A 70,148-nucleotide genomic window follows, 5' to 3' on the forward strand; every position below is an offset into this window, starting at 1 on the left:
TTTAAAGTCTAATCTGGTGCAGTTATAAATAGGGTTAGGGTTAGCTGCCAATGCCTTTATTTTAAAACAGAACATCAATTATACAACCTGGTTACATAACATAAACATTAAATAACAACTGGCTCAATTACTGCATTACACATAACAGGGAAAACACCATTTAAACAAGGACTGCTGTTACGTTTCCCTCCTACGTATATGAGTCCATGACTAGATGGACGTGGGCAGTTAATTTAACACATAATCCATCACATGTTTAGAGAGGAAACAGGGGTGTCCCAAAACCCACATGTCAGAAATCAAATGATAAAGCAGATGTCTATATATAGGAACCGCTATTTCTAATTTTTAAATGTATTATTCAGAGTAAAAATTGTTATTACAGGTGTCAAAATGTTGCAAATGGTCAGCAAATATCTTTATTCCATATTTTTGCCAAAGTATTCGGTCTCATCAATGTGATAGGTCAGAAACATGTCCTGTGTGCACCATTTCCGAATAAAATACAGTAGCTGTAGATTAATATCTTAATTAAGGGCTTCCAATAAAGGACTTTTTATGTTCACACAACATGACCATTTTCTGTGTTCCATCCCTCTTTGTCACATTCAGAATTGATTCCCTAAAGGGCAGAAAACATATCTCTGTTTGTAATGTCAAAAATACTTATACACCTGAACTATTTCAGATGGAGAGTGGTCTCTCTTATTCTGCTATAAAAGGAGCGGATTTTTTGAACTGGAGATAAATTATTAGTGACGCAACAACAAGGCTGGCTGTCCGCCTGCCTATATAAGAACGCTCATCTGGGACCACACACGCTACACGATACCAGTGTCAAGAAGGGACATGGAGGTGAACACAACTGAGAAGGTTTATCTTTCCGTTGATGGCACCGCCAAAACGTTCAGCTCTTGTGTCGGGCATCCCAAATTCAGCAGGAACGACGGGAAAACGATGTTACTGATGTTACAGGCGTGAACAGTAAATCATCTACTATCCTCCTTCAATACAGAAACGCCACTCAGCACATAGCCGGCTCGGGGAAAAAGGTGTCCAACATATCCAAGGCGAGCATGGGGATTATCAAAACGGTCAGAGCGCACTGGAGACATCAAGAGAAGAAAACAAGAGTTGTCAGGTCCTCAAGCGCTGGCAATCGGCATCCATCATCTGATCGATTCCCAAAGAGGTCTCTTGATCCACAAGTGGCGTTGGCACACCATGACCTGATTTGCCCAATCTCCCTGGAGGAGATGCGCCGTACCAAGCCTAGGAACTGCCGGCGGATCGTGGTGCTGGGCGCACCGAAAGTGGGAAAAACAAACATTCTCCGGCGGTTCTTGCGCGATGGGTTTGAAGAGCAATACGAGCCGACTGCTGAGGACTTCCACAGGAAGCTTTACCAAATACGCGGGGAAACCTACCAGATTGACATCCTAGACGCAGCGATGGAAAGGAACTTTCCTGCTAAACGGCGGTTATCAATTTTGACAGGTGTGTATGATTGTAGCCTATTGCCCTCGACTTGATGCATTTAAATGGAAAATAAAACGGTTCTGTATTGATAAAAACAATCTAATTGATTGTGCTTTCTCTTCAACAGGTGATATCTTTCTCCTTGTGTTCAGCGTGGATGACAGACAATCCTTCAAAGAAGTCTGTGCGCTGCGCCAAGAGACAGTAGCTGCTAAGACCAAGCTTATGAAACTAAAAGAGACTGCAAGTGTGCCCATCGTGATATGCGGTAACAAAGTGGACTTGGATAAGGAGAGGGTCGTCAGTCGGTCCGAAATGTTCCAAGTTCTCGGGGAGGACACTGCACTCTTTGAAACGTCGGCCAAAGACGGAAGCAGACTGCAGGAGATGTTCGAGGCACTTGCCAAAGTAGGTGGATTCCCCACCGAGACCGGTCCGTTACAACACCAACAGATATGCATCCATACATATCAGACGTTGCGCACCAACCGGCGAAACAGAAGAGGGAGCCGCGCGCTCTCCGACGCGCCTTGTGGTGCAGAGTACCCTTTGGCTCGCCGGCCAAGCTTTAACAGCGATCTGCGACGTGTCCTTGGACCAGGCACGACGAAACGGAGCAAACCTATTGAGAAGTGTCAGATTCAATGAATTATGAGACTTCTCAGAAAACGTATTGTAATGGCACAATATATAATCATATGTAAGGAGTTATACTCTACCGCAGCTGGCTGGACCAGTGCATTATGAAAATGTTATGTCTTTGTGTACTATGAAATTAATAAAAATATCTTACAATTATTATGTCGTTTTGAGATGTGATTTATTCATTACCAGAGTAAATTTGACACGCAAGGTGTAGACTAAATTGTCTAGGGCCTCTTAGCTAAGCAATTGGTCTAATATCAAAAGATAGAAGATATAGGCTAAACAAACACCTCACCGATTCAAACCATTTATGGACAGACAATGAAAGGATGTGGGCGGAAGCTGTGGGTATTGCTAGCTGACTCAAATAGCTGATCTGAACAAATGTTGTGTAACATCCACTTGGAGCACTTCAGATCACTGAAATGCTGATGGCAAAGCTCTGATTCACTGTTCACATCTTCAATTAAATGCGCCCACGCAGTCGTGGGCAAGTTACAGGAAGCAGCAGGAATCGTGTTCCTATCATCGAAAGAATACACATTACGCATTATCACTCCACAATACAATCAACACCATAGACAGGGTAGTGGGGGAAAAACAGGCTACATTTATGCAAGGATAACAATTAATCATGTGCATCATCAAAATAAATATATGCACACAATACTGGAGCACATTGAACTAGAATGTATGAACTGCAGTGCCTTGTATTCAGACCCTTTTAAAGTGTTCATCTTTTCTAACTGCAGAGTCTGGTAACAAAACAATTAGGATTTTCCCCCACTGATCTACACAGCATACTGGTTACTTTCAAAGTGAAAAAACATTTAAAAATGTTTTGACAGAGAAGACCTGTTTGCATAAGTATTCAGACCCCTTGCTGTGGCTCTCCTAAAATGTTGTTAGTGAGTAAGTTGAATCAAGTCCATTTGAATGCATCAATAATAGTTACATTGTTTTTGAATGTATAGCCTTGTCTTTGTAGGGTCCCTGATTTGAATAGCAATCAATTACATACAGTGTTAATTAGGCTGTCACTACCAACTAAGCAAATGTTTCCATTTTCTGACAGGTATATCCATAACATGATGCAGCTACCACTATTCTTCACATTCCTCAATATCACAGAGATGGTGCGGAAACAGAAATGCGTGTGCTGGATTTACACTAAATATAATGCTTTGTAGTAAAACTAAAGTTAGGGAGGTAGAATGCATAGAATATTTCATTAGCTCCTGGTTAAGCGGTTCAGGAATCAGTAAATACTTAATAAACCTGTTTCAAAATGAACAGTTCTTTTAATCTCTTGTTGGGTTTTATGCAGATAACAGACAGGTGTTTAGGCAGTTGAGTTGTTCAATGTGTGGCACATGAGGTAGCCTAATTGGAGAGATGAGTGTGGTGATAGCAATAGGTCACCTCTGGTATTGTGTTCTAATAAAGGTGTGTGTTTGTAGTGGTAGAACTGTGTTATGTACAGTATCCCCCTGGACTATTTCCACATTTTGTTGTGTTCCAACCTGACTTTAAAAATAGATTTAGTTTATTTTTTTGTCACTGATCTACACCAAATTCCCCATAATGAAAATCCTTTTTTTACACATTTTTACTCATGAATAAAAAATGAAAAGCTGAAAGTCAATAAGTATTCACCCCCTTTTGCTATGTCTTCAACAAGTCACTCGATAAGTTGAATTGAGTCACCTGAGTGCAAGGATAATAGTTAATGTGATTTCGGAATGAATATCTTTGTTTTTATAGGGTCTCTATTGCATAGGATTCATTTACACACATACTGAAGGCACTGTATCTGAGTGCCATGTAGCCTACTGGTGGCATTATCTTTTACAGTGAATGTAGTGATGAGTTGTGTGCATGTATATCAGCCGTTTTTTTTACATGCAGAAGTGTTATTTTTTTTTGACAGGGTTGACACTCATGCTCATGTTCTGGCCCTGCTCATGCTGCACAAGACAGCCTAGGTGCATGTGATCTGGCTTCACATGGTGGCATATGACAAGATCTAGTACTCTATCTGACAAAGAGCTCTTTTGATTGTGGCTTCTACTTCATTTTTACAGGTTCACAATAAAAGGGAACAAAATCGTTCTTCTTTCTTAAATGTAGGACAGACTCACTCCCACTCACTCAATTTTAAAATGAGTCTCGACTTTTTCCTGAAGTATTCAACGGACCAAGAGAGATTGCAGTCCACTTTGCATATTAGCTTTCTCAGCATTGATGACAACAAAAACAATTCTCGTACACAAAACACAAAAAGGCCCACATGTATTTCAGAGTACCCCCCTCAACAGGCTTTTGTCTGTTTTTCTACCTGGTGGATGAAATGTTGTTAGTGAAAACCCTTTGTCATAGGGGAGCCTGGCTTATCTGAGGCTTGGCCTCTGCACCTGGGGCAGATGGCAGACCCACGTCACCCTCCGACAGGTGATCCAGTCCACTCTCTTGCTGTGCCAGCGGCCCCAGGGCTGGGTGGTGATGGGGAGCCAACCCTCCATTTGAAGGCTTTGATAAACACAATGGAGCACACACAGCTCTCATAACAGCTAATTAGATAAGGTTGCAACGACAGCAGCCTGTGGCACGCTCAGGAGCAATGATTTTGCTATTTGGCATACACTGTTAGAAATAAATACAGAAATAAACTGTGTGGGCTTTATTGGTGGTATAGAAAAATGTCTTCATAAGGAACAACAGGATCCTATTGAACTGTAAACAACCTGTATTGCTATACCATGCCCAGTAGATCTAGCCTGAAAATGAGATATGCCCTGTCCCTGAATAGTAAATGTCTCTCTCCTCTCTCTGTCAGCCAGGCCCTCTCTATCCATCTCCCTGGGACTTCATAGGCACTCTGTCACACCTCTGGGTCACATGTGTCTCCAGCTCCACCAGTAGAGTTGGTAACAGACTGTCCAGTAAGGCCAGCCCTTGCCAGGAGCACCGCAGACCCCTATGAGGAGGAGACAGAAGGACTGAGACACTCAAAAGGGAGACAGTAATGCACGATGTAAACTTGTTTATTGCGGCAGAAAGAAACTTCTTTCTTCTACTGCCCTCTAATATGTTGTGGGGAGGAATGGTTATCATTATTTACCTGTCATCCAGGATTAGAAATCCCCTCTGTTGCAATTCTTGTATTTCAATAGATGTGCCGAAAACCTGGTGAAAATCAGCTCCAGGACTGAACAACTGCCAATGCTGTCACCAAATAACAATGACAAACATGCACAAAGATGTATGAGGACATAGCACACACACCCACATATGAAGAGCAGTGAACACGAGTCACGTGTACAGACACGGGCTAGAGAATCGCCTAGTGTATGAGACGGAAAACGTGATCCATATAATACAAAACACAAATTGCCTTTTCTATTGAAAGAAACACATTAGGTGCCGTGGACGGCAACTTTCCAATTTGGCAGGGATTGTGAGTCATGTTTGGAATAAGAGGATTGCAAAGATATCACCTCGAGTTTGTCAAACTAACAAATCTCTGATTCACCTGGTGAGTGATGCCTTCAGTCAGGCGCAGCCCCATCACCAACACCTCCTCCAATCTGTAATCAGATGCCCTCCATCATATAACGTCACACAGACTGGACTAAGATAGACAAGTAACAACTAGATGAGGAACAGTTGAGTAACAACCAAGATAAGACAAGGACCTACAGTATACCAAGGGATTTGGTATTGCATAACATAACATGAAGTTGTGAAAGACGTCTGGCATGTGAGGACTACTGTCCCTATGAATCAGTCCAGTAGGCCTTTATACTATGACTTACACTACTACTTATAAACTAGGACTCATCACTGGATGTGTCGGCTATTGACCAAATGTACTGTGAAAAGCAAGATCCAGACTGTAGAGCAGCTCACAGTCCAAGATGGCTGAGCTGGATCCGGCGCCTTGTTGCGTGTCCCTGCTGCTGGACCTCTCTGACCCAGGCATCAGGATCAAGGGTCTGGGTGCGAGCTTCTCTGTGAACTCCTCCCTCCCCATGGGAAACGAAGCGTCCATGTGCACCTGTCAGAGGAAATAATACACAGCTTACTGACAGACATCATTGGTTGATGGTTGACAGGATTCAACAAAAACAGATCCTAGTATGATTATTAAAATTGCAACAAACGGGAATAATAGCTCACCTGGACCCACACCAAGGTACTGTCTGGCCTTCCAGTAGCTCATATTGTGTTCACTGACTGCACCCTGCCAAAAACAACATACAGAATGTACAGCACACTGTAGATTTATACTGTATAGCTTGTGTTTCAATGTAGTCTTGTAGAGACAACAGTATGGTCATATCAAACGCAGAGTGATGATGAGCCATAGCATCCCATATAACTCTACAGGTTAACCCTACAGGTGTCTTTTACAGAGGACTTACATTTCTTGCAAAGTTTGACACTTCATACTGAAGGAGGCCATTCTGTTGAAGAATTCTCCTGGCAGATTCATACATGTCAGCTGTGACATCATCAGCAGGTATACTCAGTTCCCCCTGCTGGACCTGTTTGAAGAGCTGCGTGCCTCTCTCCAGGGTCAGCTGATACAGAGAGATGTGATCATCACACACTGACACCAGCTCCTCCAACTCATTCTCCCAGGATGCAACCTTTTGACCGGGACGCCCAAACATGACATCGACGGACACTCTCCCTGGGCAGATCTTCTGAGCTTCGGCAACAGTCTGCAAAGCATGCTGGGAATTGTGGTCTCTCCCAAGGACCTTTAAGTCCTCATCCAGAAGAGACTATTGGAAGGAAAGTAGTATCATGCAAAACAACATCACAGACATGTTGGAGTAGTTTAATGTAAAGGGCACTTGACTTCCAGGTGTGAGTGATTGCAGTGCTCTTTCAAGAGGCCACATCAGACTGTACTTATACTGTAGGGATTGTAGGGAAGCCTCACCTGCACTCCAATGGAGAAGCGGTTGACCCCAGCATGGAGAAAGTCTCCTAGCTTGGACGTCCCTACAGGGGTGGGGTTGACCTCCAGAGTGATTTCAGCCTTTTCTGACAGAGCAGCGTGCTTAGCAACAGTCTCCAGGACAGCAGCAATGGTTGAGGGGTGGGCCAGGCTAGGCGTCCCTCCCCCAAAAAACACTGAGGTGATGCTGTAAAAGATATGAGGTGTTAAAATGGAAGGAGGGAGAGCAAGGTTAGCAAGAGTTATTGTGCTATGAAATGGACTGCAGAACCTTTTGGTCTCTTCAATTGAAAACCCCTAACCTAGTGTGTTTCATGCATAACCCCCTAAGAAAAACAGTATAGGGATGACACAGAAAAGAGGTTGAATAATTTAGACAAACATACCGAGACACCTGACTGAGCTTCAGCAATATTTCTGTCTCTTGTTGCAGACACTCAGACATAATGTCATTCTTGTCAGACCTTGAGATGTACTTGTTGAAATTGCAGTAGGTGCATCGCCTCAGACAGTATGGCCACTGTAGGAAGGAGTAAGACTGACTTCAAAACCAACGTTCTGAAAATGTAATTTTTCTAACATTGCTTAATTAACATAACGTATTGTCATGCCTTGCCTACTCACGTGCACATAGAGCGACGCCTCTGTAGAAAGTAGTGGTGGGGAGAACAGTTTGGACACTGCTCCACTCACTTCACTGCTGTCAGAAAAACACCGACCCACACGTACAGAGGGCACACGTGCTGCTGTGAGCAATGTTTTCAGCATTCTCCTGGCCCCGCACATTCAATACAGAGTACAGGGTTCAGTGTAGCAGGCGAGCGAACGTTTAGTTCAGTTCAGTTATTTGCTCAAGAGAGATTGCGAGAGAGACAACGTTGTCCTTGAGCTGTAGGCCGACTATCAAAGTACCCCGCTCATTTAGTAAGAAGGAACGTTAATGTACACATTGATCTATCACCTGGGCATATTCATGACATGACACACAATGTATCCATAGTATAGCCAAATAGAGTTTAATCGTCTTTACTAGTGTTGCTGTCATGACGCTAATTCCATGCAGACTGTACCACCGGTAGCATGCAATAATAATGTAGCACAGACAGGAAGAAAATAAACTGACTTCCTCTTTAAAATTCCTGCAGTGACCAGGAGGTGGTACTGTTTCATTAGACTTCAGCCTACTCGGCTGCTCTGAATTTGACCAGAGAATCTACAGAAGGGTTTAGAAGGGATGCGATTTTACCAACCAGTCCATCAACGTGACAAATCTATTCCCAAAATCAATGTTGAGTTAAAGTACTTTTGATGTTGGTTGCTACTAACAGCATGTCATTTTCAATTTGTCTTCTCTAAATCATATTGCTGCTGTAAGTAATTTTACAGGGAGATTTGTTTATATTTCCTACATGGTGATATACTATACCAAAGCTGTGCAATATATTTGCCATGTACTGTATTTGTGTGACCAATCTCCCAACAAGATCAAACTGACTATAATGAGTTATTGATCATCCAGATCCAGGCAAAGCACAGTCTGCACTGATGAGTTGTCTATTTATAACACCTTAAATTACCTCATGATCATTTAAAATCCTATTTGTTACATGTTACATTACATGAGGTTGACAGTTTGTGGGCTTAATAGCTACTGTCTGTCGCTGTTGAGATTGAGTATGACCCCTAAGCCATGCTTGAGCATTCTTCTGTTTGTGAATACGATCAATAACAACCTAGAAAAACTGGTACCTATTACGTAACAAGCTAAGATAGATTTGTGGCATTTGGTTCTAGCAAGCAAAAGAGAGGTCAGTCTTGGAAAATACTGGGTCATAGCCGTTATTGGACTTTCCTGGACTATCCTGCGTGGCACATGACTGTTTTAGCCCACTGAGCTAAAGCTACTGTAGGCATCAGCTCAGGGAGCTTACTCAAGTCTCCAGCACTCAGGGCATCACAAGAGCATGCAACAAACTACCTCTGTTACAGACATGTATGCATAGACATACAACACACACACACGCACACGCACACGCACACACACACACACACACACACACACACACACACACACACACACACACACACACACACACACACCACCATGTCACCATCCACCACATCTAAAATGTGCCATTACTTGTTTCTCTTTTTTATATGATGAGGCTATTAAGAGATTGCAAAATAGATCAATGTCTATGATAAAATGGTAGTTTTTTTTTGTGTGAACAGCCCTCAGGGCATTTTCCGGCTAATATTAAATCTGGTGCCCAATCAATATGGAGAGAGGGAAACTGTGAAAGGAGGGGTATGTACACCCTCTGAACCTCTACAGCTGGCTTTGTGGCCACAGATCCAGTAGAGATCAAAGAGGCTTAACATCACGTTCATTCAGCTAGGAATCTTTATCTCTGTCAGATGGACAGGAAGGAGGGTGAGTTTTTAACTTTTCTAGTATAGTACTATTATAGTAAGTGGATATTAAATGATAATTATTTGACAAGTAACTACATCGAGGTACACACTGCTACACAGTACTTACAACGGGAGATTAGATTACTGTGTACAATATTGTTTTCTATTTTGGTCTCTGACTTCAGTTTCTGTTATTATAGCAGTTATTTCTCTACATAGCTTTAAAGGACCAAGTTAGGTTTGCCTGATTCAAAGTGAATACATCATTTCGGTCTCTTTGTTTCACAGCATCCACTGATATGGAGTTGAGGATTCTGGTGGTCGGTAGCAGTGCACAATCTCAGTTTCAACTGACCAATGCTATATTAGGAAGGGAGGAGTTTTCTAAGGAGGTAGGCATCATTCCTGTGAGCAGGAAGAATCTTGGAGAGTTGGCCGGGAGAAGAGTTGCTGTGATAAATGGACCAAACATATTTAGCAAAGACCTATCTCGTAACAAGATGAAAGAGGAGTTGAGAAGGTCCAAATGCTTGTCCTGCCCTGGCCCACATGCACTGCTCATTGCATTTGACCTAGAGAAAATCTGCCCAAACGACATCACAACCCCCAAGCTGGTGATGGAGAAATTCGGAGACAACGTTTTGAGCCACAGCATGGTCCTCCTGGCCTATGAAGGAGAACTGGAGGGAGGAGCTCTGGACAACCGTGTGCTGAGGAACGACTGGCACCTGAGAGAGCTGATTGGGCTGTGTGGGGGGCGATACCACGTGTTCAACAAGAACTGGAGAGACCGCTCTCGGGACTGGGAGCTACTACAGAAGATAGAGAGGATGCTGGGGTCCACGGGGGGGCGCTACTACACCAGTAGGTCCTATCAGAGGGCGGAGGACAGCGTGAAGAAGGAGGAGAGGAAGCTGCAAAAGAAGAGAACTGCAGAAACAGAGAGGGCATGGAAGGAGCTGGAGCAGCAGTACAGTGGGGAGGAGCTGCGTTGGCAGATGGATGCCTACAACATGAGCGTTGGGGCAGAGATCAGGGCCATGGCAGAGATGAACAATGGCTGGCTCAGGAATTCCCTGATCCTCGGGATGGGGCTAGGCTTTGTCACAGGGGCTGCCATGGGAATGGCAGTGGGGGCAGTGGAGGGGCCTGCAGGCATAGCAGTGGGAGGGGCTTTTGGTGGGGTAATGGGAGGGGCAGCAGGGGGAGCGGCTCAGGTGGCGGTTGAACATCTGGAGGAGAGAGTTGGTCCCCACGACAGCAACTTCAACTCTGTCTTCATCAATCGTTTCTTCCGGGCTCCTCGCCCATGGCATGAGTAGAAGTGCTCTCCATGTGACTGAGACACAGATGAAAAGACTAAGTGGATTAAGTACTGTGATAGTAAAAGTTTCTCTCTTATTGTCTACTCAACTAGTTTATGCTCTAATATTTGGCACAGATTGCAGCTCTGCATAAATAAGACTCACACAAATAAAACTGAACAAATTGCATGTAGGATATCTTGCTCATGTACATAAAACATTAAATATTGATAATGTAAAAATTAATTAATGTAAAAAGCTGCGTTTTTAATTGCAGCATTTCTCTTAAGTGATGAAAGCTGTATAATACTGTACCTTTGTCTTGTCACTGGTAGAATAAAGATGAACAGTGAATGGCCTTGAAGCAGCACAGTGATTTTTATGAGTGATCATTTTAAAATAATATGAAATATATATATGATTAATATGACTCCTTAAAACCTCCATGAGAGTAGAACAAGGCATTATAGCCAAAGCAACAAGGCCTCATTATTGTATTGTTCATGTTGAAATAGGAGATTTAGTAAACAAATTACTTATGTATTATGTTTTCAAAAAGTAATGCTGCTCTAATGGAATGTAGTGAGAAATCTAGTGCTAATTGCATGTAATAATAATGCGTTCCCTCCCATTGTTTACATTTCGTTGGTGACCATGCACGGAGAAATCTGATAACCGCTTTAACAGGATACAGTCATGAGGTTTTGGATTGCCTCGGCATTTCTCAGACAGTCCTACACATATTAACTTGGATGCCTCGTTTGTAATCTACCACACGGGGCGCATGAAGTTACTTTCGCTTTTAGATTTCGCAATTTTGAGACTAACATGTATTGAACGGAGTAAAGTCTCACTAAATGTATGTATCCTTACACTTCCTTTTCATTGTCATTGTCTCTTTTTTTGTTGTTTGCAGACGATTAGGATTTTCAGCTAAATATGCAGTGAGTGAGTCGACTACAATTTTTGTGGAGATACAGCCAATTGTGTTTCGGCCTAACTGCGTCATCGGAAATCTGTGGAGAACAAGTTCAGTAAATTCGGCTTTTTTAAGGCTATAGGCGAGTCAAATGTTCAGACTGAACTCTTCTCTTTGATGTGTGACTAATTTGGCCTCTATGAAGTAGGAGGAGATGGCATCCAATGAGAGTGAGTACAGTTTCCTATTCGATACATGATATGATGTTGACCAAAAAATATTGATTAAGGCTACCTCAGCCTGTAAGTTTAGATTTGTATCACTTAGGCATATGTGCATATTCATATCAGGATGTGTATACTAATGTAGGCTACTTGCATGTTTTCACAGGTTCTTTGTCACTACCTTCAGGAAGAAGGAAGAGCATTGACGAGCCTCCTTATTGTACGTTCAATGGATTTTATTTAGCTTTTCATCCATGCATTGATGATTATTGTGCATAACAGTGGTTTTATACTGTATGTTAGAATTGTTCTCTTTTTTTGCAGTTACCGGTGTTGCAGATTCAAGAATTCTTGTCTTTGGTAGAAGTGGCTACAGTCAATTTTCTCTCACTAACTCAATTCTGCAGACAAATGTTTTTGAGGTCTGCAGTGCACACAGTAAGAAACACAGAGGCAAGGTGTTTGGGAGAAAACTAACCATTGTGAATACCCCAAATCTCTCTGAGTATGACTCGTCTCAGATTGAATTGAAGAAGGAGTTCAAGAGAGCTTTGTGTATGTCCTCTCCGGGTCCACATGCCATCCTCTTCGCAGTGGATCTGCACAACACCTCACCAAGTGTCATAAGCACCCTGCAAGTGATTACAAAGCACTTTGGGGACATCCTGAGTCACATGATCGTTGTAGTGTGCCATGAAGGGGAGATGGAGGGTTCAACCCTCAAGGAGAGAGTCAAGGTCAACAGAGACCTCAAAGAGCTCATTGAGAAGTGTGACCAAAGGTACTACTTCTTCAATGAAAGGAAGGCTCTTAGGAATGAAGGTGTCTCCAGAGAGCTTCTTGAGAAGATTGATATGGTGATGGGAAATGATGGCAGATTCTACTCCAATCATGAATATAAGGACGCTGAAGAAAGAATTCAAAAGCAACAACAATTCATGTTAAAAAAGAGAGAAAGGGAGATGCTGAAGAAGCGCAGTGAGCTGGAGAGCATGTTCACTGGCGAGGACCTTGAAAGGGAGGTAGTACAGTATGAGAGAGGAATACGTTTAGAAAACAGGGAGAGGGCTGAGAGCAATATTGCAGAAACACTTGGATTAACTCTCAGACTTGTTGATTATGCAGCTGCCATAGGTAAAGGTGCATTTGTAGGGGGCTTATGTGGAGCAGTCATGGGACTTGAGGGAATGTTAGCAGGAGCAGCTTTCGGTGCAATTGTTGGGGTTGCCGTAGGTGGTTCTGCAAGAGCAGCATGGGGATATGTCTCAAATGCTACACAAATCAATCAACACTGAGACAATTGAATGTCACTTATTTGATTACTTAATCTATTCTGAGATTGAACATGATGTTTTGTACTGCACACTACAGATGTATTCAATGCATTGGATATGTACATATTAAGAATTAATTCCTAATAATTCATAGGGGGAATATGTTTAAACATATCCATTCATCATGACAATTGTGGTCTGGGTGTTAAATGCTGTACTTGTCTGTACTTGAATAGTGAGGATGAAACATAAATGTTACTTTATATATTCAATATTTTATGAAATAATGTACATTTGAGGCTGTAAATCCATTTTGGATATTGACTTTGATGTGGGAATCTTTGTAATTCCTACACTGTAATGATTTTGACCATTTTTTCCATGTAGATTCATTGTTGTATCAAAGCACTTAACTGATCATCCACATAATGCAGACTGCAGCTCCACCCCAAACAGACTACTAATGCTTAGGGTGGAGCCTTAGTCAGGACTGCCATTGTCTAGAGGCAGAGCTTCCTCCTCCACAGAATACACCTGAGCAGAGCTGAACACACCTGGTTTCAACATAACTTACAGCATTATATAGGAACTACAACTACAAGGGAACTGAGACAAACTAACAACAGTAGGATCCCTCCAGGAACAGTTGAGACGGTAGGGTTTATAGTGGCTTACCTCAACTCAACATCACACTTGATGATACTTGCCAGGACAAATGTACCTTTTAAACTATTTTTTAATACACTAAATGTATGTATGGTATATTCACTAAATGTATATATGAAATTGACTACCATAATTGTTGTTGGATATAAAGTACAGATATTTCCATGAATTAAAATCGCAAATGGAGAATGAGAATAAGAACTTCAAGAATTCAGTACTTCGTCACTGATGAGTGTTTTGAGTTCATTGTTGACATGGATATTTGGCATTACCTGTTCTACTGCATACTTCAACTCACATCTCTCTCTCTCTCTCTCTCTCTTTCACTCTCTCACTCTCTCACACTCACACACATACACACACACACACACACACACACACAACCCAATGTAATCATGAAAAAGCACTCGCCACATTAGGCTACCTCAGATTAAGCTGTATTCTGAAACATGTCACTGCTTGACAATGCAAAATGCTCAACCATGGAGTTGATAATACTTTAGTTCCTTTCAGAACCTTCATATGCTGTCTTTTGTTAAATAAGGTTGCATAAGCTGGAGTGCTGTACTGCTTTCAGCATTCATTCAAGGACATGAAGTCACATCTTTATATCTTTTGTGTTGGGAGCCTCAGCCTGCCTCAATGGTGTTTAGACTTCCTCCCCTGTCTTTCTGGAAATAGTTGCCACTTGTGCCCATCTTTCGCTCAATAGTCCTCCACTCTTGGGTTACATAAGAGGCAATCTTGATAAAAACCCTGTGCCTGTCCTTAGTTGATGTGCTTAAAAGTAGTGTATGTCTTAAGATGAATAAAACCCTGTGATTTCACCTTGAAAGTATGATTGACAATGTACGCAATGTATGCATGAAGACAAAAACACAATTACCTTGACAAAAAGGAAAGCAAAGGATGTGTGCTTTTCACTAAGCTTCTAGATATCTGTTTTCTGGAAGCGCTACTGCTTGCTAATAGATGGTCTAATAGTTCAATGTCCTTTCCAGGAATGGCATCTACCATCAGCCTCCTGTCTGAAAAGCACTTCCTGTGCTCTTTATGTAAGGACATATTTACCAGCCCTGTGAGCACACCCTGTGGCCATAGCTTCTGCAAGGCCTGTCTCAGCCACTACTGGACCCGCCACCACTCCGACTACTGTCCCCTCTGTAAAAGAATCTTTGCCTCCAGGCCTGACCTCAGCGTCAATCGCATACTGGCAGACGTCTGTGAAAACTACAGGAAGACTCGCCCTGAGAAACCCTCTGGTGAGGAGATGGTACTGTATCCCCGCTATCATTTATTAATTTATTCCCCACCACACTGAATATTCCCTACAAAATATGATATAAGTGTCTTGATCAGGTTCATCATAATGACTGGTATCTGATTAATTTACTCTTCATAAATTATTCTTTCTTGCATACACACAGGTTGTAGATATTGACCAAATGATCCGAGAGAGACTACAGAAAGTTGATAGACTAAGGAACTCCCTCCAACTTTTACAAGTGAGACTTAAACAGAAAACTAAAATCCAGAAAACTAACAATACACAGCCTTTATCTTAATGTGATGTGGGATAATGACAGTATTTTGTCCAATCAGAACTCGTGTCTAAGAGAAGTGCGTGAGAGTCATAAGGTGTTTTCGGCCTTGGTGAGTTCCATGGAGAAGAGCCACAAAGCTGTTGTAGCAGAGATCGAGGAGAGACAAACAGAAGAGGAAAAAAGGATAGAGACACTTGTGAAAGAGCTGGAAGAGGAGATCAAGGAGCTAAGGAATGAAAAACCTGAACCTAAGTCTCAGCAAAGTGATGAACAATGTGATGACAAGGAGTATGTCCCATTGGTAGGCATATTAGAATACTGTCTACGAAGACTTTACATCATCAAATGTCATCAGCGTACCTTACAGGAGGTTGACACATCAGGACCACAGCAGTTTTATAAATAAGATTTTCATATCTAACTGTTTATACTGCAGAGCATCACACCTATCAACTACTCTGAGATGAGGGACTGGGCCAAGGTCACCATGGAAATGGACCCTTGTGTGGGAATCAGCAGAAGAGCAGTCTCAGAACTGATGTACAGGATAAAGGAGGAGGTCAACAGACTCTCTAAATCTGGTCAGTCATGCTATCTTTTTCATAACAACACCATTAAACAACATACTTTTAAAAGTGTTTTGTGTTGATAAGCAAAACAGCATTCCATCAACATACAGTGTCAGAATTTAGTGTTTCTACTGCCTGTTTTCATGTGATCTGAGTGGGATTTTTACTGAAACAGTATCTTTTGCAGAGCTGAAGAAAATACAGAAATACACAGGTATGGTTTTATCTACAGAGACAAATCTCTTTTCTTTGCAGTTGCGATAGTGAATGTGTTTGACTTGGAGAGCTCTTTGGTTGCCATGGTGCTGTCTGTTCTTTGAATGCCACTCATGAGTTTCTCTTGTCCCTGTACCCAGTCGAGGTCAATCTGAGTCCAAAGACAGCCCATGCCTACCTGTCTGTCTCAGAGGACAGGAAACAGGTCAGACACATGGACAAGCGCCAGGAAGTCCCAGACAACCCGAAGAGGTTTGACCGCGTGGCCAACGTCCTTGGCAGAGAGGCCTTCAGCAGTGGGAGATACTACTGGGAGGTGGAGGTGGGAGATAAAGTCGAGTGGAACCTGGGTGTGGCCAGACAGTCTGTCAACAGGAAGGGGAAGTTCACAGTCTGCCCGGCCAATGGCTTCTGGACCCTGAGCTTGAAGACTGGGGGTCAATACATAGCTAACACCTCTCCTGCCACCCCAGTGGCTCTGGAACAGAAACCTTGGAAAGTGGGTGTGTTTCTGGATTATTCAGAGGGGCGGGTGTCATTCTATTGTGTAGAAACTGGAGTCCACATCCACACCTTCACAGATTCCTTTACAGACAGACTCCATGCTTTCTTTAGTCCTGGTCGGCAGCATGGTGGAAAGAATTCTGACCCTCTGATTATCTCCACCAGTTTCTGTAGCATCTGAACTCCCCTGCAATTAACTACTGTAAAAAGGCATTATTAGGGGGATGTGATCTGTTCTGTATGTTTATGTCATTATTTATTTGTCGAAAATGTGTGAAAATAATGAGCGCATCATGATTATTTGTATAAAGACTGTATGTTTTTCTTACATCATATTGATAAGTAAAAACATAGGTTTTATCAATCAAAACATTTTTACAATGACTTCATGACTTCACGTGTCAGTAATGACTAGTGATTAAAGGTTCACTCTTTCTTTGTACCCATTGGTTACTTGAATTTTCCTTATTGGCTAGAATGATTTGCAGGTTGAGAGTCACAACTGCAACTCCTCTAACCAAATTACTAAGTGTATAGGCAGGTTTTTGATAGAAACAGTTTAGACTTTGCTACCCCTTTCAATCCAGTGCAAAAAGAGGTTACGTAAGGGGAGGAACAACATAGAGCACTCTGTGACCCTCCTCAATGAAAAACTTCAGTCAGAGCCATAAAACATTTAAAAGGAGAGAGAAGGGGAGATGAAAAGAATGGCGCACATCAAGGAACAAGAGAGCAAAAGATGAAAAAGAAGACAGAATGGGTTGTTGGGTTGGATGGATGGTGGGGTGGGGGGCGACGGGGGACGGGGGAGCAAGGAGGAGAGAACAGCAGAACAGCGGGTCATTGTGCTTGTACACCAGGCACTGGGAGACACACTCAGACACATTCACGCATTCACACACTGACACAGGCGCGCACACAAGCGCGTGCTTCTGCCCACTGCCACACAGACTTGTGCTGGCATCCCAGAGGGCAGCCCTCTCTCCAGTCCAGTCCTGGGTGTTGAAGCTCACCCCTCTGCTACAGCTCACCTGACTTCTGAGATCCTCCACTGCTCTGAAGTTTACCTGTGGACTGAGCTGAACTTTCTGGGCCCTCCTCAACCAACTCTGAGCATCCAGCTCTCTGACCTCCAGAACCACTGGACTACTGAAGAAAGTTCAGTTGTCTGAGGAGCACTCAGAAGAGGAGCAGAGGGAGTCAAGAAAACAACCTTTGAGGTAACTTAACATGTATAACTTATTTAATCGTCTACAGTAGTTCAACATACTAAAACTTGTAGTCGACAATACAGTGTACGTAGTCAAAATGAAATATTTCATCTCAAGATTGAAAATCTCTGGCCAATGGCATGTTGTAGGTCTTTGAAAGTTCCTTATTCCCATTGCACTGATGTTTTTTTCAGGTTTAGTATGTTTAGTTTGTGTATGTTATGCTCTGTGTTTTTACCACAATGTGTGTCATGTGTGTCATGTAAAAACATTTCTAGCACCTGGAGTTGTATCCTCTTATACTCAATTTGATCAGATCTACTGATTGATGTATTGAAGTATTGATTAATAATCCATTTGAGAGCTGATAGTTTATATAGTAACAATATTGGCGAGAGATTGACATTGAGAACAGCGATAAACAGACACGGGTCCTCTTGGCCCACTCTACCAGTTCCCATGAAAGCTGCTTGTGTTCAGAAACTCCTCATGTTTTTCTGAGATAATCCACTCGCCCGGCCAGGCGTAGTTTGACACCCACAGCCGTGTCAAAGGAAGCCATTCTCTCTGCTCCTCACTGGAATCCACTAACCTCCCAGCATGTTTCCAAATATTTATGATAAACATAAGCACCATGATTCTTTTGATTCTCTATTAATGGTCTGTTAATCAGGGTCAGAAATAATAGACAGAAAGACTGCTATTTACAGTGATGGAATCATTACATTTGCTGCTATAATTATGGTCTACAATGTCATTTGTATAGTTACACAAGTGTCTCAAATTGATTTTAACCATTGCTTTTTCCTGTCTTGCACTTAGGATACCTGCCCTTGTCTTCCCCCAGTTGGCCTAAACATCCCCTTCAAACAGAGATAGAAGGTGAAGAAGAGGAGGTCACTTTTCCAGGTGTTTAGACTCTCCTGTGCTCAACGCGCTTCTGCTTGGGACTATTCTTGGGCTCTGAGAGACCAATAGAAAGACTGACGCCCCATTAACTACCGTGTTACAGCAGAGAGGAACCCAGCCGAATCAGACGACACCTGTAGCCATGGCAACCACCGGCATGCAGTTACTGGGCCTGGTCCTGTCCATAGTGGGCTGGGTGGGCGGGGCCATGGTGTGTGCCATCCCCCTGTGGCGTGTCACTGCCTTCATCGGGAACAACATAGTGACGGCACAGATCATCTGGGAGGGCCTGTGGATGACCTGCATCGTGCAGAGTACAGGTCAGATCCAGTGCAAGGTGTATGACAGCATGTTGGCCCTGCCCAGCGACATGCAGGCTGCCCGGGGCCTCACAGTGCTATCGGTCCTGCTCTGCGGCCTGTCTCTGTCCCTGGGCGTGGTGGGGGTCAAGTGCACTAAGTGCATAGGGCAAAATAGTCTGAAGGCCCGCATTGCCCGCATCTCCGGTGCCCTCTTTGCCATCGCAGGGTTCCTCTACCTTGTGCCCATCTGCTGGACTGCCCACTCCATCATCAGGGATTTCTACGACCCCCACGTGGCCGCACCACACAAGCGTGAGCTGGGCCCTGCCCTCTACCTGGGCTGGGGGGCGTCTGCTCTCATGTTGATTGGAGGCTCTCTGCTCTATGCTGGGTCGAGTCCTCCAGGCATCCCCTCATCTCCTACCTTCAGTAGTGGGGATAGCAGCCCCCGTAGAGCACCGGCTGCACAGGTCAAAGGTTACGTCTGAATGCTACCAAACAACACCCCTAGTCCCATGAATCCATCCCTGACAACTGAAAATTGAAATACCTTTTTTTGTTCTCTCTTAGTGTTACTCCTTTTAATACTTTGATATTTAATGTTACTCAGTGGTGTTTTGTCATTCAAAAGCCGTATAGGAGGCTGGGAAGGGACAGGTGAAATCGTTTTGTTATTTCATACCCTGTGTCCTCCGATAACCTATGTCTCTGTCTGTCAGTGTGAAACACAATAAAGTCTTCAGTCTTCCAATTCCTCAATGCAATACTCTGTGTGAATTTATGCATTTTAGACAAAAACATACATCTGTTAACAATCGTTAATCATTAACCATGGTCTAAAAGAGCAAACGTCTTAGTATTGCAGTATAGCAATGGGAGATCTTGTTCATGTGGTCACCACTGTGAGTGGTGCAGATTGGAGCAGAACAATAGAACAATGGGGACATGTGTATGTGTGTGTGGTGTCATACTGTTGGAAAGAGTGTGTGAATGGTCTTTCACCCCAACACCGATCCTCCATCTCCCATCTCCTATCTCCTATCTCCTATCTCCTATCTCTGCTCTCCCATACTGATGATTGTAAAGTATTGCTCTATGTGGTATTTCATTGTGTCCTGATATCAAAGATCTACTTCCAGAAGTCTTAAGAGAAAGTACAGCAAAACCAGGCTCCTCACAATGCTTGGCTGACATCATTGGGTTCAAGCCATCTCCTCCCCCACTGCTGAATGACAATAGACGGCGATGTATACTTTCCATAAGATCTGAGGTCAACTTTCTAAACTGCTGATTCAGTACATTATAAAATGGGAAACTGCACACAGCTCTCCATTCAAAGTGTGTGTGTGTGTGTGTGTGTGTGTGTGTGTGTGTGTGTGTGTGTGTGTGTGTGTGTGTGTGTGTTGTCTAAGCATGTCATGTGGGATGTTCCAAGCCTCAGTATGGAGCATAATCTTTATTCATGAGACATAGTTGAGATCCTTCAGATTCTATACTACATTGCTGTTATGGTCAAATTGGCCATTTTGAAAGTTCTGTTCTGCATACAAAATCAACAAGCACCAGAATACACTTGAATATTTAGCATGAATAAGTCATATAGGCTGTAGTTTAACGTTAGGTCTAGGCTACAGCACATTCTCAATGTGCATTCCATGTAACAATCAAGAAATTGCCTAAGTTGTGTAGCCTAATACAATCTAATGTAATAGCCTCATATGTAAAGCCTCATATCTGAAGCATATTTTAAACACACACAAAAGTAAATTCTCACTCAATTTTCACACAATATTGTACCCAACCCATGCATACATTACAGTTGTTTATAAATTGTCCCTTATACTGATGACGACACTCTTGGCTCCGTTCCTGTCTCTCTGTCCATTCTTAACAGTAGAAGAGAGCAACACAATGCCACTGTAGAGACCATCAGCAGCACTACAATAACAATAGCCCCCAGTGTGCGGAGTGCCAGGTAGTGACCAATATGACCTAAGTAGGCCTTCGACACTAATAATTTGAAAGAGTGATAGAACAGTGAGACAGGCCTATATGTCATGAGAAATATAGACTCAGGCCACACTTCATGAGTCACAAACTTGGATATGTTTGCCATGCATATTGCAGCTTTGCTAAAAGCTTTTCACCATTACAGTAGCCTAGGCTAACTATCTATTGATCCCTTTATGCATCAAATTACTGTTGGACCAACATTGTAATCTGATTATTGTGATCTGATTACAGCTAATTATTGAGAGGTTTGAATATTATGATCAAACTCAGCAGAACTATGACCACACTTTGCATGTTGTTTACGTTATGTTGTTTTCAACAGTTCTGAAGAAATATTCATACTACTCACAACTTTTCAACTGTCTTGTCCTCCACTCACAGTCTTTGGACTGTAGGGGGCAGAAAGGAAAAGGGAACGGGGTCGATTCTACGATACGGGAAGTAGGAAGTACAAACAACTTTTACAGCTGGCTCTGCTAGTAGCAGCTAGCAAGCTAGAGGAAAAAAGAACATTGCCTTGGTTGACCAATTATTACGTCTTCTTTGTTATTCTGAATCTTTGGATGAACCATGGGAAAAGGTGGTGGTACATTTGAGAGGCTCCTTGGTAAGATTGGTATTCAAGTGTCGTACACAATTGTCATAGTTCGTTTTTAGTGCGATGTTTTTGCGTATTGTTTTGACAGACATTTGATGGGCTGTGGCACCCAGCTAGAGCTAGCAAGCTAGCTACCATTGTCTGACAGTTCGACTAGGTCGAGGCCTGTATTTGTGAATCGCATTTATCGTGTGCTTCAGATAAACTACTGTGTTCGTTTGTTCATAACACGTTACTCCATCTACCGAAGCTCTTTCTTCTGTCCGTTTTAATGTCAATATATTGTATCTGCGCGTACCAGCTCAGCAGCCAGCTCAGCGGCTGACGATGAGTCGATGATGATGATGATGATGATGGTGGTGGTGGTGGTGGGGTTTTTGCGCTGCGCCCCGATTTTTACATGATCTTTGTTTAAACTGCTTTACTGTCTGGTCCTCATCGCCGCAGCGCACCTAGCCGTCAATCAGACAGTTTACTATTGATCCCCTCATGATTCATTGCTTTCATCAGTTCCTGAAGATTAAAACCACATTTTGGGAGCTGGCTTGCAGGTGAACAGTCTTAGCAACGTTAGCCAGATCACCCACCATTTGTCAACGTCACCATAATTATTCTTCTGACATGTCTCACTAATAACGTTAGTTAACCTGCTACATCTAAACCAATGAAACGATCATCCCTTAGTCTAGCTATGGCTATCAGAGGTTTTTTTTTAAATGTTATCTAAGGTATCACATTGTCACCCTGGCCGAGGCTAGCTGTGTGGGTTTGCTTTCTTGGCCAAGAGTTTGTGTCATAGATAACTGGCCAGCAATAACCAGGTCAGTGACATTAGCAAAATTGTCTAGCTACTACTTGTTGGTCAAAGTACATTCAATAGCTGATAAAGAACCATGACCCCTGTCATTGTTACTCCATTTCAACCAAAATGAGATGAGAGTACCTGTGAATCACTTGAATCATAATGTGCTATCACAGTGAACAGGTTGAATGTGTGAAGATCTACAGTGCATGTTTTCCCAACTGTAGTCTGTCCAACTGTGCACTCACTGATGTTTTTGTCATATTGGATGCGGCTTTCTCAGTTATTGAATTTGAATAGTGATATGCATCAGTACCACCGCAAGCAAATTTCTGTTTAGAAAATGGAAAATACTCCCTTTAGAGTAACCAAAGCCCTACGGGTAGGCCCATGGGTAGGCCTACACATAACCCAGGTTGAGAATGCCTGGCCTTAGCAATAACCTTCTTCTGAGGGAAATGGAAAATTAATTATTAGAGAGGTGTGATATGACATTGCCTTGTGCTGAAAGCTAGCCTAGGCTACAGTACCTATTTTGCATGATAACTAGTATATTTTCACAAACACAATTTCACTTTTAGAATAAAGGCCATTTGATCTGATTGTATGTTGGGTTTCAGTTAGATAATTTGAAAAGACCAGTGAGACATTGAGGCCCTACTCTTCTCTTCCACAGATAAAGCCACCAGTCAGCTGCTGCTAGAGACAGACTGGGAGTCTATCCTGCAGATCTGTGACCTTATTCGCCAAGGTGACACTCAGTAAGTACCTAGTCCACCTTCTCTGTGCCCCTTACCTCATAAGCTTTGGGATCAAAAAGCTAACATTCATTTTCATGATTCAATTGTATTTTAGCACTGAGCTGTCTGGTAGACCACCCTGAGAAGTGGTCTGTGTATATTCTTTCTCAAACCAATGGCTGTTTTCAGGGCAAAGTATGCGATTGGTGCCATCAAGAAGAAGCTGAACGACAAGAACCCACATGTGGCCCTCTATGCCCTTGAGGTGGGTACGCTGACAAATGCATTGATTTGCTCTAAATCAAGTTTGTCTTTTTTTAGTTAAAAAGACAAACTTCTTTTTCTGAGGGTCATGATAACTGTTATATCACCCATCCACCTATCAGGTCCTGGAATCGGTAGTGAAGAACTGTGGGCAGACAGTCCACGATGAGGTGGCCAGTAAGCAGACAATGGAGGAGCTGAAGGACCTTCTCAAGGTAACCATCTCGAGATTCAGCCCTATACACCCCCTGCCCCATTGAACTCTCATCTGTCCCATCTTTCTGAGCTCATACTCCAACACAAATTGTTGAGGTCCAGTAGGCTAGAGGAGGCATCTAAAATGAGGCCAACAGTCAACCAGCTGACAATATGTCCCCTAGATCAGCTGTAACAACAAGGGAAAGAACATTTTGATGTAGGGGGTCAATTATGCTGAAATCAGCTTTATTGTCAACAACATTTTGTGCTGTTTATGAAGGCTATGAAGTGTGTGGGTTATTTATCTGAGCTTGTTTTGGCTGCAAGCCTTATCACCATTCCCCCCCTGTGTCTTAGCTTGATAATCACTTTGTACTGCAGTCTGAAAGTGGGCTGTTTTAGTCAAAGGCAGCATGAGATGCCTGAGTCACCTGACAAGGGAGGGGATCCAAACATAAGCCAGTTTAATGAGACTATGAGTTTGCATTCTTATGATTGGATCCCCTCCCTTGTCAGGTGACTCATGTTGCTTTTGACTTCCTGGTGATGTCATTGCTTGGTCACATGGTGTTTCTGCTAAGACCAAGAGACTTCCCACCAAAGGACTCCTCGCTGAGAGAAACCAAACCAAAACAAGACAATTGGCAATTTAGCTCTTAATCTTTTGCATAGAAATAAGAGACTGAAAAGGATTGTATATTTGGCCTTTATCCTGAGACTCATATCGAACTTGGCCCTACAAAAAATCAGTTTGGCAAGGTTAGAACTTTTAACTTCTTCATTTAATATTGATGTATTTCTATGAGTTTTTAAATATGGGAATATAAAATATGTATCTTAGTGACATGTTGGGAAGATGAATAGCCTTGTTGTGTGTTTATCATGTCAGGGTTTAATATGGGTTTGTTGTATGGTATTTCTCTTTATACTGTATATGTATGTTTCCCCCGGAAATAGACTGAGCCCAATGTGAGGAACAAGATCCTGTACCTGATCCAAGCTTGGGCGCACGCCTTCCGCAACGAACCCAAATACAAGGTGGTCCAAGACACCTACCAGATCATGAAGGTGGAGGGTGAGTTTCAAGTTTATTATAGTTTAAAGTGCATTTCACCAGGGTCACAACACATGTTACATCTGATAGAAAAAAACATACACATAAGGTACACAGTTATAGATGTAAGTATGAGAATATAGTACTAACAATGGTACAAAAAGTATTTGATTGTGATTTTAAAAATGTACACCGTCTCAGACTCCCAAACATGGGTTGGCAGGCCGCCCCAAAGTGACGGAGCTCTGTAAGAAAAAGACCCACTGTCGTTTTAATGATCCTGGGGATGATTCACACTCCTGCCCCAGAGGAACGAAGGGCACGGACCGGCATATAGGGCTGAATGAGATCAGCCAAGTAGGATAGAGCCAACCCATGAAGGGCTTACAATGTAATAAGGAGCACTTTGAAATCAGCCCTGAAGCCTGTGTAGTGACTTAAGGACAGGGGTAATGTGTTTGTAGCCAGTCCTTCTGGGTCTAGTCAGGAGCTTTCAGCGTTTTGTAGCGAAAGAACATCCTCACACTCTGTCTGTCATTCAAAAATGGCAAATGGTGCCGTGCTCTGACAAATGAGCAGTCAACAGATCTTCAATGTCGGTTTTTTCTTTCAGGCCATGTGTTTCCTGAGTTCAAGGAGAGTGATGCCATGTTTGCAGCTGAGAGAGTAAGAGACGGTTCTATCAATCCCTTATGTTTTTGTGAAATTTGCTTTGAAAGATGAAGGAGCATCGTTTAGAGAACTTGGCTTCTTTAGAGGTGTGTAATATCTTTGTCTGCCCATGCAGGCTCCAGACTGGGTTGATGCAGAGGAGTGCCACAGGTGCAGAGTTCAGTTTGGAGTCATGACCCGAAAGGTAAGTGCAGCAAAAAGCATTGTCTGATGTTGGTTAGAAAGCACGAGTCTGGGGGACTGTTGTGTTTTTTCCAATTGTGAATTAATTGAGTGTGTTTGTTTTTGCGTTGGCATGCACTGTTGACATTGTCTTTCTCATTCTCCAGCACCACTGCCGTGCCTGTGGTCAGATCTTCTGTGGAAAGTGCTCCTCTAAGTACTCCACCATTCCAAAGTTTGGCATTGAGAAGGAAGTGCGTGTGTGTGAGCCCTGCTTTGAGCTCCTCAACAAGTGAGTGCCCATACTTCACAATGGATCAGCCAGATCCCTGAATATCCCAGTTCCAATTCAAGTGTTTATGTTGGATAAAGGATAACTTGTACTTGGAGCTGTCCACAGTAATGAAAACAAACGTTTCATAAGCTTCTAGAACTGTTCTGAGAATCTATTGCTACTTTTCACCAAAATACTTGGTGAAAATACCATTCTGCACAAGTATATGCATTGGTTTGTTTTGATCCTCTGTTGATTGACCAGGTCGTTTGTCCCCTCCGATCCCTTCTCCTCACCAGCCACCCCTCCCTCTCTCCCCCACCTAGGAAAGCCGAGGGGAAGCCTGCAACCCCAGGGCCCGCCGAGCTGCCCCCGGAGTACCTGACCAGCCCCCTGTCCCAGCAGTCTCAGGTAGTGGTCCAGGAAACAGTAAGTAAATGCATGCCACTTGACACAGGGCACAGACATGGGGCATCAAAATTACACAGCTTTTTCCAAAAGATCCACCTCTTATGACCATGGCAGACTTTCAGTGGACATAGAGATGACTTTTCAGCACAGTGGCTCTCCAGAAATGCCAACTAACTTTGATGCTCCTGAGTGTGCTTCCTGGCTGTCCCTATCTGAACAATTAGTTACCTGGGGGTTGTAGTTTGTTAACCATTAGGATTATGTGCAAACATTAAAATAATGTTCCAGTGTATTGGTTGTTAGTCCCCTCTCCTCAACCCAGTGGAAAATGACAGCTTCGTTATGGATCCATTATAAGAGCAGCTGTGGGGATGGCTGTGTAGTGTATTGTACTTCTGTAGTTGCTCATCTCCCGTATGCCCTTCCTTTGCCCTCCTCTCCCCTGTGAACCTGTCCTATGTTCCTCCTTGCTTTGCCTTCCCTGGGACTTTTCCTACGGCCCTTCCCTTCCCTCCCCTGCTCTCTCTCTGGCTGGGTCTCATCTCACTGCCCTGTCTCACCAGATGCCCCCCAAACGGGACGAGGCAGCACTGCAGGAGGAGGAGGAGCTTCAGTTGGCCATCGCCCTTTCCCAGAGTGAGGCTGAAGAAAAGGAGAGGATGGTGAGTTATTCATTCACACACAGCAATGACATGTTTTTTCCCTTTCCCATTTTATTCAAAAAAGACACAGAAGAAAATAACATGATGTGTCTACAGAGGCAGAAGAACTCTTACTCGGTCTACCCCAAAGCTGAGCCCACCCCAGTGACCTCCTCAGCCCCACCAGTCAGCAACCTTTACTCCTCTCCAGTGGTAAGGTTCACTCCTCTCTTTCAAATTTACTCTGTATTTACACCGGTATGTGCTTTACTGTTTTAACGGAAATGCTGTATTTGTATGCGGTATGTATTTGTTGTTGTATATTATCTATGCCCTCTGCAGAACTCCTCTGCCCCCTCTGCTGAAGATGTGGACCCAGAGGTAAGGCCTTAGTCAATACTCTGACACTGAGTTTTGGGAGCTTTCTATATGATATTGCAGAGTCCAATACTATTCTTGCTCATCGTTTGAAACCATTATAACTTTAAACACAGAACTATATGCATCAGTCATATAGCCTTATGGCTTTACAGTGCATACCTAAGTCTATGTATTGTCCCATTCCAGCTGGCACGCTACCTGAACAGGACTTACTGGGAGAAGAAACAGGAAGAGGTGCGCAAGAGTCCCACCCCGTCTGCCCCTGCCCCCGTGGCCTTGCCTGAGCCTGCGCCAGTGCCAGTGCCAATCAGCCAGCCTGTGGAAGCTCATGTCCCTGTCCAGCCTGTCAACATAGTGGAGGTATGTTGACGCAAGTGTACTAAGAAATAGCTTGATTAGATGGATCTAGAAATCCTTCTTTTTTTTTTTTTCCCTGTGTGTCCTTTTCCTCCCGAGTGTGAGACCTCTGTCCTCCTCTCCTCCGCCTCCACAGCAGCAGTACCAGAACGGAGAGTCGGAGGAGAACCATGAGCAGTTCCTGAAGGCGCTGCAGAACGCGGTCACTACCTTCCTGAACCGCATGAAGAGCAACCACATGCGCGGGCGCAGCATCACCAACGACAGTGCCGTGCTCTCACTCTTCCAGTCCATCAACAACATGCACCCGCAACTGTTGGACATCCTCAACCAGCTGGATGAGAAGAGACGTGAGTGCTAGCTGTGTGTGTGTGTGTGTGTCTTTGTGTCTGTCTGTTGGACAACAGTAATGTGTCACCAACTGAACCCATCTCTCCATGTCCGTTGGCAGTGTACTACGAGGGGCTGCAGGATAAGCTGGCTCAGGTGCGAGATGCGCGGGCGGCTCTAAACGCCCTGAGGGACGAACACAGAGAGAAGCTGCGGCGCGCTGCAGAGGAGGCGGAGAGACAGAGGCAGATCCAGCTGGCACAGAAACTAGAGATCATGAGGCAGAAGAAACAGGTGAGAGAAGCCCAACAGGACCGGACAAGGACTTACTCAGTGACCTAACTACCGTGTCCTGAAGGCGACTCATGGAATGGGAATATTTACCTTGACCATGATTTGATCGATTATTAAGCTCAGAATTTGCCATACCAAGCAGAAGGGGTTGAGTCACAGGAGATGGTGCATGGTGGCAGTGTGGCTGATTTGTTGTTTCTGTGTTTCAGGAGTATTTGGAGATGCAGAGGCAGCTGGCCATCCAGCGTCTGCAGGAGCAGGAGAAAGAGAGGCAGATGCGCCTGGAGCAGCAGAAACACACCATCCAGATGAGGGCCCAGATGCCCGCCTTCTCTCTGCCCTACGCCCAGGTACACCACAGAGATCCGTATACTATAGAGGATCCACACCATGTTCTGCATACATCTACCCTCCATTTAAAGATTATTGTACCTTTCTAGATGTTGTAAAATGTGCTGTGTCTATGTTTTATTAACCTCTCCTCCTATCTGCTTTGTTCTGATGTGCAGATGCAGTCTTTGCCCCCCAATGTGGCAGGAGGGGTGGTGTACCAGCCTGCCGGCCCTCCCAGTTACCCTGGCACCTTCAGCCCTGCTGGATCAGTGGAAGGGTCGCCCATGCACAATGTCTACATGAACCAGCCTGGGCAGCCTGGTCCTGGGCAATACCAGGCCATGCCCCCCACAGGTGAGTAGGGCACAGAGTGTCAAAAGTGGCGGTTGAAAATGATATCTCTTTGCTGATGTGTTTTACATATCAGTGGCAAAATCAAATTCAAAGAATGAAAGCAAGCTTGAGGTCTTTAACAAGCTATTTGATGTGCCAGAATAATGTTATTGTGTGTAGGAGTCTTCTATGGACTAATGTCTTGTTTGTCTCCTGGCTCTAGACCCCAACATGGTGAATGCCTACATGTATCAGCCAGCAGGCACCAATGGCCAGCCTGCACCTCCTGGCCAGGCCCCGCCCACCACCAGTCCTGCCTACTCTAACTACCAGCCCACGCCCACACAGGGCTACCAGGTAAGGGAGGCTGACTTTCAAACCAGGGTCGTGTTCAGTCGGCACGAAACAGGAGAAAATGCTTTAAAACTGAGTAAAACAAAGGAGACACTATGAACAATTTAAAAACGCACATTTCTGTTTTTTCTGTATTTTCCAAAATATTTTCCAGACTGACATCCAAAAGATGTTGAATGATATAAATGTTGAAAAGGAAAACACTTGAGCACACTGGCTTTCTTGCTTCTTCCTATTTATCTGAGAAAGAGGCCAACATTTCAGTCAACAGACCTTCATCAGGGTGTTCTTGAATGATATAAATGTATTGTGTATTTTGCTGGTCTCTTTCCTTTGTAGAACGTAGTGTCCCAGGCCCAGAGTATGCCCCCTATGCCACAGGCACCCCCCACCAATGGCATGGGCTACATGGGCTATCAGCCGTACCCCATGCAGAACATGATGTCAGCACTGCCCGGACAAGACCCCAACATGCCCCCCCAACAGCCCTACATGCAAGGCCAGCAGCCCATGTACCAGCAGCAGGTGAGCCCATGGCTTCCTCTCTTCCTCCGCTCAAACAGTATAAACCAGAATATGCGTTGAGTTGTCGTTTACCTCTGTGACAAATTGACATTTTGGCATGTGTGTGGTATAGCTGTGTTTTGTATCAGTGGGCGCCTCTCAGCATTCTTGTGTGTGTGTCTCTGTGTGTAGATGGCTCCCCCTGGTGGCCCTCAGCAGCAGGTGCAGCAGCAGCAGCAACCCCAGGCCATCCCAGGAAGCGCAGAGGCACAGCTCATCTCATTCGACTGACCGCCTGCCCTTCAGCCTTGACCTGCGGGGTCCAACACACTACACCCACCCCACCCCATCCCTTCTCTCTTCTCCTCCCCATTTCTCTCCTCACTCTCGTGGGCTTGTGGGATCCCCAGGAAACACACATGGTTCTTACAATCCTACTGTGATGTTGTGGCAATGTGCAAATGTGCAATTGTGATGATGTTACAGAAATGTTACCCTCTTAGTCATCCTCCCTCGCCCCTGAGAATGAGGTTGGGCTGTGGGGGGCCACACCCCAGATCTGTCAACTTTCCCTCTCTCTATCTTGGTCCTCTGATATGTATGTAGTATTTCCTTATAAAAAAAATTGCTGAAACTCAAATAGTCGTATAATAGTTAAAATGAGTAAGAAAATATGATATACATCAAAAAGACAAGACATAACCATCCGTTGTCTCATATTTTTCTAAGGCGAATTTGCATGTTTTAAATCGTTATTTTCGCAAATGGAAAATTAGTGTTGCAGCTCGTCCTGAGAAATTTAATGATGATGAAATCTTTTTGCGCTGGCTGAGAGAATGTTGTGAGAGTGGAGGGAGAGAGAGAGAGTGAAGCTTGAGGACAGAAAGCACAGCCAAACTGGTCCCAGTGATAGCACCAGAGATAGAATGCACTAACCCACCTCTCCGAACCTCTGGAGTTGACATTCCAGTGTAGTTTTCCCCATTTCCTCCGACCCACACACAAATTAGCTGTACGCAGCTCCAACAAGTAGAGATGGCCTTCTCGTTTTGGGCAATGCCTTTGTAGTGCACTGCATTGAGTTTTGGGTGTTTCACACTAGCTTTTTAGTTGATAAATGGAAACATCGAAGGAACTGTACATTTTGAGGGAGGGAGGGAAGTTTTACACTTCTTATGATAGTAAGTTAATGTGGTACAAGTACATGTGGCAAGCAGAGTGTGTATATATAATTGCTGCACCCACAATCTAGAGCTCTAAACATGCAATATCTTTCAGTCAAATCTGATGGTGTCCTGTGTCACAACACCCACCCGTACCATAATGGCTTGCATCACGTTCCAGGAACAAGGGTGTCTGGGTCATGATAGGGGGAAAAAATGAATTGATCCCAAATGTTGCTCCATTGCCAATAGTTAATTGCATTGGATGTCAGATTTAGATCTATATCTCCTCAGTGCATCTGTTGTTGCTGAGCTGTTGACTACGCTGTAAATGAGGATTTATGCAGAGTGTGGGTAGGCCTGTAGGCAGGGTCTGTTTTCTTTAGGTATTTTGGTGTCTCGTTCAGAAATATAGGGGAGAGGTGGTAGTGCTTCAGGATGGACATGTGTTGCGCATGTTTGTAACATACACCCAAATCAGTGACTTCTGTAACCCTTTAATGCCATCTGTGAACTTCTTTTGTTCCATCATACTGATCTGTCATACTGAAGTAATTTTAAGATTATATTTAATAAATATCTTGTTCATCGATTGTCCATTTGGTGTGTTTGTGTTTCTGTCATTATCAGATGAGATCCAGAAGTAAAGGGGCAAATGCAAAATGTTCACAAACAACAATCAAAGTGTGATGGCCCCTAACAGTATCCAGAGAAGTAAAATGTCTAATACTGTATTTTCATTATAGAATTTACATGTTTACTAGGTCAATGTGTATTTGGTTTATGAGCAATTGAATGTCCTATAGGCCACTATGAATTTCATAGTGTCGTTTCATTTCCTAGTACTTCGTACTACCCAGTCACAAGCAGTTGTTGGAGCTTCACAATGACTTTGAAGGTCTGTTACACAAGCACAGCATCGCTCAACATACAAAGTGGGGGCGTGTTTCCTAGGTGACCAGTTTACCATCAGAAAGGATTTGTACCTCACTAGTTTTGAAGAAGTTATATTCAAACAAGCTGATGGCGACAGTGACATCGCAGGAATCGCGTGGGAGGCCCATTTCTCCCGTATCTCCGCACATGCTGGAGCAGTCTTCACTTTTGTTGCCACACTGCAAAACAGCATCATACCCGTTGGATCGTTAGCCCTACTTTTCCCAAAGACATCATCAAATATTTACCCCTGTAAGCCACTCTTACTCTAACAATGCGTCATCATCAGATCATGAACAAACTGTTGGAAGAATATACTGTCTAATAAAACGTACAACCTAAATGAATATGCAATCATTCCGTTTTGTTACCTAAATACATTGTGAGCATGTATCAAAATAAAGCATATACTGTAAGAAAGCATGCTTCTCATATGGGATCAGAGAGGAGGTGACAGTGCTAAGGAGGGCCCATCTGTCACAAGACTCCTCTTTGATGTCTTGACGGCTGCCAGGTGATGTGGTGCATCTCCGAGCAAAAGTGCACCACATGCTGTCAGATTCCAGAGCCCAGCTCGAAGGTAAACAGCTCCCTATGAGACTGATCCTCCAGCACATCACAACAATGATGAGTCACTGTTGTGGACCAGTCATCCTGGTTCCTGTCAGCCAGAGGAAACAGCAGCATGGTCCGGGTAGATAAAAACTGTTTTTACAGAATCATCCAGATGATAGTATAGTTCTCCATAAGGTCATGACTCTTGAAAGCACTGTCAAATAAAACGTTGAATCTCTGTGACAGTAAATCTCACCTTTTCTTGGGCTGTGTGAAAGAAGCTAAAAAAAATATGGAGGCTGGTGGTGGATGAGCATATGGCAGATAGGCTCAGAGATTACCTGGTTAAGAGGATTGTGTGTGTGTGTGTGTGTGTGTGTGTGTGTGTGTGTGTGCGCGCGCGCGCGTGTGCGTGTGCGTGTGGCGCCTTCCCAAATGGAAGTTCGAGACAGCTTCCCAGCTTCTAGGATGATGGAACACACACACACACACACACACACACACACACACACACACACACACACACACACACACACACACACACACAGACAGACAGACAGACAGACAGACAGACAGACACAGACACAGACACAGACACCGTTTGGGCTTAATATAGTGTGGTATATTTGAGTTAAAACAAGTAAACATTAGATGATGACAAAGACTTAGACCTATACTCAATAACAAAACTGAAGCTGATTGTCTTCTCAATCAAATTAAAATTTACCGAAATTTTTGGGACAATATATGTTTGAAAACGACTTTGCTAATAAAGTTATGTAGTCCAACAATAAATTGCCTCCAGCGCAGTGCATTGTGGGTAGGTCAGGAAAAGAGAGTGGAGGACGCCATGTGCTTTTGAGGGAGAAGGGCTGACAGACTGACAGTAATAGTGATTGTGATTTGGAAGTAGGCTGGGGAGATCTGGACTGCATAACCAAAACGTTTTACTTGGGCTACCAATAACATGTATTGCACCAGGCATTGCATTCGGACCGCAATGCGGATCGCAGCAAAGACGCACCGGTAAGCATCGGGTGACATAACGATGAATCGCCGGTGGATTGGTTGTAAATTGTAGCTAGCTAGCTAGCTAACGAGCTAAATTGAGCTGTTTCTTCAAGGACAGAGATTTGAGCTGAATTGGCGCGACATGCATTTACGTATTTGCCCCTGCTCGATTGAAATAATCACAAATGGCCTGGCTCTTTCGCACTGTGAAGAAGGAATTTCATAATCAGTCGGCTAGCGATGTCTTGCACCACTACCCACCAACTTCATCACTGGTGTTGCCGAGTGTTTCAATGTCAAATTGTTCATCAGTCATTTAGCTTGGCCTATCATGGTGCTTTGTGTTTGACAAAGGGTCTGGAAATACATAGATGGTAGAGCGCACGGTCCTTCCTGTCCCTTCCGAGATGTGCTTTTAAGCCAAGGTCATGTGCCATGATCTGGCATTCAGTTTCTATGTGTATTGAGCCAAAGACAGATAATTGTTTAACCTCTGCACAAATGCTTCCCCTCTATCATGCATGGACTGAGTGCTGATAACTTCATTCATTTGTTGTCCTTGTAATAGATCTTAGTATATGGGCAGGTTGCTCTGTCTGAATGAGTCAGATAAGATGAGTTAGTACATTACTGAGTTTAAGATTCTACCTCCATGAGAACTTGAATTGTGATGTGGATGATGTGCACTGATTTTACAGACAGGACCTCCAGACACCAGCACTGTGTGCCTTCCGAACACTCAAGACCAGTCCAACCAGCCCTTCTGGTGCCATTGCCACTCCTCCTCTTGATGGAGCCCCAAAGCAGTACACCCCCAAAATACAACAGCTGGTCAATGACATCTCTAGCCTTACCTTGTTAGAGGTGTCGGACCTCAATGAGCTCCTCAAGGTATGTGAATATGATGTAGGATCATATAGCACATTGACCTATACTGTGGGAAAACCCATTTCTAGAGTCTTGTTCAATAACAGCCATTGCTGCGTGTGTTTTTGTCACAGAAAACCCTTAATATCCAGGATGTTGGTATGATGCCTATGGGGGCAATGGCAGCAGCACCGGCACCTTTGGTAAGACACAGGCCTCAATGGGAAATACTTTATGCTGTTTGTTTGATTGTATACATTTAGCACGCATTCCATGCATGCATATGGCATGTGTAACCTTCTGTTGTCTTATTCTGTGTGAACAGGCAGTGGAGGAGGAGGCAGCACCAGTCAAGAAGGAGAAGACTCATTTCACAGTCAAGTTGACAGAACTAAAAGCAGCTGACAAAGTCAAACTCATAAAGGAAGTGAAGAATTGTATCCAGGGCTTGAACCTGGTGCAGGTCAGTCTGATTCAAAATGCTGTGCCTGTGGTGTCTGGATGTATTGTTCCAGTCAGTGATGCTTTTATCCTGTAGAACATGACATGCAAAATCGTTTGGATAGTGTACTCTTACGCATGCACTATATGCAGGGTCAGTTCTATCACTCAACACCTTGTTCCTCCTCCAATAGTCTAAGAAGCTGGTGGAGTCCCTGCCCCAGGAGATCCGGGCCAACGTGTCCAAAGAGGAGGCGGAGAAACTGAAAGCAGCCCTGGAGGCTGCAGGAGGCACCGTGGTGCTAGAATAGAGCTGTGTCGCCCGTCCGCCCCTTTGCCGTCTGGCTATCCTTCTGTCTGTCTTTCCTTTTTTATACAACAAAGATGAAAGGAATATGGGAAAACAAAAAAAAAAATGCCTTTTGACGTTGCCACTTGCTCTACCAGTGTCAGGCAGGGCGGTAGAACTCACAGACTGAACTCTCCAGGCTCAGAGCCTGAAAACACTCGCCGCCCGGCCATCCTTGTCCATTCTTCTGTTTGTCTGTCTCATACTTGTAGCCAGTGGGCTACAGGCATGCCGGCCCTAGGCAACTAAAGCCTCTGTCTGTCAGTCAGTTAGTCTGTGTGTCTGTCTGACTGGTAACAGGGCATGTCCTGGTTATAGGGACAGAGCCACTGTTGCCTGTGGTGAATTACACGTGTTGTCGAGTAGAGGGATAATGGTTCTGTGTCCTGATATGACTGATAGGATCAATGATGATGTGATTAAACTTTAAACATACACAAGTTGACCCTCTGTTCTTGTTTCAATGTATTACTACTGGATCCATGTAATGATGTCAATGAGATATTTGTGTGAATATTAGTTACAAATGATTAAACTGACTTAAGAATCCACCAAAAACAGAGGTTTTAAGATATGGTAAAATTATGTTAATCTATGATCTGAACTATCTTCTGTTTTGGAAATGTGCCTTATTTTGAATTGATATTAGAAGTTAGAATGTTTGGAGAGTGACTCATACTCTATGTGAAAGAACCACTAGGGGGCACACGATCTCTTCCAATTCTCACTGACAGCTCCCTGGTTGGTAGACTTCACTACTTGTCTGAATATAGTGGTTTTTGTACTGGTTTTGTCCATCTCAAATGCCAATCTTCATTTTGTGGGTGAAATGAGTAAATGCTCTTGTTAGATGTCCTCATCTCTATTAGTTTTCAAGTCAACTAGTCGACCTCTCTCAGGCTAATGTTATGGTTCTTAGTAAGCTTGATACATAGAGATATGCCACAGCCAGAATTTTACAAAATCAATGTGTTATAATAACCGTGAGTTACGTAAGTCATCGTACCTCCTCCTGGGTGAGCCAGAGCTGATCTTGTTGCTGTTATTGGGTCAGTAGAACTCATACCCTCTGTGTGTGGTTTATCGTCCAGTGTAAGCCCCACGTATAGCCTCACCCAGGGAGGGAGGGGACATATCACTTTGTGCAATGGTTGGCCTTGGAGTGGGTGTACAGTTACATGGTCTCTGTCACCCTCTGTGCCCTCCTCTGAGTCAGCATTCAGTGGTCTGCCAAGCTCCCCATTCACACTACTAGTCTTCTGCTCCTGGAAATCATGTCATAACTAGACTAACATTTTGGCTTCAACTCATTTCAGCACTATAGAATGACATAACTTGGTGGCAAATTACAATGAGAGAGTATAAATAACTGAAATGAGTGACAAGTGTGCTCACAATGTTATTGTCCATCTAACCCCTTGTCCCTGTTTAGGTGAGGTCATGTCTATTGGTCAGAATTGTTTTCTGAACCCTTGACCTGTGCGCATGCATTTCATCTAACCTGAGTCTATCGTAAATGAGTGTAAACTAAATGTTGAAATGGGGCCACAAATTGAAGTGCAGGTTTTTACCCTCAGACTTGATGCTTGTCTTACAGCTAAACTTGCTTGGTGGTATCATTAACAACTATTCCATAACACTGTAGCAGAGCTCAAGGCAAGCTGACTTACTATTTTTACATCAGTCACGTACACTTCCACTCAGAAACCAGCTGCGCCCAGTCTTGGCACGGGAAGATGGAGCAAGGAGAATTCTCACACCGTTGACAGACGCCTGACCAGCCTGGACCTCGTGTACGGTGCATTCTTCCAAACGTTAACGTACTACTGATCATGTGTAAAGCCTACCGGTATATGCAGGGTAATTAATTATAACTTTAATTGACATTGAACACGAAATTACCGATCTGTCATAATAAGTATTTCTGACAAATAGGCCAAAAAATCAACCAAATTTTAAAAAAAAAAGAAAAAAAAAAGAAATAAAATAGGCTACAACAATGTATCAATTCCATTAACTCCATTCAGGAAGATTGAGCACGTTCGTTTTCGACCCGGCGTACTCCATGGATTACTTACTAATACAGATTGCTGGTGGACCTTCCGCGCACGCCACTCGGGCCGCGCGCTAGCAGTTAAACGAGCGCATCCACTTTCATTCGCACACGAGAGCAGCGAAAAGCAGCATTGGAAGCATGTGTCCCAGTCTGGTATAAAGACTTGTCTGCTGCAGGTCTAAAAATTGGCTCTTTCAAACCATTTTCTATCGACCTATGCGCTTTTTATGAAATGCCGGTGAACTGCAGAAACCGACGACTTCACCACCAATCATCAAGAGCGTTTGAGATTAACTAAACGACGCAATTAAGTCGAGGAGTTATGAGCGGGCGAGGTTAGAGCGTCTGTCCCTGAGTTCAGTGAAAACGCACCGACAGACGAAACGGAATTCCCTCGGCTTGGTTGAACGAAACATTTTGTAACATGACGGAGAAGCGAATTTCGCGCTGGTATTTCGGTGGAATATCCTCCAGTGCCGCTGCTTGCTTGACTCACCCTCTGGATCTGATCAAGGTAACGATATTGTAAATAGTTGGATGTGATTGTTACAGATATGGCTGGAGAATTGACAGGGCCGCTGACTTATCCAAGACGTGAACATTACGCACGGTCCAACTATACAGCATGCTTCCCTTGCCACCGTGCATGCACCCTTAAAGTTCAGAAGAAGCGTGCACTGAATGAAGTGTGCTATGATTGTCAATGTCAAGTGCAAACACTGTTACTGTTTTATATGGTGTTTTTGTGAGTATTTGTCCAAATTGTCAATTAGAGGTATTGAGTTGAATATAACACAACAAATAGTAGGTAGTCCATGGTAGGCTAATGGCCAGAGTGGAGGCCCTATGACTTGCCTTATACCAATTCAAATGAATAGAGGAAGTTATTATTTTATATAATTTTAAAACCTCTAATTATTTGTGTCTAATTTAATGAATTAAAGTCTTCACATCTTTCCCATTGGATAGTAATGCTGAACAGTGACAAATACAACTCACTTCACTTGTGTTTGTGGAGGGGGCGGGGGCGGGGAGAACTGTATGACATCATCACCCCCAGTTGTCAGCTATAAATTTAGACTCAAGTTTTGGGTTTGACTAGTATAATGGTTGTAGATGTTCTCAAAGGAACTCAGCCCTGTGGTTGTTTCTTTAGACATGCATATAGGACAAAGTCATAGTGGACACACAGTACTAGGCCCATCACTGTAAGATTGTCAATTGAATGTGTATGCACTGAAAGCATAGATATGACTAATTTGTGTGCGCACCTTGTGTGGTGGTTGATGCATTATCATCATTATGGTATGAAATTAGGTATTTGCTCCAGTAAAAGTAATGCCTGTATACAGTGTTTTTTGCTAGGTCTCAAGTGCATCACATTAGAGGAAATTAACGCACTTTTTTCTCTCTCTTTTTTTTTTTTTTTAACCTACATTGATGGTGTAACTCAGATCTCATGACTCCTGTGCTGTATCTCTGACTGGTATTAAGTGTCTGTGCTGTTGTTCTCTGGGCCTCCACAGGTGCACTTACAGACCCAGCAGGAGGTGAGGATGAAGATGATGGGGATGGCCAAGAGTGTTGTGAAGCGAGAGGGTGTGTTAGCGCTCTACAGTGGCCTCAGTGCATCCCTCTGCAGGCAGGTGGGTGTTACACACACACACACACACACAGACACACACAACACAAGTCATTATTCTCACTATATTGGTGGCATTTCTCTCCCAGATGACGTACTCTCTGTCCCGCTTTGCTATCTATGAGACTGTGAGGGACATGATGGGTAGCCGGAACAAAGGACCAATGCCCTTTTACCAGAAGGTCCTCCTGAGTGCCTTTGGAGGTATGCATCACCACACAGGACTGAAATGGCTTGTTTAACAACCAGATGATTGCTTTTGCGTCAGGGTCTCAGTGTCTCTTTCTGTTTGTGTCCGTCTATCCATAGGGTTTGCAGGTGGATTTATTGGGACCCCAGCAGACATGGTTAATGTTAGGTGAGTTCACTGCTCAAATGAAAAGACAACATATTAAGGCTTCAAATCATGTTTCAGTTGTTCAGGGTTGGATTTGTCCACTAGGTGTCAGGGCTGCCATACAATCTAATCTGTTATTTGTTTCTTCCATCCAGAATGCAGAATGATGTCAAGTTGCCATTAGAACTTAGGAGAAAGTGAGTATCTGTGAGTTACCTTTTGTAAGAGAATGTGTTTGTTTACACCTTCTGTCTATGGGGCCATCTTTGGTGCAGATATGAGGTTCATGAATGCGTTGTTTGTCTCTTACCAGCTACGCCCATGCACTAGATGGACTGTTTCGGGTTTGGAAAGAGGGTAAGATTTAAGGGGGTCAATTGGGTTTGGGCAAGATTTAAGTTGCAGAACGGTTGCATCCATTTCACTATTTTTCTTTGCAGAGGGAATGAGAAAGCTGTTCTCTGGGGCCACAATGGCATCTTCTAGAGGAGCACTGGTCACTATTGGACAGGTGTGTGTCTGTTTACAAAATGTAACCAGACACAATTGATGTATTCCCTAGACCTAGGCTAAATGTTATCTTATTTTTCATATAATGCCGTATAATGTTATCTTATTTTTCATACAATGTAAACTTTTAATTTCCCCAGCTGGCCTGTTATGACCAGTCCAAGCAGCTGGTACTGGGTACTGGTGCCATGACTGATAATATTCTCACCCACTTCCTGGCCAGCCTGATTGCAGTGAGTAATCTGTGTTATAGTGACCAAGACCAATCACACTGCTGTCAGAGACTTAAGGAAACAAAGCTGTCTCTTCCAAAAGCTTACACATTTGAGAAGCAATGTAAAACATTGGTGTGTAATTACCCTCCTTCTCTGTGTAGGGAGGCTGTGCCACTATCCTGTGCCAACCACTGGACGTTATGAAAACTAGGTTGATGAGCTCGAATGGGGAATATGGGGTGAGTGCAGACCTGGATCATAAAGTATTTTAAACAGTTTCAATTACTTAGAGCATTTGCCTGAGCCTAGAGTGCCATATACTATATAAGAAAGGGTTGTACTTTTGGGACAATTCCAATGTTCCAGGTGGACTCAATCAAGCAGAGCAAAGTATTTCAAATTATTTAAAGAAAAAACTAAAAAAACCCGATTTGAGCCTTGCTCTGGCCTGGGTGAGTGTGAGTGTGTATGTAGGGGCAGTGTCCAGGGATGACACTGAACTGCTGTGACACTTCTTTTAGTCTTCTAACCTCCCCACTTTGGAGATGCCATTATGTTTCTATTCTGATATTGTCACTGTGTATTATGGGTTCCCTGGAGGTTCTATTTGTCAGTCTGCCTGTCATTGCTCTGACAAAGATGTTGATGGGGCCAGGGACGGAACTGAAAATAAGAGGAGACGTCTTAGATTCTCTTTCTTTATTTCAGGGGGTGCTTCACTGTCTGACAGAAACCGCTAAACTGGGCCCCAAGGCTTTCTACAAGGTACATTTCTTTGTTGGGCTCTGGCAAAAGGACAACCATCACTCATCACTTAGCTATGTATTTATAAACTGCCTTGTCTTTACTTGTCACCTTCTGGTCTCTTGACAGGGTCTTGTTCCAGCGGGCATCCGTCTTATGCCTCACACAGTCCTGACCTTTATATTCCTGGAGCAGCTGAGAAAGTACTTTGGTGTTGTGGTCCTCACTTGAGAGGGGCCTACGACTTTGACTCTGTCAGCACCCATGGCCTGGCCCACGCCCCTTCACTGTCCCTGTCCTCTGTGAGGAGTCTGAGACTGGTGTGGTGACAGACAGTGAGCGGGTAACCATCCCACCCTGCTCCACTACCCAGCTACATGTATACCCCCACCGCCCCACTACAGCACAGCTGGACCTCCGGACAACCGCCTGGACAGAAAGGCTCAAGACCATGAGTGAATTCTCAGCAACCCATTTTATCCACAAACCACCAGCAAGAGTAAAAGACATCTGTTTGACCTTTGGGATGCTCAAGTACGTGCAAGTGTCTTGTGGACTAGACTGAAGCAGCACTTTTTCATGTCCTATCTGAGAGAATCACGTTGTGTTAAATCTACTCTTATTTCATGGACATTGCTGTATCTGTCACATTTACATAATAACCATACCGTATTCATTGCCAGTCTTGTGAGCTAAAGAAGCAGATGGCAGTCACTGCCAGTATTTGTTTGTAAAGTTTCTGTTACCACAACTATGCAATAGTGGTTCCTCCCATAGAAAAATGACAGTATATCTGTCAGGAATGATGACAGCCCCTGTGGAATGAAAGTCCTTCTTTGATGAGCCAACTGCATTTCTGCCAACCCTATGCCTACTGCCTTGTCTACTCATGCCCTCTAGGGGGCAGTGAAACACTGTGATCAGCCATGCTGTGAAAGGTTACAGGTGTCTGTCTGTGTGATATGGTTGAATAGTGGGTGCATGTGTCAGTGGATCATCAAAGCTGTTGATCATATGTAGAGATTAAAACAAAAGGATGTCATGTTTCATACCAGTCCGAGAAGTTATTTGATAGTTAACAAAGGCCATTGCAAAAGATCTGTACGTTTTGTATATTTTTGTATTGTTCGAGGACAATTTGCAAGCTGAAGTGGGGTAGAAAGGATGCATTTTTCACATTGTCGATGGCAAGACTAGAACTCCATGCATGATTTATGCACTGTGGACTATCCAAACAAGGTCTTCAAAAAGACATTCAAAATGATGGAAACAAGCCAGGTCGAATGGGTTCATGAACTAATGCCCTGTTACAAATAAAGTACAATCTGTCCAATGTGTCTGTGTCTGCGTGCCTGTTTCATTTGGGAATAGCTTTACCACTGCTGTTCAGCAAGTGGTGTCTCATTCTCACAAAACCAAGTGTCTTGGATGTTTAATGTTCTCTCTGTTTCACATAATACCCCCAGTTCCCCCTCTGCTCTCCACTCTGCTCTCCAACTCTTTCAAACAGTGGAGTTTCTGGACAGTATCAGCACAAGCGGGAGTGATGGACAGTTACTATTTAGGCACACTACACACACCCAGTTGCACAATGTCAGACATATTGAACAGCTCCTAAAATAACTGTATTGAAACAAATCCATACCTTTAGAAATGTACAGTACAGATACAAAGAGATACCTATAGGAAGTTTTACAAGCTGAACATTACTCTTTTGGCTGACATTCCCCAGAGGCCACATATTCTTGACCCTTAGCCCAGCTCAGTGTGTGGGTATGTGGTTCTGCTTGAGTGTGCTCTATCTACCACGAAGAGTAATCCATCATCCTCGGCTTTCAGTCCTGATTCGCTTCCATGTCACATAGTTACCCTGCTGCACTGGCTCTCTCTCGCTGGCTTGCGGCTGAAGTGACGGCACTGCATGTTCACTCAACAGCAATGAGGTTACAGTACACGAGTGACTTCCTTTAGCTGTTAAGCCTGTCGAACATCTGATTATTGAGGTCCATTCTGACAAACTTTGTGTTTACATCGTCAAGACTACAGATCCGCTTCATTCGGAGTTCGTTTTGGGGTATTGTTAATAGTTTATGATATTGCCATGACATATTCGATTTATGATTATTCTGTGGGCTATATATCGAACTCATCTGCGTGATTCTCCCAGGTGAGAGGTGACTTGTCACAAGTGGAAAGACTCCTGCCCCGTGGGGGGACAGTACTATCATCCATGGTTGTCATGGGGCTCTCTGAAGGAGGTGGATGACAGATGACTCTTTAATCATTACTGTTAATGCACCATCTAAGGCCTGCATGTCTCAGCCTTTTACACAGTCAGTCTCTCAGTGGTTGAGTTTATATTCCTGAACTTCCCTGGAGCTCAGCCACCACTGCAGCAGGTTTATGTTTGTGGTTTGTGTTTTATCAGGCACTCTATCATGGATAGAACACTGACAAAGTCCACAATGGAGAATATCCATTAGGCACGTAATGCAAAATACCACACACACATACTCACTCAGCTCATGTCTTTCTTTCTCTCTCTCTCTTTCTCTCTCTCTCTCCATCTGTCAGACAAATGGAGAAGGATAATCAATGCAGGACATGACGATCTGGCTCAGGCTTTAGAAGCCCTATCTGTGAGCTCATGATGTGGTCACATGGTGTGTGGTCTGGATATAGGAGAATACACGGATGATGGGGAACCTCACCACATTAGCTCCAGACTGGAGGCTAAAGTAGAGCCAATTGTGTCTCTCAGATAACTGCTGTCTCCATCCAAATCTTCAAATTCAAATGGGTTGCCTCACATCAAATAAATGTGTTCATAGTCAGCTTTGATATTTCTCTGTGGAGGCTGTCTCACTGTTTCCACATTTGAATGCGATTCGTAGTGATGAAGACTGTCTTGAACTGGTAATCAAAACAAAAAAAGTGTGAAGAGACCCTTATCACAGAGAACACATTTCTCTCTTACTGAGAAATACAGCCAATTCAAACAACAGAGAAGAGAGATGGATGCAAACTGTTTGCGAAACAACAGATATTCTGACGCAATTGGAGGCGTAGCGACAGGAACATTAGTGTAATGTCAATAATGTTAGAATGGAGACGGAAAACCTCTCCATTGCAGCACTGAACAGCAGTTCCACACACCGACTAGACATTGGCTGGTAAATACGACACAACATCTGAAAACAAACTGCACTATGTTCGAGGTTTGTTATATCGCTATAACTGTTCTCATCTTCTAAATTACTTAATGACAACAACAACAATAACAACAACAACAACAACAACAACAACAACAGTAACAGTACTAAACCAAAAAACATCAAACAGAGTTCTGTTTGTTTCTATCATTCTTTTGTTTATTAAACCTCTGAACAATTCCCTTGTTTTAGGTTATCCTTTTTATCTACCATTATTATCTACTATCCATCCACTTTGATAAATAAATTCCTGTATTATATCTATTGTTGCTCCTCACCTTCACCCCCATCCCACCTCTATGTTTCATAGTATTCAGAAAATCCATTTTCCATTTGCGTCTGCATCATTTTTGTTTATCTTGTCTCACCATTGATGCCTGCTGTACCATCCCTCGCTTCATCCCTTTTGTTACATGCAGTTATAGCACCCCCATCTCCTGCCTCCCTCTCTGTTTTGAGTTGGTTCACTCAATTGTACAATGCCTCTGTTTATGTGAATGGAGAGTGCTCTCATGGGTCAATCCCTATAGCATTGAATGCTGGGTTGACACACTGGGATGACACATTCTATAGTGCACTCAAAATCCTCTGAAAGTGATGTGTGCATTGTTGTCCAGTGAGTTTTTATTGACGTGAGAACACGGGTAAGTGTTTCCACTCCTCTGACGTACCCGTGGAAAGCATTGAAAGACTTTTGTAACTGTGTCTGCCAGGGCTACATGTTATTCACATTTAATACTGTCTGTTCAGTGAATGAAGAGACTTGGCTCCTCAGCCTCTGAATGAAAAGGTCCATGGCATCCTTACTCATAATTAGTGATTAAATTAAAGAAAGAATTGAATTAAAGCCTCTCCTCCTTTGTTATTTTTCAAATGCCTGTTGAATAAATGGCAGTATACAGAATTAAGGCTAATGAGGTTTATTGAGCGATTGAAAATGGTCTAAATTGGAAACGACAGTCATTGTATGTACTGTATATAGTACAGTATATAGTTTGTTCTGTGGAACAGAATTGATTGTGTCCTTTACATTATTGATTGTGTCCTCTGAGTCTACATGAGTCTTTTGTTTCATAATTAATTCATTGATCTTTTTTTTTTCACTCTTATTCATCTTTTGATTAGTCATTTATCAAATCAGGAAACACCTGGAAGAATGCATGCTGTGTTGTGACATGTTTTGGAATATAACACAACAAGATAGATTAAACACTATGGAAGTGAATATAAACTTTTTTTTTTTTAACATCGCCTGCTACTGTGATAGACATTCTGAATGACATGTAGCCATTCACATATGGAATGGCATGGAATGTTTTGTATAAACGTGGGATGACTATTAGCCATCTGGTGCATGCAGCAAAGCAGAGCTTCCATCGACAGACAGAGCATGAACCCACTGAGACATACAGTGTGCTATGTATGCTGTAAACACACAGACACACACTTCCAATCAGTCAAAGTATTTTTTTTATGAAATAGTTTACTCAAGATGATTTACATTGTTCAGTGTTATCTCGGTATTTAGATTGTGCACTCACTCAGCTATGTCCTGGGACCAGTGATGAAATGGGTTCACTATAGAGGTTACCCTGCAGAGAACATTATACTAAACATAACATCCTAAATTACGTAATCACTATGAAATGGTCACGGTGGGCTGCAGCTCCCTGACATTATACTTCAGTGGAAAGAAATCTCTGCACATTAAATATAATCACACTAAAAGAGGAAGTATAGAAATCCATTAATGAGAGAAATGTGGCACACACACACACACGCACGCACACACACACACACACACACACACACACACACACACACACACACACACACACACACACACACACACACACACACACACACACACACACACGCACACACACACACACACACACATACACACACACACACACACACGCGCACACGAGCACACACGCACACACGCACACACACACACACACATACACACACACACACACACACACACACACACACACACACACACACACACACACACACACACACACACAGCACAGCTCTGTGGCTCCTTGACTAGGAAGAGAGGGAGGTGATAGGGGAAACGCGTGTTTTCCACACCAGCTGAAGGGCTTTGTGTTGGTTTAGGATTTTAGTTTATAAGCAACTATGTTACAACATCTTAGAGAGAGCTACATATCATATCTCATGAAAAGTAAATATGTAAGGCTCACATCTCTCTCAGTAGATTGGAGTACATAACATTTTCATATTAACATTAACAATGTGTATAATCTGAGTCATAACAAATAATAATTCTTAGCTGAATTGTATCTGCTGCTTAATTGCCATTCATCAATTTGATTTATGCTGCATGGAGTCAAATGCACCACTTCTATGTGGTATCTACAGCACAACAGCTATACACAATTACACATTAGCTATTTCAGGCGGGGACATTATCTCATTAACCCCTCAACTGTAGGTTCTGTTAGGTTCTCATTTCTCAACCTCAAAGTGTCTGTTGATATGGCTCTTCCTGTGGTGGAGCAGAACAAGAGACCAAAAGTGGTCATGCATCCCAAAACATACAACAACCCTAGCCTCCTCTGCTCTTCTCTCTCTATCTCTCAGATTGTTAGACTACTCCATACTCCTTGGCAGGACATCAGAGTCCTGGTGAGTGATGGGCCTCTCTCTCACTTCATGGAAAAGCTTGTGGGTTGGAGGGTGGGCGCCAGGATGCTCTACGGAGGTCTGATTGAGGAGATTCCCAGGCCTTCATGTTTCCCCTTAGCTCCCAGCTCCATCCGGCCCTGTCCTGCCGTGACTCACCACAACCACAGCAATCCAACACAGAGAGCTTCAATAGGTCAACAGTGTGTACTTGTTGTCAGGCCTTTGACATCTAGCATCTAAAGATCAGCAGGTTAAGTTTGGCTCAGAAAACTTCCTGCTATTGATATCAGCCTCTCACTCTGCTTGACAATGAGACACACTCTTGGATGTATTGTATGGATGCTTTGATTTGATTTGGCATCAACCATCGTCCTCCTCCTTTAAAGCTCACATAATGGAAGTATGAAAACACCATGCACTATGATTTTATCCCTGAGTAGAGAGAGGCATGGTGAGAATAGTATCAAGATGGATTTCATTCCAACTGAGCTGTAGCCCAACCCCAGGTGAAAGACCTTAACACTTCAGCCCCTCCTTTGCTTTGTCCAGTCTGAATCTTAACCGGACAGCAGAAATGCTACAGTACAGACAGACTGGCAGACAGACAGACAGACAGTGATAAAGATAATGACGCAGAAAGCGTCCTTTGGGTTATGAATATGTAAACCACAAAACTGGGTGTTGAGGTGTGAAGGCTGGGAGCCATTAGAAGTGTTACACTGTTGATGAGAAGACATTATGTCACTGCAACCACGTCAGTCATTCTGTCTACGAAACGGGGGATGTGATACACGACCACCAGATCAAAAACAACATCAGCAACATCTATGGAAGTGTGTCGTGTTATTTCAGAATGTTCCAGACCGATTTTCACTGGCACAGCAGTTCAGCAATTAGCTCTAATTGCAGTCCATTTGGGCATTTCCAGTTTGAAGTGAAGTTTCAAAAGCATAATGGCGAATCCAGAGGGTCTGCAGTTCATCTGTGAATCAATAACATCAGTGGACGTACAGAGCTAGTTCCATTAGTGAACAGACAGACCAAGGTAATTGCTTGGTCAACATCCATGATAGTAAGTCAGGCTGATACTGTGCTGTGGAGATACTGAGAGAGATTTGAGGAATTGAGATAAAACGGCTAGCTCCAATTAGCTCCAACCATTCCACCATTTCCCTTTTGTTTGTTCACTTTTCTGAGGGGTATTTAGGTTGTTATCTGACAGTAAAGCCTAGTAATGGTGGGCCAAATACTGAATTAGTCCTCCTCTAAAAGCACATCATTTTGTTGTATTTTTTATGTGCTGATTTTAAGGTAGGGATTGAATCATGTTTTTACAGTTCTCTGACAATGCGGATTAAGTTTATGATGGGAAAGTCCACAAAGTTTATTCATGCATTCATTCAATTTCCTTGAGGAGTTACACTCACTGGATGTCTCCTTCATGCTTCAGGCTTTGGTGTTACTTGTTAAATGGTTCCCTCTTCTCTTGCACGTATGACTACCTTTATCACCTTAGGGAACATTTTTAAACTAAAAAGCTTAGTTCTACTTCCGAACCTGTATAAATCTGCATGCTGCAGGATTTTGAAATCACTAGTGTTACACATTAATTACTATTCATAGGAGTTTAGTAATCATAAATCAACATATAGATCACTGGATCATAAAATGAAAAGTGAATATTTTAATTATCAAGTGATTAATGATCCTGAGAATAACAATGTATTTTATGCCGCTTGAAGACAAGACATGCAACACTGTATATACATGAGTTAAATATGTCTTACAGTGGCACTAAACCTCTTAAATGTTAGGATTTAATTACTGGCCATATGCTTCTGCACAGTGGATATGGATTCTAAATCATTTTGGAGGAAACATGGAGGCTAACTTTGTAGACCTAATAGTCAGAAAAATATTTTTTATGATTCACAATTCAAGCAACCATATCTAATTACCCACTGTTAACAAGCAATTAAATATACAATTCATCACGGGAACTTTTACGTACGTTAATTAATGAAGCCACTCATTCCTTTGAGTGTTGAGTTTCTGGTAAGCTGTGCTATTTCATAAGGCTGGTTGTCTTTGAGCCTGCGATGGCATCTGTTCATCTTATTTTCCTAGGGCCTTCCCTGCTCACTTCTCCTGTGGCAGATGTGGTGAGGGCTGCTTTCCATTGGGGGAACTGTGGCTCAGCTGGTAGAACATGGTGCTAACAACGCTTAGGTTGTGGGTTTGATTCATGTGACCATATACACTGAAAAATATATGCACTTACTACAATGTAAGGGTTAGGGTTAGGGTTTGGATAAAAGCGTCAGCTAAATGGCATATATATCAGCTAAATGGCATATATATCCATTCAACAGGATACATTACATTCACCACCTACCCAGATGCTTAAGTACTTTTGTTCTCACACACATTTACATGTCTGTGTAAGTAGATAATCCTTTTTAGCAAAGAGGAGGTGTGAATGTTGAAATTACACACAGGCCTGACCATTTCAGATGAAACATTGACTTAATGCTAGGCTTTTGATTCCTTTGGATTTGGTCAGGGAGATCAAAGCAGGATCTGATAGAGTACTTTAATAGGTGAAGGGGGGATGCTGTGCCTCTGTTGAGGTCCAGGCTCTCATTCAGACTATTGAAAGCTAAGCGTGGGAGAAGGGAGAGATTTGTTCAAAATGAAAAGGTTTGGGACAATACATGCACAGTTACTGCAGGTGCCTTATTTTATATTTTTTTGGGATCAAATGTTGTATTTGTATTTTCATACAAGTGTACATACAAGACAAGACCAGACAACAAAGGAACATAAGAAGCAGACAGCCATTCCATACCTCCCTCCCCCCAACCCTAATGTGTTGGGTTTCTACAATAAATGTTAATACAACAACAACTTTATATGTACACGTGATTACATCAAAGTAAAAATAATGAAATTACACTTTCAATTGCCTGATAAAGCAAAAAGGATTTTTTCTTTAGCCCCATGTGTCTATGCAACTGAAAGCTCCATCTGTAGGACATCAATAAATGAAAGCAATCGCTGCTGCTTCGGGAGCAGATTGTACAGCTATATTTTTTTAAGCCAGCTAACCAAATACGGTCCTGCTGTATTGTCAGGTTAAGAGCAGAGTCATTGTTCAGCAAAAGAACAAATGGAGCGCAGGGTAGGATATTTCTATCTTAATGATGCTGGATGAAGATGACGCCACACACTGCCAAAATCTACACACTACTGGACACTACCAAATCATAGATCAATAGATAGACCTGGATAGATAGGCCAAGATAGATAGATAGATAGATAGATAGATAGATAGATAGATAGATAGATAGATAGATAGGCCAAGATAGATAGATAGATAGATAGATAGATAGGCCAAGATAGATAGATAGATAGATAGATAGATAGATAGATAGATAGATAGGCCAAGATAGATAGATAGATAGATAGATAGATAGATAGATAGATAGATAGATAGATAGATAGTTTATTTTTAGTGCCAGGTAGATTGAACTGTGTTCGCAAGTCCTAGAATGTGCGGCGGAGACAATCCTTAGTAATGTCAGAGATGTGTGTGTGCATGTGCCTTATTTAAGACATTTATGACAAAGACATAACTATATTTACAGTAGCTTGATACTCATAAATGAACTGCTACTAAATTGAAATTGCAGTTCTGAAAACTCATATTCTGTCATAAATCTTTATATGATAATCTTCATCTGAATCACTGATGTCCCAATGAACTGTTTATAAAAAATGATCCAGGGTTACTGCAAGGTACGCCGGTGGAGTGCAGCTCAGAGAATGAACTCTCTACAACCTGTTTTAAGACATAAATTACCAGATCTCATGGTAGATCTTCAAGAGAACAGCCAGTAGCACACATTTAGAGGACTCAATCGTAACTCCATGCAATAATCGTTAATAGTTCAGCACCCTATAAATCCAAACAAAAATATATTTTTGAAGAAACATGAGGAAAAAAAGATTTTAAAGTTGTATATGTGAGGGGATTGACCGATAGCTGACCTTTGGGATTTTACATGGAGTGATTTAGCGCTGCTCAGTGGGGGGATTAGACATCATACGGTACCAGTCAGGACTGGTCCATGAATGCAGCCTAGCTAAGACATAAACCACCAGGACACTGGGCACAGGAATGTGAGGGGGAGAATGTTTGCACAGTGCCACTCTTAAATCTATGGACTTGACCTGTTTAGTCTGTGGGAGTCAAAGCATAAAGTGCCTTCGAAAAACCCCTTCATTTTTTATTGACTCAAATTAAAATAGATTACATTAAAATAATTTGCCATCAATCCACACACAATACCCCAAAATGACAAAAGCTAAAACACTTTTTTTTTTTTTTAATTTCAGTACATTTATTAAAATTGAAATACAGAAATGCCTCATGTACATAAGTATTCAGAGCCTTTGCTATGACACTCTTAAAATGAGCTAAAATGCAAAAATGTCATCAAAAAATCACTCAATAAGTTTGAATTGAGTCCATCTTAATGCAACGATAATAGTTCATCATTTTGGAATTAATATCTTTGTTTTTATAGGGTCTACACTGAGTCTGATATGCTACACTGAGTCTGACTGATGATTTTAGGACAAGAACATTGCTATACCATCATAACAGTGTGGCATCTGCAAATGTCTCTCCTTCCTGAATCCTTGATACTTGTTATGTCTGTCACTCTCATCTAGACTAAGCTAGATGTCAGCTGACAGAGCAGCATTGTCTATGAAAAGCTCTTGACAGGACACTCAACACTGGGACACATACAAGCATATTTTTCAGCAGGATGACTTGGGGCTGAGGGGTACCAGACAGTTATTTAACATGCTAAACTATCATGACTGTCTGAAAGAAGCTGGAAGTCACATTGAGCTAGGAAGACATATCCCTGCCGATGGCCATGATAACACAAGGAGTACAACAGAGGTGTCAGGGTGACCCCATCACTTTTCTCCCAAGAAGTACTCTCATGAGGCATGGGCCTCCACCTGTTAAAGTACTCTATCAGATCAGGATTTCACCAAATCCAAAGAAATCAAAGCTTAGCATTAACTCTGTGTGTCATTTCAACATGAACACCTCCTCTTTGCTGAAAAGGATTATCTACTTAACCTATGTGTACATATTACATATTACGTGTGTGTGTGTGTGTGTGTGTGTGTGTGTGTGTGTGTGTGTGTGTGTGTGTGTGTGTGTGCGTGTGTGTGTGTGTGTGTCTTTTCTAGAGATAATATTATTTGTAAATGGAGTCAACATCAGCATCTCTCCACCTAATCCTTGTTTGTGGGACACTTCTCTGTTGAACACAGTTCAAACACACCCATCAGGTTAGAGTTAACAAAGTCCCCTTTCCCCTGCTCCCCCTCCCTCAGCCTGACTTACAAATGAGCCTGGCGACTGACCCCATGAACAGATTGCGTGATGTTTGTGTGCACACACATTAAGAAGCAATATCTCTCATTTCCCTTGGTTCCATATTTTGCCCCTGTGGCCAATTCCAGATAGGGGACATTTATGTGATTTCAAATGAAGGGAACAGTATACTCAGCGATGAATGCATATTACAGATAAAGGCAATAACTGCAACAGTTATGGCCAAAATGGCAATGTATTTTAAAGCCGGAGCTGGATGTTGCTGACGTCTCTAACCTTACCATTACAACACCAATGTGATTTGCCCATTAAGCAGCGGAAGGTAATGGTTAGTGGAAAATGTTTTTCCTCACACCTTGGCCTTTGGGAATCGAGGCAATCACTGGCAGGGGGGCCAGTCAATATCTGTCACTGTGGGGTTGGGGGGTGGGGGGTCCACACAACTTCCTCCTGTGATACAGCAGGTCAGGAGGTCCCTGCTTTGCTCATTCTAATTAAACTAAAATACTGGGGCACACCGAATTGCCTCCCTATTTGTTTAGGCCGCTTATTCACCAACAGGGTGTTCTATGGACTTAATCATGCTAAATGCTAAATGTATATTTATATATTTATATTTATACAATGTATATTTTTATTTTTGTGAATGCATTTTGGTGACGCTTTACCTTTACTGCCCTTCATTGCCCCATATTTAAGCTCTTCTTCTTAGTGTACTATACATTAATTACTTACTATACACAATAATAATGTAATCACATATCTATCCATATCTAAGCCATATCGAGACTTTTTTTTTTTGGTAATAGGACTGATGTTTTGTTACTTAGTATAATTAACATGGTGCACTTTGCTCATTCTGCCACAGATGCAGCCAAACAAGGCAAAGGAATGTAGGGGTACAACCTGTCTGCTGAAGTAATGTGATCCGGATGTGTGTGTGTGTGAGAGAGAGAGAGAGAGAGAGAGAGAGAGAGAGAGAGAGAGAGATAGTGTGCAGGGGTGGGGTGGTGGCGGGGGGGTAAATGGAGGGTATGATTAGTCCGGACTAGAGCATCAGACATTCATAATTAGTAATTCAACATAATTAACAAGGTGCACTTCGCTCATTCTGCCACAAATGCAGCCAAACAAGGCAAAGGAATGCCTGCTGCAGTGGTGTGATCCGGATGTGTGTGTATGGGAGAAAGAGAGAGAGAGAGAAAGAGAGAGAGAGAGAGAGAGAGAGAGAGAGGGATGGGAGGGTAAATGGATAATTGGTCTGGACCAGGGCATCAGACATTCCCCTCTGTGTAGTTATTTATGTTCCGCTTCCTCTGGCTGGAAATCACAGGGAAATAATGGATCAGGCAAATGATCCAGGAAAATGACATGCAGAGAGATATGGCACAGCCTGAATGAGGTCGCCTCTGGTTATTAAATAGAGACAAAGGGATGTTATAACCACTCTACTACTGAGAAAGAGGCGAGGCTGTCACAGCGGAGTTTGGAACAGAAAGATGTGTGCGGTGTGTCCACTACCCCTGTCCCTGTATCTCCACTACCCCTGTCCCTGTATCTCCACTACCACTGTCCCTGTATCTCCACTACCCCTGTCCCTGTATCTCCACTACCCCTGTCCCTGTATCTCCACTACCCCTGTCCCTGTATCTCCACCACCCCTGTCCCTGTATCTCCACCACCCCTGTCCCTGTATCTCCACTACCCCTGTCCCTGTATCTCCACTACCCCTGTCCCTGTATCTCCACTACCCCTGTCCCTGTATCTCCCATTATAACCCATAACAGCCATCCCTCCTCATTACCCTGTTTAAAAGGCCCATTAATCCCACTCACTAAAGGACAACAACCCCCTTGATTCTGTAATTGATCAATTGTCATGATTGAGATGCACCTCCCTGTAAATATTTGTACACACTGTTGTGAGAGGGCACTGTGCCTTACCGGTGTCAAAGCTGCAAACAAGTGCGTGCGTGCGTGCGTGCGTGCGTGCGTGCGTGCGTGCGTGCGTGCGTGCGTGCGTGCGTGAGTTCTCCTTCTAGGTTCCAGTACCTTTCTATAATATGTTTGGTAACATAACTCATTGTAACTCAGTTGGCTTTTTAAGGTGAACAGAGCTGCAAAGAGCACTTGGCACTCCGAGACCAAATATATCAGCTAACTCCAGCTGTCAAAGAGTGGCAGTAGTTTAGCTCTTGGCAGGGCGAGGCTGTCACACACAATGTTTCAGCCGTCTAACACCAGCTGATGAATACCAGCAGAGTCCCACTTTGGGTACTGTAAGTAGAGGTACATTAGACCCTCCACTTGTCCTCTGTTAAGGGCACACACGAGTCTGTTGGTGTCCCATTCTTTTCTGTCAGGTGCTCTCTACTGGTGCAACAAGATGAAGGGCGCCCACACACAGACCTAATCCATGTGTGTGCGTGTGTGTGCGCGCAACCACAGCTGGCTGTACAGAGAGGTTTCAGACCCTGTGGTTAGGAGGCTTTAATCCAACTCCAGGAAACTCATCTCCCAATTGAGCCATTTAACATTTGTGGTTACTTATGCAATGTCCATTTCAAATTCACTCCAAATATATAATCATGTAACTTGGCATATTGATGAAGAATTTCTCAAAAGGTTCAAGTTTGATTTTTCTTATAGCAGAAAACTCAAGTTGTGGAAGGTGTTGACATGCTATTGAACGAAAACTAACTTCGTACTAGAGAAGTTGTGTCTACAGTATATCTCCAACTGCTCACAGCGAGAGGCCAGACCACCTACAGTATGTAGCTGCAGGTCAAATATATTTACTGTAATTTATGTGTTCCTACTTCAGTGTCATCATTGTGTTCACTACTTTTATTCCTGAGGATAAAACACATCCTCACCGACACCCATTTCCCCAGCGTCTTCCATGTTGCTTTCCCGTCCGCTAAATGTTAGTCATAGTACCTCATGAAAAAGATTCAACACATCAAGTCTAAAAAAAGAAAAGAAGAGTGATCTCACACACCATCCCCCAAGGGGACTCCTCAAACAATTGATGTTTAAAGGAATACAGCGCAGACCTCCATAGGTGTAACAGGTATGTGTCTCTAAGCCAAACGTACATCAGAGGAAGTGGAACAAAGAAAAAGCTCTATCGAACATTTTTGTTCTTTTTTTTCCTTTGCCAAGATTTTTTTTTTTTTTGCTGCTGCTGCTGCGGCTTTTCCTGTTGAGGGGTGTGTCCACACATAGCAAAGCCATTTTTTACCATTTTTAAATGTTTTTTTTTCATTGAATCATGAATAACAACCGTTTGTGAATTGCTCCATTATAAGATGAATCATCTGTATCATTTATTTCAATTCATTTTATCTTGCATCCTCTCATTCCATTTCCGAAATGTAATTGCTTTTTACATCTTAGCAGTCCAATTCACACAGGGAACACTGCCAGCGGGAGGAAGGAGGAGGCTTGTCACACTGGAGACACCACATGCTAACATGAAGATTACTGCTGGCAGAACCAATTCAAAGAAACGCCATAGTAACAATTGATAATGTACACATGCACGCTATGATATGCTGAAATGCATCAGAAATTCTATGTGTATGTGTATTCCATTTGCTGACATGGAATGGCTTGTAGTGTCATCATTCTGTCTATATTCATTAAGACGCTTTAAGAAACTGCCTGTGGCCAACTATTTTATCTAAACAACAATAGACACTCTTTATTTTGCCAATTTTCTAATGTGTATGATCACAAACAAGCACATTTTCACAACATCCTGTATTTCCAATTGAGACTCCTGTAAGGTCTCGTCCTGTTTCTTAATTTATGTTTGTCTTTGTTTCAAGTTATTAATTTATTGTTTCCTGTTTGTTTTGTGTTCCTCACCTTGTCTCTCGTTTCAGACACTTCACCACCTGCCCTTGTGTTCACCACCTGCCCTTGTTTCCTGCCTGTGTGATTGTCTACCCCCCCTGATTAGCTTCACCTGCTCCTCATCTTCCTTCCCTGTGTATTTAGTCTGTGTGTTCCCCTGTCTCTGTGCCAGTTTGTAATTGTGCCTTTGTGTCTTTACATCCCAGTGTTCTACTAGTGTTATGTATTCCTGGTTTTTGATCTCCGCATGTTATTTTGACTTTGCCTACTCCTTATCGGATATCTGTTTTCTCTTTGAACTGAATACCTGTGTACCGAACCCTGCCTTGCCTACTATTACATGCCTTTCATCTGGCTGACTACCTGTGAACCGTACCCTTGTGAAAATAAAGGCTACATTTTTTATTCAAGATTTTTGACTGAGTCATGCGTTTGAGTTATTGTCTGAGTTACTTCAGTCATGATAACTCCAATCTCTGTTTCAAATGACATCTCCATGTCTTCAACATCACAACAGTACGAGTGCTGAGAGCAGTCTCAGGGAAGTCTGAAACTGAATGGAAACAGATTGGACAATGATTGAAATCTCCCTTGAATTAATTTGTCCCTTTGTTATCATCATGACACACAGATAATATAATATACAGAACAGTATGCATTAATACATGGAAAAAAGTAAATGCTCTATTATCCTTTCATAAGAAACAAACTCTGAATAGATACTGTACCAAGTCTCAAGTACAGCAGCAACAGTCTGATGCTCCTAAACATCATGGATTGTTTGCTTGTTGTTAATGAAGTGCTGAAGGTTGTATGAAGCCCCAGAGACAGACCCCCATGTACAGTGCCAACATGCCCAGTGATCAATACAACACTCACCAGCCAGCTACAAAGAGGAGCCTGGTGGACCTGAAGGTATTTAGATACGGAGCAGATTTTTATGTTTATGTTTATATTCAGGTTCAGGACTGAAGAGTTACAGATTCCCTGAAAGCTCTCAGGCACATGCAGTGTAAGTTACAGAATCTCTCAGGCCACAGTCATAAGATAACATCATAAGAGAATGTTCTCCAGATATTTTTGCAACAGAAAGCATAATGTTTGAAAAACGACTCTTGTTCTTTTCATGATATAAATCATTATTCTTTGAGGCTCCCACTGGAGTACTGAAAACTTTCCAAATCCATAATTTACCAGAAATGTTTGGGGACCAAAAACAGCGGAGTCGCTGTTTCCCTCCAGAAGACAGCCCGGTTTGAGTTAGGAGAGGTTCTGAAAGACTTTTGAGTTCCAAGAGATTAAAATAACATGAAGGGGGGGGGGGGATACTGTATGAGAGAGAGGAGGAAAGTGATAGACACTCTCTCTCCGTCAGCCTCCGCTGGTGTGTGTGGAGACAGATACCAGGCGACATGCTTTGAGCCAACTGCAGGTTATTTTTACACACAGTAACATGGGCTAGGGTTGTGACTTCAGCCGCTGGGCAAGATGGGGCTCTATTGTCTCTCAGTCGCCTCCTAGAGTAAACACCTGCCGCTGCACTCAGAATGATTATACACACTACGCTTTGTTTGAGCCTTCCTGTCACAGGGAACAGCACTCTTGTCTCAAGCAAAGCTCCTTGAAATTTGATGTAGTATTATGTAAAAATAATAATTCTGCTGTTCGAAGAGACATTGATACAAGTGTCCTGCTCACTTGAAAGCCACTCTTCTTTTGAAAGAACTTCCACTCTTCAACTATGGCTTCTATAATGTTCAGTCTCCAGAATGTTTTGTAAGTCATTGGTAGACCTTCCTATGCTAAGATTACTGCTAACAGCAGTGACCCTATGGAGGGACACCAGGCGTGGACCTGATTAGATGTGCTGCCCCCTGTGGTCACTGTTGGTGCCTCCCTGGGTGAATCATTGCCTCATCTCAGTGCTAGTTCCCTGTCTGAGGCTGGGGTGTAAGAACAACCATGATTGCTTTCTCTAGATGATGAAACATCAGTCAACTACAGGAACAGGAAAGGACTATATGCACTCACGCAGGCACACACACGTACACACACACGCACACACACACACACACACACACACACGCACACACACACACACACACACACACACACACACACACACACACACACACACACACACACACACACACACACACACACACACACACATACAGGCAATTCTCAGGGTTGGCAATTCTCTCAATGTCTTTGACATGTCATTACCTCACCCTTGACAGCCAAGTCCTTACAGTGCATTATGCTATTATGAGGTGCATGGGAACCTTTTTAAAAATAAATCTGTCACGACAGCCACCTCCACTGCACCATATTCTTACCACTGAGATTTCTTTCACTCTTATAGTTGTTATCAAACGTCATAAAGCATCGAATTTCTCTAAAGCAAACCAATGAATCAATTACAACTGAAATCAAGCCAGTGTTCAGTGTGGATGTGTGGCTGAATGCCTTTATATCCCTCAGGAAAAAACAGGATCCTACAGGACATAAAATATATAGTACTGTTGTTCCCATCAGAAGCTTTCCATTCAGCTTTCCTCTTCAGATCCCTCCTTTGGACACGCTTAGCTACATATCTGCATGTATTGCATGTCAAAATAGCAACCCACAGTGGAGTTATTGTGATGCTTGGTCAATTCAATAAGAAATTCAAAATGGCATATAAGGTGGACATATAAGTCATTTATTGACACAGTTATGATATTGTGGAGGGTGTGGGTGCTAAAAACTGTGAGTATCTGTTTGGCCTGTAATAGCGTGACATATAAACATAAGGTCCCTGAACCCTATACTATATGTCACACTCAAATGTATACCATAAGTGTTTCTACTGAGAGCAGGTGCAAATAGGCACAAACTGAGAATATAAGCAGCTTTTCACAATCAAAACCAACCTGATAAAGCTTATTTATTCAGTATATGAAGGCAGATACCCCACAAGCATCTTATTGTACTACCATTACAGGTTCTCTGCTGGAAAATGTTCTGTTCTCTGAAGCCCCTCAGTACAACATGTCAAACTATTTCTCAACAGGACTTTGTACATGCCGCGGAAACTAATTGATCTGGGTCTATGGCTGCCATGGAAAAGTGAGATCATTAAGCTCATTAAATGAGAAGAGAGAGATGAATAGAGCAGGATCTAGAGCATGACCATGCTCTGAAAACAAGCTTTTTGTCCTATAGACACAACGCACAACAATAAACAAGCTCAACACCTCGCTCTGCTCTCCCTGGGCCATCTCAAGGTCAGTCTTTCAGCACTGTGGACTGCTGGGTCTTCATCTCTCCAGGTCTTCAGTCTGGAGTAAACTATTCTCTGCATGATAGCTTGTAATGACATGGAACCGGCTCACTGGGTAGTCATGGTGGTAAACTATGCCAGGGGGTGACATTCTGCTTATGTTTGCTCTGGGCAAAATAGCGCCCTAGACGTTTTAGGGTTAGGTGTAAGCATTTGAAATGTTCTCATCCAAAATTGGACATGCACAGTGAGCTTTGTTAGCGTTTAAATACACCTCGCTCAGGGGATGGAGGGAAAGTTCCCTGATCTTTTTCATGTTGAATTATCACCTGAAGAAAAGGTCTACTGGTCCATTATAAATTAAGCTTTGATCTTTGATCTAGTCCCATGACCTTTCACGCTCACTATAAGTGATTGGGTGGTTTTTCAGGCCCATATAGCTGTTCTTTGGGTGTGGTTTCAAGGCTACATTGGATAGGGTAAGGACATTCTTGAGGGCAGGGCTACACACACTACAGACAAGCTTCAGCAGTGTGTTCCAATGCTTTATGACCATTCCCCTTCCCCACCCTGAGGGGTAGACATCTGCTGATGCATCTGCTGAAACACAGAAAACCTCACATTTTACATGTCTAATTCACCAATAGATTGATCAGGCTTTCGATTGTTTTTCACAAAGAAGCAGATCTGATCTGGGGAGCTGAGTTTTTTATGGGAGACTAAAAGTGTGTGTGTGTGTGTGTGTGTGTGTGTGTGTGTGTGTGTGTGTGTGTGTGTGTGTGTGTGTGTGTGTGTGTGTGTGTGTGTGTGTTTGAAGAGTAGAGAGAAGGAGAACAATGGAGAGAAGAAGACAAATAATGTGATAGCGTACCCATTTAATTTAATCCATCTTATTCTCTAAATCAGTCAATACAGGCAGAAATGTCAGCAATGGGACTTTATATATCTGAAGCATTAGCTCAGAAGCTCCCTCTGTTGGTCATGCAGTAACACCATGGCTCAACACTGGCAGTCTCCCAGAGATACAGTATAAGAAGCACGTTTTCATTCTGTTTTTTTCTCCCAAATCATCATTACTGATAAAAGCTGGCATTATGTACTATGTGAGTAATTCTGTTTTATTATGAAACCCTCTCTATTTTTAGCAAAACCTAGATGTCGGAATTGACTTGATGTATTTTCTGTATCTAATGCCATAGGAGTTCTTTTCCATAGAGAAGATTACTTTTTACAGATGTTGGTATGGAAATAACAAGCAGTTCCCTGTTTGTTTCAAAGGCAGATGCAACATGTTTATTGCCACATAAATATCTCATCTCTGAAGCCAGGTTGCTACTGTATGGGTTGTTGTTTTACCATAGACAGGAAACGAAAGATCTCCCTTGAATTAAAGGTAGTTGATTAAGCTATAATTAGCTTTATTATGGCTTACAGCCTTTTCACCTTTTTAGCCATTACAAAGTATATTGAGTGCTTTTTTGGTCACAGCGAAGCTTCTTTATGTTGAGGATGGCCAGTTTATTTCAGGACAATGTTCAGTGAAACATGAGGTAAATGAAAAGGGACAACAGTTAATTTAACTTGGGCAATGGAATTACAAAAAGGACTCCAAATCTGCCATACTTGAATATAATGCAATAGAATCAAACAGCTCAATTAATCTTATTCTTTCTTCACTTCACACTCAAGGCCTTTGCGAAGGCCTATGGCTTCATTCAATACCATACAATTATAAATATTAGGTACTATGACAATCCTATATATTCTACAGTATATAAAATTGCTTGGAAATTGTATGGACTATTTTTTTGATGGAAGTGCTCAAAGGGAGACATTCACGTTTCTAAAGAGCTTGTGTAGATGATGGCTAATTGAATCATACTCTTGCTATGTGGTTTGGGTATTTGTTAGCAAACGCCCTGCAGCTACAGTATCAGTGAATCTAATGGAGACAGAAAGGAACCCATGCGGTTATCTAATCATATGATCATCTATACTTAGGCACAGCTCTCATGACACAACTCCTTAATGTTTACAACTGATTTAGTTGCATACACAGAGGCCCTGCATGCTCAATCCACACATTCAATTATCCTTCTACTGTAGAACGTTGCAAGTAATTTTGGTTTGCAGCTATTTCAGTACCCTGCACACCACACAATCAGGGGCCCTTTTGATGAAGCGATGAAGATATAATCTGTCCATTCTCGTAAAAGGCCTTGGTAGTGATGTTCTTCTTACCAATGGGTTCCCATTTATCACAATACAACAGTATTGTCACAGCTTGTCACTTTGTCTCAGATGTCCAAATATTATGTTGGGTAATGACTGTGTTTTCAGACACAAGATCTAATCTGTGGTCTATTCTGGGTTTCAGAGGATTTTTGGCAGTCTGAGACCCTCCGGTCCATATTAGCATCGGTTATCACTATCCAGTTACCTGTTACTAAACCATTGTTGTCTTTTGTAATTTATTTTCTATTAGCCTTATCAATGGCAGACAGCGACCATTACAAAAAAAAGGTTCCTAAAAGACAGTGTTTGTGTTGGTGGAGAAACTTTATTTGGGCAGTCTACTACTGCTGGAAGGCGATCATGACATTTCACTTTTGTTTTCAGCAAAAGAGAAAGATGGGAATGGGTTGAGTGAAGGTAGGGTGGAGGTGGGCTGGGGCATCTGCACAATGACATTTAATGCCAAGTGCATTTGAAAGAAGAAAAGAATGACTGACCACGACTGACCATTCTTTATCAGCATATCGAACAAGGCCATTGAACCCTGTCTAAGGGCAAAGTTCGAGAGTGAGTTATAGGTTTTTTTGCAAGAAAAACCTCTTTTTTTAAATAACCACGCATTTCCTGTTTTTCCAAACGTATGTCTTTCCTCAGCAGATTTACTGCCAAGACCTGAGGGAAAAGAGCCGAAAGAAAATTCTAAAATGGCTGACAGCATTCAATGCATTTGCACTGACTAATCCCATTGCAACACCATTCATCACTCTCTCTCTCTCTCTCTCTCTCTCTCTCTCTCTCTCTCTCTCTCTCTCTGACCTTTATGACTGAGTACAGTAGACTCATTACACGTTACACATACAGTAGTCATTATACCTGATAGATTCTGAGCTTTCCCCCTAATACTTTTCTTAGAAATAATTAGCATGTTTCCTCAGAAATCAGTCACACATGAGGATCACTGATCCATGCTCAAAGTGTTTATTTCAGCTTGGCATTTCAGTGGCGCTCCGAGGCGAGAGGGGGTGAGAGGGGTAGCACTGGGTAGGAGGGCTAGTTGAGAGGGAGGGACTGTGTTTAAGCCTCCTACAGGGTCTGGGCGTGAGAAGGGGTGGGTCACAGATGATTATGTGATGGCAGCATCAGCACCCCTGCAGGGAATGAAATGACACCATGTGTGAACATGAAGACTGACTGCTGGGAGCAACAATCTGGTTAAATCCAAGGTTGGAGCATTGGGGTGGGTTCAGGGTTACATGATGAAGTGGGGTCAGGGCACCAGTACAAGGCTAAAGCAGCAATGTAAATATATGGTTGAGGAAGTATTAAAATGTCAGTGGTCAGGGGGTAAACTTACATTCAGAAACAGTATGGAGATACTGCAAAACTCATCACTCAATTGCATAATTGCACTCATATTTGCATAAAGATCCACTGCTTTCGGATGTAATACAGTTCATAGATGTGTGTGTGTGTGTGTGTCTGTGTGCGCGCCATTGATGGCGCAATACCTCTCAAATTGTGATTAAGTTGTCAATCTCTTCAGGGACATCATCTCAGACATTGATTTATTTGGTGACTCTAGGTTAACAATAAAAGTTGTAAAACTCTTTCTTCAAAGAAAATCGTTAATACATGGTCAGGAACATAGCTGTGGCTATGCGTATCGTTTTTTTTTTCTTTTTTTTTTTTTCATCTTTGGTTGCAGATAAGATAACAGCCATGATATTCCCACCAGCAGCGACTGTCGGTCTCGGTCAATGTGGCCCTAAAGTGACGTCACACGGGTGCAAAAAGACAATTCTACGAATCTCTGCGCCCAGCGCACTGTGACTCGCTGCTCTCGAACGCGCGCAGGTTTCCTTCGCAGCCCAGAAATTAAGAACTGTCAGAGTTAATCTCAACAGTACAATCTGAACAAGAAGACTTGACAACTACTGTACTTTTGCTTGCATTCTTTTCAAAGTTGGATTACAGCGCAGGGCATTTGGGAGAACTGCCTACATGCTATTGTTTGTTAAACCTATATGCCACTCAGAAGATGAGCGGTTGTGAAGTGGAGATAGGAAAGCAAGCGGACCTCGATGCTGCCAAAGGTACCATCTTATTGCAACTACAGTTTGGTTGTATGCTCATGAGTGCCAGAGTTTGAAAATGATGATTATATAATGATAAGAACTAGATTTTTGATTGGAGTAGGGCATGGGCACTTATTATACTAAGCATTTTAGCCTATAAACCAATCCCATAATCGTTGTATATGTAGATATATGTATATGAGTTATATGTAGCCTATTTCAAATAAACTCCAGGATAATATCAAAATAAAATGTTGTTTCTAAATTAGGGCTCGATGCCTATATTATTCAGAAAATAATTAGACCTAATTTAGAGAATATTTCGGCCACTGTTTTGCAATATACTTATATGCCTAGTTGCTTATGTTGAAGCACTTGTGTTAGCTCATTAACAACTGCATTTCGCAGCATAGCCATCAAATGACTATACCCTTGTATTGCCTTGATAATTGATTATAAAGTTGCCTACATGGGTGCCTGCCTGGGAAATTAAGTGTAAGGACGAACATACCAGACTGCCACCTAACTGAGCTACGCTATAATCAGTGTAATTCACCTGATGAAATAGGTGCCATTTATTTGTTGTTGAACTTTCGTTATTTAAGCTACTCATATAATGTAGGAAACAAAGAGTATATATGATAAATAATAAATGTCCAACTAGTGGGCCAACTAGTCGAAGGTAAAACGTGTAGATGCAAATTATTATTCTTAAAATAACTTTCATTTTAGTAGGCTATTTGAAACTATAGTCTAAATGCCCAACTCTCTAAATAAGTTCATATTGTGAAGGTATGTAGACCTACAGCAAAACAATATAGGCCTATAACATATTCCCAAAAGTTTTGTGTAATTGCTTATGCCAACCTCATCGTAGCTTGCTAGCTTTCCAGAACTCTGAACAAATTATTCCTTGCCTTTCTGCTATGATGATCGTCTATCTTGTCGAAATGTCTACAGAGAGCAATTTTATAATCCAAATGGAAACTAAGCGCACTCTTTCGAACGACTTTGTACAGGTGGACTGCTCGTTCGTTTGAGTACCGCGTGTATTAATTGGCAAATAGGCCTACGGTGTACAATGCCTTATTGTAATGGAAGTCGTAAGTGTTTACTTTTTGGTTTCAGACTCCTTGACACCCTTATCCGTTTCAGATACAAGACTACCAAGATCTGTAGCAGGCGGCACTTATCAGACAATTAACTCCGCGAGTCCAACGCGCACTCCAGGCGACCAGTGACAGCGCGTTCATGCACATTGCCTAATTAAAATACATAGAAAATCTGTCGTACACTTTGTCAAAGAAATACCTTATTACAGTGCGGAAACTTGACAAGCAGCCGTTTTAGATCGCACAGGTGATTGGTTTGCCCGATATTGCTGCTCCGTGAGCGTCACACGTTAACGGCGTAGTGCATAGATCCACAGACTCCCCACCCCCCAATCCTATAACATACCCTCTGGCTAATTACATCAACTATTCTAAGGTAAACTACATTTACAGGTAATTAACCTAATGTATTCATCATCACCATCAGCACATGTAGCTGTCACGTCAGGGATGTATGTTTCTCATTTGGACAGCTATTATGCCCCATGTGCACCCTATAAATTAGTTATGGGAAACTGAGGATTGCGTTTAGGTAATTACAAACATTACCGTGTCTGAACGCAGAGGCCTATGTATAGCACACATTGCTGTGGGAAATGCATTTATGTGATGCATAGAATCAGGATGTCCTCAGTACAACAAGTTATCTTTATCAGAGTTACCATGGGTCACATAGCAAATACTGCTATTAAGTCAGTTTACTGTACTGTTCCTACTTCCACTTATATAACAAAAAATGCTTATTTCCCTTAGCCTACTATGTTATTATAATGCAATTATACTTAGCAAATTACTATGCACTTACATGTTAATGCAATATTGTTATTTGAGTAATGATATTGCTACTGCACAGGTACAGTATAGAGCAACTTAAAGTGTTACCAAAATCCAGATATTGTGTATCATCATTTAGAGTAGTTAGCATACATATGCCTTGGTTTTGTATGAGGGTCCAGAGGCTTTGGACATGGAGATTTATCTGTTGAGTTCAGGTGTTGCATGAACAAGTTGCATTAACGTGTTGCATTAACAAGTTGCAAGTTGCTTCAAATCGCTCTCTCTCTCTCTCTCTCTCTCTTTCTCTCTCTCTCTCTCTCTCTCTCTCTTTCTCTCTCTTTCTCTCTCTCTTTCTCTCTCTCTCTCTCTCTCTCTCTTTCTCTCTCTCTCTCTCTCTCTCTCTCTCTCTTTCTCTCTCTCTCTCTCTCTCTCTCTATCTGCTTTTCGAGTCCCTCTTATTTTATTTGTTGTCCTAGAGGAAACTATAATTTGCATATTAATTTATGGAATATGAAAGAATATTTATGCAATAGACTACAGCCATATCGCTTTGGAGAAGAGTGCAGCAGAAATACATGAGAGTAGAGTGTGTGACTTTCATTAGATTTGAAGTTCTGTTTCGTTAGTCAGCACCTAGCCTTGGGTGTGTATTCTTTATTATTTGTGTTGAGAGCACTTGTTACAATAAATTGGGGCAAAGTGATGACTGTAGTTATCGCTTGTCTGTGGAAAACTCTAAGGTTATGTTCTCTCACTGAATATGAGACACATGCTCTGTCTGCTTTGGGTGCTGTGCGTGCATGCGTGTCTCTTCTCTGCACAGAGAATCAACCTACTCACAAGGACGGTACGTTGTGTTCACAAAACACGCAATGTAAACACAAGCATAGAGTCAACAACACTGCAATACAAACCCAGTACAATTGATAGTTACAATGTTGGTGGTCACAAAATGAAGTTGCTCAGACATGGTCTGACATGGTCACTGTCACATGGGGTTAATCTGATGGCAGGAAGGAGTACAGGACAGGGTGCAGTAAGAGTGAAGACGGTGGTGCCTCTCTCTCTCGGCCTCTCTATCTCTCTCTCTCTTTCTGTGGCGTGGGTCTCAGATGGTTCAGAAGGGTCTCAGATAGTATGCAGGTGTCAGGGCCAGTTAAAGAGCCAGCAGCAGTGAAAGACTGTCAGGAGCGGTTAGAGAGAGTCAGGGTCTATCTGTAGTGAACCTCGTTCCACTGTTTTACACTCTGGTTCAAAAGCAGACCTTCAGTGTGGACCAGCAGGCTCTAAGAATAGACTGCTCTACAATAGGCTGTGAGGCTCTGTTTCCGGAGTGGAGATGCCGGGCGAGACGATAAGAGCTGGATACTGCTGCAGGGTTCCACTTGACCACGTGGATGACAAGCAACTCACTTATGCACAGTTTCATAGGAGACACACCCACGCAGGCACACACCTACATGTACACGTACTGTAGAAATTGGAGGACAGGCTCAATGTAATGCATGGAATGGAATGAGGAATTATATCAAACCTGTGTTTGATATGTGATTTTTATCTCCACAAGCCTTCACTGGTACACATGTACACGCCTGCACGCACGCCCGCCCGCCCGCACACACACACACGTACACACATGTGAACACACACACACACACACACACACACACACACACACACACACACACACACACATACACACACACACACACACACACACACACACACACACACACACACACACACACACACACACACACACATACACACACACACACACACACACACATACACACACACACACACACACACACACACACACACACACACACACACACACACACACACACACACACAGAGAACACTCGATACACACAATTGACTGTGAGGAACAAACACTTCCAGGAGGAAACGTTTACCCATGTCTTATTGAATTAACATTGAACGTTTTGTACCAGGCTCCATTTGACAGGCGATTATGCTTACCAGCCTCTAGATACGTGCTGTGTTAAATGGATTCGACATGAGTTTATTAAATCTTCCTGTGTACACACAACAGTGTGCATGCAGCAAGACAACTGTCAGATCATTTAATGAAACCTCTTAAAAGACTGCTCTTTATCGCAGAGAAAATCACATTAACAATCCGTCTTTTATAGGGCAATAAATGCTTACTCAGACATGCTCGCAACACAATATGTTTGAGTGCTGCTCTATACATTACACACGTAAAATGCAGTAAATGCTCAATTATTCTTTTTTTATTTGTTGCTTTGCCTTCTTCTTCTGATACAGTTTTTTAGTCGTAAGTGTTGATTAACAAATATGGATGATAACGTGTTTGTTGCACACATGTTTGTAGGCATGAATGTCCATATATTTGTACAATCGTGACACATTTGTGTATGTGTGAGACAGGGCTTTTTCCTCGCTATCTGTGGCATTATTTCAACTCAGGCAAAAGTGCAATGAGAAAAGTGTCCATTGTTGTTTATTTCCTATTTCCTAATTTCCTAAATTATTGTATTTACTGTGTTTGTGTGCCTGGAGCATCTATAGCCATGTCCATATGGGCTCAGAGTTAATCATGTTCTCTGGGTTGTTCTGGTCATGGAGGAACAACCTCCTTCTATCTCTGTCTGCACCTCAGCTCTTAGACCTGAACTCACCCTCATGCCGTTGGTTTGGTGCACAGCTGCCAACAGCTTGCTCTCCTGGCTACTGCAGACGATGTTTAGATACTGTCTGCAACTATGTGTTGTGAAAAGGACTAGATTAATCTAGCTGACATGCCATGAGAGTCTTGTGTCTCTCCACGTGTTTCTGCATGGAAGGCAAACAGCCATCAGCGCTTTTGCTTTGTTGTTTGTGTGACAACTGGACTCGCAAGGAGACAAAGCAACACAATCAAGCACTGAGGATTGCTTGAGTGTGGTGTGTTTCATATATATATATTCATAATTGAGTTACAGTATGTATTGGAGGGCTATAACCCTGTTATGTCCCTGTTTGCGTGTGTGCATGTGTGGGTGTGTGTGGTTGTGTGGTTGCGTGCCTGCATGCATGAGTGTGTACGTGTCAGTGTATGTGGGCAATTGCCAAGACGTGTTATTTCTGTGTCCAAAGACAATGGGCCCCAATTTGATTCAGCAAATAGTGCTGAGCAGAGCAAAACTTACAACTCATGTTTTTGAGAAAACTGTAATTATTCTGTCATATCATGGAAACGCTAGACGCAGTATATTTTAAATATACATTTAAAAAGAAATGTGCACATGCAAATTGGAGCCCAATATTTCAATATCAACATAATTGCTAAAAGTTGTTTTTATGTCACTTCTACATGCACTCCCCATGTTGGTACCACTTTAATTAATCACAAAGCATGATCCATTTTTGCAGTTTTAGTGTATCAAAGGGTGAATATCATACTGGTAACTGTCCAAATAATAACGCCCACACACACTCTGAGTTATCGATTCCAATAGATGGAAATAGCTACTAACACCTCAGTAGAGGCTATTGTGGATGTATTTTACTTAATAATATATAAATATGTCTAGCTAGCACTATCAATCAATCAAACAAATCAATCAAGCTTTTTACATATGTCACAAAGTGCTTCTCAACAAAATACACTAACATACACTAACATTAGCAAGTATATGGCTCAATTAATGCTCTGCAGTCTTTTCAGTTAACTTGAGATGTTGTGTGTGTGTGTGTGTGTGTGTGTGTGTGTGTGTGTGTGTGTGTGTGTGTGTGTGTGTGTGTGTGTGTGTGCGCGTATTTCACTCTGAACTCAGAGAACATACTGTACTCTATGTCATCATACAGTATCTGTTCCCAGTTACACACTCACTTCATCATTTAAGAGAACTGTTACCACTTACCGCAAACAAAATAGAAATAGAAAGATACCCCTTGAGAAACACTGAGAAAGAATGGTCCACTCCTATTCTACTGGGTTCTCAAAGTGTATTGGGCAAATCTTTGCTAAACTTTACTTCCCAGTATTTAGAAAAAAGCCTTTCAGTATTGGTCCAATACTCCCAAAATGCTTTTGAGGATGCAAAGCACAGCCTTCCCTCCTTTAGTCAATCACTTAAATTATGTCCCAAATGGAATGGTTGGAGGAGTATAATTACCTCCAGACATTACTGAGCAGAATTTAGAGGACCCACTCAAGGAGAGAGCTTAAAGAAGGAGTGGGTACACCCTTGGGAGGAGAACCTGGGAAGAAAGATAACCAGTGAGATGTATGTCTAGGCTAGAGGTTTCACTCCAAACCAATAACAGATGAACCAGAGACAGTAACATAAAACAAAATCCAACTAAATTCTATGTAATGTATTGTGTTTCGATATTCCAAAAAAAGTGCCCTTTTATTTATTGAGTATTTCAAATCTTTTAAATCTCTTGTACAGTATGAAAATAGCATTGCTGCTTGACTCTCTCCTGAAGTCTCAGTTTGTCAGAGTGATGGACACACAACTTTAACACACCTTTTAACCTCTGCTTCACTGTACTGCTAGTTGTGATGTTGAACTACGCTGTCAGTCACTTTAGCATGGCTCATATCATTACATGCTGAAATTCGGAGCTATTGACGTAATTCTACCTCACTGGAGAATTGAGGAGGGTGTTATTCTCAAGGGGAAATTATTGGATTGCCGTGGACCTTATGCCAGGGTCTGTTGGACATTTGTTTTCCCAGTGGCTCTCTGAATCACCTCTCACTCAGAAGGGATTTCGACCTTTGATTTTAGTTGACAATTTCCTGCGAGCAAACACTGTGAAAGGTCTTTGGAGAGGGAGATTAAGCTATAGATAGAAACAAA

At 42.6% G+C, this 70,148-nt stretch overlaps 10 protein-coding genes across 14 annotated transcripts in view; 9 read left to right on the forward strand and 1 right to left on the reverse strand.

Moving 5' to 3' along the window:
- Positions 1–834: 834 nt before the first annotated feature.
- On the forward strand, positions 835–2,127 carry rasd2a (RASD family member 2a; the record flags this gene model as incomplete). Its single annotated transcript, XM_083677908.1, is given in 3 exon segments — positions 835–945; positions 948–1,497; positions 1,607–2,127. Coding segments are annotated over 3 exon segments (1,167 nt in total). The 5' UTR covers positions 835–849.
- A 2,076-nt stretch (positions 2,128–4,203) lies between these two features.
- Positions 4,204–7,990, reverse strand: rsad1 (radical S-adenosyl methionine domain containing 1). Its single transcript, XM_083677904.1, has 9 exons — positions 7,718–7,990; positions 7,480–7,613; positions 7,076–7,280; positions 6,549–6,914; positions 6,304–6,367; positions 6,034–6,181; positions 5,657–5,711; positions 5,246–5,349; positions 4,204–5,101 (listed from the first exon to the last, which is right to left on the reverse strand). The coding sequence occupies exons 1-9, from the start codon at positions 7,877–7,879 to the stop codon at positions 4,972–4,974; spliced, it is 1,368 nt and encodes a 455-aa protein (XP_083534030.1). The 5' UTR covers positions 7,880–7,990; the 3' UTR covers positions 4,204–4,971.
- A 1,817-nt stretch (positions 7,991–9,807) lies between these two features.
- On the forward strand, positions 9,808–10,830 carry LOC310809256 (GTPase IMAP family member 9; the record flags this gene model as incomplete). Its single annotated transcript, XM_083676450.1, has 1 exon — positions 9,808–10,830. The coding sequence occupies one exon, from the start codon at positions 9,808–9,810 to the stop codon at positions 10,828–10,830; it is 1,023 nt and encodes a 340-aa protein (XP_083532576.1).
- A 788-nt stretch (positions 10,831–11,618) lies between these two features.
- On the forward strand, positions 11,619–14,649 carry LOC310810221 (GTPase IMAP family member 7). Its single transcript, XM_083677906.1, has 3 exons — positions 11,619–11,961; positions 12,122–12,175; positions 12,280–14,649. Exons 1-3 carry the CDS (start codon positions 11,946–11,948, stop codon positions 13,248–13,250), a joined length of 1,041 nt encoding a protein of 346 aa, XP_083534032.1. The 5' UTR covers positions 11,619–11,945; the 3' UTR covers positions 13,251–14,649.
- Positions 13,757–17,170, forward strand: btr02 (bloodthirsty-related gene family, member 2). The gene is made up of 7 exons (XM_083677905.1): positions 13,757–13,883; positions 14,897–15,168; positions 15,323–15,400; positions 15,498–15,740; positions 15,876–16,020; positions 16,196–16,222; positions 16,365–17,170. The coding sequence occupies exons 2-7, from the start codon at positions 14,899–14,901 to the stop codon at positions 16,907–16,909; spliced, it is 1,308 nt and encodes a 435-aa protein (XP_083534031.1). The 5' UTR covers positions 13,757–13,883; positions 14,897–14,898; the 3' UTR covers positions 16,910–17,170.
- A 389-nt stretch (positions 17,171–17,559) lies between these two features.
- On the forward strand, positions 17,560–19,773 carry cldnk (claudin k). Its single transcript, XM_083677907.1, has 2 exons — positions 17,560–17,948; positions 18,762–19,773. Exon 2 carries the CDS (start codon positions 18,991–18,993, stop codon positions 19,636–19,638), a length of 648 nt encoding a protein of 215 aa, XP_083534033.1. The 5' UTR covers positions 17,560–17,948; positions 18,762–18,990; the 3' UTR covers positions 19,639–19,773.
- Positions 19,774–21,634: 1,861 nt separating this feature from the next.
- hgs (hepatocyte growth factor-regulated tyrosine kinase substrate) lies at positions 21,635–31,625 on the forward strand. Of its 4 annotated transcripts, none has more exons than XM_083677640.1 (20): positions 21,635–21,770; positions 23,240–23,324; positions 23,493–23,568; positions 23,690–23,782; positions 24,723–24,840; positions 25,433–25,485; positions 25,607–25,675; positions 25,821–25,945; positions 26,227–26,356; positions 26,902–27,000; positions 27,097–27,192; positions 27,322–27,360; positions 27,547–27,720; positions 27,854–28,067; positions 28,169–28,341; positions 28,551–28,691; positions 28,851–29,028; positions 29,231–29,364; positions 29,701–29,886; positions 30,058–31,625. In XM_083677640.1, the coding sequence occupies exons 1-20, from the start codon at positions 21,734–21,736 to the stop codon at positions 30,154–30,156; spliced, it is 2,319 nt and encodes a 772-aa protein (XP_083533766.1). In that variant the 5' UTR covers positions 21,635–21,733; the 3' UTR covers positions 30,157–31,625. The 4 variants fall into 4 exon arrangements, with proteins under 4 accessions (XP_083533766.1, XP_083533767.1, XP_083533768.1 ...); XM_083677641.1 differs by having other exon boundaries at positions 26,227–26,338; XM_083677642.1 differs by having other exon boundaries at positions 26,254–26,356.
- A 1,724-nt stretch (positions 31,626–33,349) lies between these two features.
- On the forward strand, positions 33,350–35,722 carry mrpl12 (mitochondrial ribosomal protein L12). The gene is made up of 5 exons (XM_083677873.1): positions 33,350–33,545; positions 34,229–34,421; positions 34,532–34,600; positions 34,723–34,860; positions 35,033–35,722. Exons 1-5 carry the CDS (start codon positions 33,487–33,489, stop codon positions 35,147–35,149), a joined length of 576 nt encoding a protein of 191 aa, XP_083533999.1. The 5' UTR covers positions 33,350–33,486; the 3' UTR covers positions 35,150–35,722.
- Positions 35,723–37,667: 1,945 nt separating this feature from the next.
- On the forward strand, positions 37,668–40,922 carry slc25a10a (solute carrier family 25 member 10a; the record flags this gene model as incomplete). The annotated part of the gene is made up of 11 exons (XM_083676541.1): positions 37,668–37,757; positions 38,770–38,889; positions 38,975–39,089; positions 39,195–39,243; positions 39,378–39,419; positions 39,536–39,579; positions 39,663–39,733; positions 39,873–39,965; positions 40,109–40,186; positions 40,656–40,712; positions 40,821–40,922. 11 exons carry the CDS (start codon positions 37,668–37,670, stop codon positions 40,920–40,922), a joined length of 861 nt encoding a protein of 286 aa, XP_083532667.1.
- A 22,313-nt stretch (positions 40,923–63,235) lies between these two features.
- The window catches only part of gcgra (glucagon receptor a), a 36,106-nt gene continuing 29,193 nt past the window's right edge, over positions 63,236–70,148 (forward strand). For both annotated transcript variants that reach the window (XM_083676920.1, XM_083676921.1), the window contains exon 1: positions 63,236–63,436. The gene's annotated coding sequence lies outside the window, so the exon portion shown is untranslated. The remainder of the gene's footprint in view (positions 63,437–70,148) is intronic.

The sequence above is a fragment of the Argentina silus genome (assembly GCF_951799395.1).
Source record: "Argentina silus genome assembly, chromosome: 9".
Lineage (NCBI taxonomy): Eukaryota > Metazoa > Chordata > Actinopteri > Argentiniformes > Argentinidae > Argentina > Argentina silus.

Excerpts from the sequence above, each read along its gene's own strand:
- mrpl12 (XM_083677873.1), top strand. The coding sequence starts at position 33,487 with ATGTATTGCACCAGGCATTGCATTCGGACCGCAATGCGGATCGCAGCA. Across the intron at positions 33,546-34,228 it reads ATCGCAGCAAAGACGCACCG|ACAGGACCTCCAGACACCAG; the intron begins GTAAGCATCGGG and ends CTGATTTTACAG. Across the intron at positions 34,422-34,531 it reads ACCTCAATGAGCTCCTCAAG|AAAACCCTTAATATCCAGGA; the intron begins GTATGTGAATAT and ends TTTTTGTCACAG.
- cldnk (XM_083677907.1), top strand. The coding sequence starts at position 18,991 with ATGGCAACCACCGGCATGCAGTTACTGGGCCTGGTCCTGTCCATAGTG.
- rsad1 (XM_083677904.1), bottom strand. The coding sequence starts at position 7,879 with ATGTGCGGGGCCAGGAGAATGCTGAAAACATTGCTCACAGCAGCACGT. Across the intron at positions 6,368-6,548 it reads TGTCAAACTTTGCAAGAAAT|GGTGCAGTCAGTGAACACAA; the intron begins GTAAGTCCTCTG and ends TGTTTTTGGCAG. Across the intron at positions 5,102-5,245 it reads TTTCTAATCCTGGATGACAG|GGGTCTGCGGTGCTCCTGGC; the intron begins GTAAATAATGAT and ends TCCTCCTCATAG.
- btr02 (XM_083677905.1), top strand. The coding sequence starts at position 14,899 with ATGGCATCTACCATCAGCCTCCTGTCTGAAAAGCACTTCCTGTGCTCT. Across the intron at positions 15,401-15,497 it reads ACTCCCTCCAACTTTTACAA|AACTCGTGTCTAAGAGAAGT; the intron begins GTGAGACTTAAA and ends TTGTCCAATCAG. Across the intron at positions 16,021-16,195 it reads CAACAGACTCTCTAAATCTG|AGCTGAAGAAAATACAGAAA; the intron begins GTCAGTCATGCT and ends TATCTTTTGCAG.
- LOC310810221 (XM_083677906.1), top strand. Across the intron at positions 12,176-12,279 it reads CATTGACGAGCCTCCTTATT|TTACCGGTGTTGCAGATTCA; the intron begins GTACGTTCAATG and ends CTTTTTTTGCAG.
- hgs (XM_083677640.1), top strand. The coding sequence starts at position 21,734 with ATGGGAAAAGGTGGTGGTACATTTGAGAGGCTCCTTG. Across the intron at positions 23,783-24,722 it reads AGCTGAAGGACCTTCTCAAG|ACTGAGCCCAATGTGAGGAA; the intron begins GTAACCATCTCG and ends CCCCGGAAATAG. Across the intron at positions 25,946-26,226 it reads TGCTTTGAGCTCCTCAACAA|CCACCCCTCCCTCTCTCCCC; the intron begins GTGAGTGCCCAT and ends TCTCCTCACCAG.